We start from the raw sequence: 72,089 nt of genomic DNA, 5'->3' as shown, positions 1-72,089 counted from the left end.
TATCTGGAAAGAGGAAGTTCTGGGGCAATGAGACCAATGGGAGGCTTCTCTGCTCAGGTGAGAGATGGTGATCATCTGAATTAGGGAGAATTTGAACCCAAGGCTGTAGAAACTGAGAAGACAGTTCCAGTTTACCATATGTGGAGTACCTGCTGTGGCTGGCAGGGCACCAGCACTTCTACTCAGGTTATTTCATTAAAATTCTAAAGTAGACCTGGTCAGCTCTGGAAGCCACCTGGGCCTCAGGCATGAGAGAGGAGAAGGAATTGGGGCAAATCTAGTGGGTGGGTGCAGTTGGAGATGCTGAGCCTATTCACAAAGATGGGACAGGAAAGTGGGGAGCAGAGAAAGGAGTGGCAGGGAGAGTGAGGCCTTTCCCTGCCTGGCTGCAGCCTTTACCCATGAGCCTCCCGTTCCTCATTCCTGCCAGATCTGCTGGACCAAGGACCAGGACCCTGGTTGGTGTTGAATGTTCTGTCTCCTCTGTGGGCTTCCCTCCCTCTGCTTCTTCCTTCTGAGGATTGCTCAATGTTCTGCCTAAACACGAATCTGACTGCATACTCTCCTGCTGATAAATCTTCAAGGATGCCTCTGATTCTGGGCAAAGCCTGAGCTTCTTAGTTTTATGTTCTGGGGGTCTCCATTGTTTGATATCCCCTCCTCAGTTTCCACTCTGCCTGTTCCTCCTCATCAAAGTATCTGTATTTTAATATGCTACCTCCTCTCCTTTTCCTCCAAGATTTTCATAATTGTGCTTGTGATGATGATGATGATGGTGATGATGGTGATGGTGAAGGTAGTAATAATGACAGTGATATTTATGTTGAGGATGATGGCGAGAATAGTGATGGTGATAATGTTGGTGATGGTGAGGAAAGTGATGTTGAAGGTGGTGACCATGATAGTGATAGTTATGCTGAGGATGATGATGATGATGATGATGATGATGATGGTGAGAATGGTGAAGGTGAGCATGGTGATGGTGATGATAAGGATGGTGATGGTAAGGTGATAATGATGGTGATGGTGAGGATGATGATGGTGAAGGTGGTGATAATGATAGTGATAGTTATGCGAGGATGATAGTGATAACGGTGAGAATGGTGAAGGTGAGCATGGTGATGGTGATGGTAATGGTGGTGATGATGAAGTGATAATGATGGTGATGGTAAGGATGGTGATGATGAGGTGGTAATGATGGTGATCGTCAGGATAGTGATGGTGAAAATAGTGGTGGTGATAATGATGATGATGGTGATGGTGAGGATGGTGATGGTGAGGATGGTGATGGTGAAGGTGGTGATGATACTGTGATAGTTATGGTGAGGATGCTGCTGCTGATGCTGGTGAGAATGGTGAGGGTGAGACTGGTGATGATAATGAGGATGGTGATGGTGCACCCCTTGATTTGGCAATTCGACATCTAAGAATTGTTCATTTATTCTCCGATTTTTTCTGGTTTTTTGGGTCAAGACTTCCCTATGTTGCCCAGGCTGGCCACGAACTACTGGCCACGAGTGATCCTCCCACTTTGGCCTCCTGAGTAGCTGTGATTACAGGCACGAACCACGGTGCCTAGATTTACCCTAGGAATTTATCCTGAGGAAATAATCAGACAAGTGTGCCAAGTGGTATTTAGAGAAGGGTATTTATTGTTGCACAGATGATAGTAGGTAAGATGTGGGAAGAATGTAAATGACCAGCAATAAGAGATTGGCTAAATAATTGTGCTACAGCTAGACAAGGGGCTGGCTTATGGCCATTCAGAACACAGACCCTCCTGATTAAGTCAAATCTCCCGTCACTGCTCTCACACACCACACATCTCCGTCCTTTTCAGCACAAATTACAATCGTAATTTTACATTTCTTTGTGAACCTCTTTGATGAATTTCTGTATCTCTCATTAGATGCTAAGCTCCATGGAGGCAAGGAGTATGCTGTGTTCATTATTGTGTCCTGCATGCCAAGTTAAGTTCCTGGAACACAGTACACTCTCAAGAATTTCTTGTTAAATGAATGACTGAATCTATATTTCTTAGTATGGAAAGATGTTTCAAATACGCAATTAAGAGAAAGAGCAGATTATAAAGCAGCATGCATGCTGTAGTACACACTGCAAATTCCCTCCTTTCTTGATCTTCTTTGGGGTACCACTTGCGCACTCTCAGTCAATGAATTATGATTGATCCAAAGTCAATCATGATAATGCTATTCTCTACTGCTAGGGATGGTCATAAGATCAGGTTCTGGCCAATCGAAACACAGATTTCCAGACCTAAAGAGAAATCCTCTGAGGGTCACCTCTGAAGTTCTTGCTTTTCTAATAAGAATACAGAAGTGACTGCTTTTGCTGGTCTTGTAAACTCATGTAGTGGTTGGAGCTGCAGTAGCCGTCTTACAGCCATGAGCTAAATTCCAATAGACTCACAAAGATGCTGGGCCTAACATTGTTGAACCAGTGAACCATAGCCAGGAACCATAGATACTCTAACTATGTAAGAAAAATGAACCTGTCTCTGTTTAAGTGACTGAACTTTCAGATTAATGCACTCCCAACAGACACAGAGCATGATCCCATCTATACCTCTATGTGCAAATATGAATAGAAAAATAATTAAAGTGATTATCTCTGTGTAGTAGGATTCTCCTTCATATTTTTTATTTTATAAAGTTTTCCCAAAGGGCATGTAAATAATAATCAGACAAATATTTCTGTACATTCAGAAAATAATCAATGGTACTAATTTTATTTTTAAAAAATAAAAAAAATATTGGGGCCCCAGAAGGTAGTTCACTACCATATGGTAAGTTAATTAGCCACGACCGAGATGAACACTTGTGGGTATCCTGGAGGACAGGTTCTGCAGCAGTGAGAGGTCCCCTCCAGAAGAGTATGTGGTTCCAAACTCCTGAGGGAGGTGGGACAGACCCCAAGGAAGTAGATGAGAACCTGAGTGAGGCTCTGTGGGGAGAGAGGATGTTCCTCAGCCCTCACAAGGACATGTCAGTTTCAAACGAAATTAAGCCCCAGCCTTGGCTGGGAAGCCTGCCAGGCAGGTTCTCAGCAGCATGGGGTGATAACAGGAGGAGGGGAAGCCTGGCAAGCTGGGGCAACTCTGGGGTCTTCAGCTGTGGCTATCTCTGGCAGCAACTGTGTTGGCTGTAAACACAGATTTCCAGGAAGCAGAGCGTTGCCATCTCTCCCATCACAAACCTGGACCATTAGGGATGTTTCCATAGCAGCATCCATGCCAGTGAGGCATCTGGACATGATCTGTGATCCCTTCTCCCACTTTTCCTTTTCTCTTAGAATGGGACAGAGCAGCCGGGAGCAGCTAGTGTCCTGTAGTGACTCCAGTTTGCTGCTCTCTTCCTCATCTTCTTCCTCCTGTCCTCTGTCTCCTCTGCATCCTTCACCTTCTACATCAGGAAGCTCAAGTCCCTGGGCTGAGCCTGGGCTTCTCATCTAAATCACGGAGTGCCAGTCAATGCCTCCCTTCCTCTTCCCAGGGAGCAACTTCAATCTTCCCTGCCTGTAGTGGGGAGCTAGACCCTGCTCCTTATTCCCTGTGGGACCATCCGCAGCCTGTTTCCTCATCCCTGTAATGGGACTGCAGTCCTCCCTGCCCACCTGGCAGTGCCAATTCCAGGCCGGGAGCCCTCCTGGGAAAATCAACAGTGTGGGTGATACGGTGGGTGTTTGTGTGTGTGGAGGAGTGGGGCTGCCACCTGGCCATTTACAGACCCCACCCCTCTCTCCCTGTGTTTGTCTCATGTCAGGAATCCCTCTCCTTTGTGCCATGAAACATAAGGCATTTTCAGATCCATCATCTCACTGAGCCTTGCATCTCCTTGGTGAAGTTGGAGTTATTGTCACCATTCTACTGATGAGTAAAATGAGGCTCAGAAAGGGGAAAGTCGTTGTCAGGGTTCCGCTGTGGACTTATAGCGGAGCTGGGATTACGATGCGTGTTCTGGATTCCTGGCGGGGTCCTGGCCCATCTGCAGCTAAGGCCTGTCTTTCTGCTCCCATGAGGTCCCTTTTCCATTGCTTTCCTCCCCATGACAGCCACTGTCACCACCACTCCGGGTGTGTGCTCACTGTCACACCACACCTCGCTGACCCCTGCGTCTGGGCTGGAACCCACCATATCCATCAGACGATTTTCCTCAATGGTTGTTGGGCTCCAAATCCACTCTCCCCAGACTGACACAAATTGCACTACAGGGGGCCGCGAGTGTAGGCATTTCTGATCTAGAGAGAGAGAGATGGTCCCATAGAAATGTCAACATCACTTGGTGAAGAGGAGAGTGGAAACACAGGAGAAAGTTCAGGGAGTGATGTCAGGAGGAGGTGGCCCTTGAGTTGGGTCTTGAGGGATGTGTAAGAGTTACCAGGCAAGGAACGCTGGGAAGGACATTCCAGGAGGAAAGAGCAGCATTCTCCAAGGCTCAGACAGGTCTGGTGGCTACAAGGTAGAGCTGGGTGATCTGGACCCCTTGAGACAGTGCTCCCTTTTCAGGAGGAAATCTGCAGTTCCCATACCATGGGATGTCTCAGAGTCCCCCAGAGATCTTGGGAAATTCCTGGGTCCAGTTCCCAGGCATTCTAGTCCAGGCAGAGGAATCCGCACTTCTCACAGGCAGGGGCTGTGACCTCACCCCACAGTTCTGATGCAGTTGCTCCCTGGATTACTCTTGGAGAAATACAAGCAGGACTGAGAGGCTTTGACCCAAGCACTGTGCAGGGGGTGGGATGGGGATAGATGTGGAATGGGCCAGAGGAATAGTGGTTGGAGCTATACCCTCCTGGACCACCTTGTCAAAATTGTGGCTCTCCCATCCCCCTTTCCCACTGACACATTCTATCCTCTTTCACTTTTCCTTTATTTTATTTCATTTTATTTTATTTTTTGTAGATTCAGGGTCTCACTATGTTATCCAGACTGGTCTCAAATTCCTGACCTCAACCATCCTCACATCTCGGCCTCCCAAAGCACTAGGATTACAGGCATGAAGCACCGTGCTCTCATCACCAACCCACATGCTGAACATTTGACTAGTTTATTTATTACCTGTTTCACTCTACTAGCATGAGGGCTACGTGAGGAAAGGGACATTGTCTATGTCATTCACTGCTGTAGCCAAGTGTCTACAATATGTAAGGTCATGGAAGCTTTTTCTGTTTTGGTTTGTAATTCTAATTTTGTGAAGCAGAAGATATGTGAGTGGACTCAGTGGCTGACAGGAAAAGGGAGAACAGTCTTGGTGTGCACAAGAGTGACAGGGAGACCTAGACAGAGAGATGTCAGAGGACAGTTCCTGGAAGAGGCTGATGGAAAGGTGGGACAACTGGGGAGGGTCTCTCTGGACATGAATTCCTTTGAAGCTGGCAGGGAGGGAGGAAGCGCCTGGGTGGAGAGGAATGCCTGAAGAACACCTCCTTGGCTTCCATATTCTTCATGAAGTGACAGGTGAGGGGCTTCCTGGGAAGAGAGGGCAGGAGGGGAGCAAATGTAGGCTGGTGATGGTGGGCCTGCAGCAGTGCCCCAGGGTGAAGGGGTGAATGCATTACTGAGGCTGGACCCTGGTCATGACCCTTGCCTTGGCCTCAAGACACATTAAAAACCAGCCTCCTCCAGTGAGCTTAGATCATGCCACTGCACTCCAGCCTGGAGACAGAGTGAGATTCCGTCTCAAAAACTAAAACAATAAAAAAGCCTCCAGTCCCAATGTGCCCAGCTGGACCATGTGCTTCTTCCTGGAGGCGCCACCATCACAATTGGAACACAAATCCTGAGTCACTGCCTCTAGAAAGCCTGCCTGGATTCAGTGCCCATCAGACTGGGCTCCTGCAGCACCTGGTCTGCCACTACTATGTGACTTGCCTCTGCCTGCCTCTTACCACAGGTGCCTGTGTTTTTACCTGCCTCAGTGAGGGCTGTTGAGGACTGGGCCCGGCTGATCCATCTTAGGGGCTACAGCAGGTGCCAGCAATGGCTGGGCTGTGTCAGGGCTGGGCAGTAGGCAGCCCAGGTTCTCACGCTGGGCACTGGGTGCCCTTTGTGGGCTCAACTGGGCATGACCACTGCTTCTGACTGGCCAGAAGATTCCTGGGAGAGGCCTGGTTATCTTGGGCTGACCCTCGCTCCCCAGTTCCTTCCTCCCTCCCTCCGTTGCTGAAACCCTTTTGCATGTCCTCAAAATCCTGCTCCAGCACCAGCAGCCCCCTGGTTTTCAGCAGCCTCAGGAAACTCTTCCTTTTCTTCCTTGCTGTGAGTAAGAGGCCCGATCCCCTGAAGACACTGCTGCCTTGCAGTCCTCTGCTGCAGCCCTTCCCTGGGCCTGAGCAGGATAGGTCCTCCTTGCTTCTCATTGCCTCCGTCTTTCAGCTCATCATCCTTCTCTCCCATAAAAATACATTCATGTGCCACAAAATGATGTTTCCATCAACCCAGACCGCATGTGCAGTGGTGGACCCATGAAACTATAATGGAGCCGAAAGACACCTACTGCCTAGCCCAGTGACATAACAATTGTAACGTTATGGCACAGTTACTTTAAAAATATATTTATTAAAAAAGATTTATAATTCTGTAGAAAAATAAATATATATCTCGTAGTGTAGCCTAAGTGTCCCGTGTTTATAAAATCTACAGTAGTACACAGTCATGCCCTACGACTTCACCTTCACTCACCACTCACTGACTCACCCAGAGAAGCTTTCAGCCCTGCACGTTCCATTCATGGTAAGTGTCCTAGACCAGTGCACCATGTCTAGGTACCATACTATATTTTTACATAGTGCAATACTATGTTTTTACTGTACTTTTCATGATATGTTTGGATGCACAAGTACTAACCATTGTGCTGCAACTGCCAACACTATTCACTGCAGTAACCTGTGCCCAGGTGTGCAGCCCGAGAGCAGAAGGCTGTGCCATAGAGCCTAGGTGTACAGTAGGTACAATATTGAGGTATGTGTAAGCACACTCTGTGACGTTCACCCAAAGAAAAATTACCCAAGGACACGGTGACACACGAAGGGAATCAGTATTGAAGCTCTTGCCCTCAGATTGCACCCAGGACCACATCCCTATGCAATGAAGACTTATCTCCCAGTTCATGGGCACTTTCTCCTGCTAAGGTGATGCCAACATGCACATAGAGAGTCCTCTTCATGCTCAGGCTCTTGGTCCCTCCACCCCTAGAGACCTTGTCTCCACCCTCCCTGAGTCACCCACTCCTACCTGTATATTCTTGTCCTTGTCACTGCAGAAACTGTAGCTACTCCAGACCCTCAATTTCAAACACCCTTTTTTTGACCATCACTTTCCTTTTTCCCACTGCCTCCCAACTCCAACACACTTCAATGACTCCAAATTTTCACTTTTGTGTCTCACTCACTTTCTTGTAAACTTCCCCTCCTCCCAGCTGAGACTATATGGTCCAGCCTGTCATCCACCCTCTCTAACACTCTCCACTCTCTTGCCCTACAATTGATTGTACTCCCAGGGCAAAACTGCACTCTGCTGAAAACCAGCCACCCGCTCCCTCTGCTCCTGCACTCAGGTGGCTGAGCACAGCCAGAGAGAAACACACATGCCTTTTGCTCTCATTTAATCATTAAGCCCAAACCTCCAGGTGGCCCTGGATGATGTCCTACAAACTCACTCATTTCCTGAGTCCATAAGTCTGCCAGACTTCTTTATTTGTTATCTTCATAAAAATATATATAATCTAAGCACGTTATGAATACCGACTGATTTAATTATCATAAAACTCTATGAATCTGTTCTATAATAATCACCATTTCACAGCTGAGGAGATGCTGGCACAGGAAGAGATGAAGTGACTTGCCCTGGAGCCCAGGCACCCAGCTCTGGAAATGCTGCCCTGTCCCCAAGCAACAGTATCGTGCCTTCTCCTTCCTCCTTAAACCTCTAAAACCTTCCCCAGCCTTCCTTACACCTGCTGCCTTGCTTCCTATTTCAATTTGAAAATAGATGCAATAAAGAGAGAACCTTCCCTGGATCCCACCCCCACATCTCCCCAGCTGCTTGCCTCTGTGCTTCCTTCTCCACCTCCGCTTGATTGTAGCTGGAGTGTCTGCACTCATGTTAGGGGAGACTTTTCTCCATCATATCCACAGCTCAACTCTCAGGTTCTTTCCTGAGTGTCCGCTTTGCACACTGCCCAATTCTGCAATGCAGCTATCCCACCCATCTCACACCCTGCATGCTTACTTATTCATCATCTGTTCTGTTCTACTACAGTGAGGGCTACACAGGGGCAGGGATTCTGGGTAACTTATTCACTGCAGATTCCAGCATATGGAGCAGTACCTGGCACCTAGAAGGTGTTGGTATTCAATGAAGTCAGTCATTTTATATGCCAGGCTCTGGCCTGCTGCTGGGGACACTAGGGTGATTCAGACAGGTCCCTGCTTATACCAAGTTTACAGTCCCATAGGGGAGACAAACACATTACCTGACAAATTTGCAGGCAGCCATTTATATTTTTCATCTTACAAAGCAGCCCTTATTGTACTTGAGAGGAAATGCACTCAAGCTGTGAGCTGTAGCCCCACCTCCTCTACTTCAGGACAGAAAGCCCCCGGCTCCAGCCCTTGCATTCCTGGGCCTCCAGGGCTACCTGAACTTTAGGAAACAGCTAGTAAGTGAGTCCAAGTCCACTTTGACTCAGAGCTGTGGGATGTCAACAAGGTGCTTCCCCTCTCTGGTCCTCAATGTCTTTGTCTATTCCAAGAGATGATGGTGCCAGCTCAGCAAGCTCCACGGGGCTGGGGCAAATGGGACAGGGATGGTGACAATGCTTTGTGGACAGAGAGGAGGAGTTCTGAGTGGCTACTGGAAAGGCACCATGTTTATTTGACAATTTCAAACATGGCAGAACTGCAGAACACAGACATCAAGACTCCCCTGTAATTCCATTTGGAGTCTAAAGCTTAGATGTTTTGTTTAAGCAGTGGCAAACATTATGTATAGATATAGATGTGGGATCATAAAATGTGTTTAAAGTTATTGATGTGGGATGACTTTGCCTATCAATATAGAAGCATTTATTTTGTTTTAATAGCTGTGAAATATCCCACTGTATGAAGAGACTAAAATCATCCTTCTATTGTGGATATTTGGATTGATGAACCATTGGACCAAAACAGAGAGGGCAATCAAAGCATTTGACAGCCTGGCAGATCAAAGTGAGAGGTTTATTACAGAAGACAGTAATGCTAAAAGGGGAGGAGAGCTAAGTGAATCCACCTGCTGCAATCAGAGCCCAGAATCCCACCACCCTAAGAGGCAAGAGACAACGTGGCTAAAAGGGCAGAGGCCCCCAGGGCTCCCAGCAGTGCCAGATGCAAACTTGTCATCCCACCCTGTGTGTGGGCTTCCTATGCCCTGGACAGTCTTTCCTGAGGCAGAGGCTGTTTTAAGAGCTTAGAGCACCCATTCTACAGCAGATTTTCTTATGAATGAGGTCCGTGTTCTGTGCTCCTCACCTATCCTGGGACCTTTTCCCAACTTGACTTTGGGTAGTGGGTGGATATAGGCCCCAGGTAAACATGAGGCCCCAGGTGGACATCAGGGCTCAATTGGACACACAGGCTCCAAGTGTATATCAGGCCCCAGGTATATACCATTTTCCTGGTACGTATTAGTAACCAAGGGGATTAGTAACCAAGTCCAGGTGTACATCAAGCTCACAAGTGGACACCCAGGCCCCATATGGACACCAGCCTACAGGTGAGCATCAGGCTGCAGGAGGATACCAAGGCCTTAGGTAGATATCAGGCCGTATAATGACACCAGGCCTCATGTGGACATCAGGGCCTAATTGGGGACTCAGGTTCTAGGAAGACACCTAGGCCTCAAGTAGCATCAGGGCCAAGGCGGATACTAGACTCCAGGTGGACATCAGGCCCCAGTTGGACACTAGGCCCTAGGTGGACACCTGGGACCCTGGTGACCATCAGGCCCCAGATTAACTCTAGGCCTTAGGTGAATATCTGATCCCAGTTGTATATCAGGCCCCAGGAGAACATCAGTCCCCAGGTGGATATCAGCTTCCAAGTTGACATCAGGCCACAAGTGAACACTGGACTTGAGGTGTACATTAGGCCTCAGATGGACACCCAGGCCCCAGGTGTACACCAGGCTCAGGTGGAAATCAAGGCACAGGTAACACCATGCCCTAGGTGGTTACCTAGGCTTCAGGTAGACATCAGACCCCAGGAGGACACCTGGGTCTCAGGTGGTCATCAGGCCCTAGGTGGAAACTCAGGTCCCAGGTGCACATCACGTTCCAAGTGGACACCCAGGCCCCATGGTGATACCCAGGTTCCAGGTGGGCACTGGGCCCCAGATGAACACCAGGCTCTGGGTGGATACCAGAACCTAGGTGGACACCCAGCTCTGAGGTGGATATCGGGCTCCAGGTGGACATCAAGTCTCGGGTAGATATCTAGTCCCCAGGTGGACATAAGGCCCCAGTTCGACACCAGACCCTGGGTGGATACCTAGGTCTCGGGTGGATGCATCTCCAGCTGAACATCAGGCTCCAGGTGGACACCCAGGCCCTAGGTGAACACTAGGTCTTAGGTGGACATTAGGCCCCAAGTGGACAACCAGGCCCCAGGTGGACACCCAGCCTTAACATGGACATCAGGCCCTAGGTAGACGGCAGGTTCAAGGTGCATATGAGGCTCCTGATAAACACCAGTCCCCAGGGAGACCCTTGTCCCCAGGTGAACACCAGCACCCAGGAAGACATCCACCTTCACCTGCACATCATTCCCCAGGTGTATACCTAGGCCCTATGGGAGCACCAGGCCCCAAGTGAGTACACAGATCCCTGGTGGCCATTAGGTACCAGGTTGACACCCAGGGCTTAAGTGGACATGAGGCCCCAGATGAATCCTAGTCCCCAGGTGGATAAATAGGCCCCAGGCATACATCAGGTCTGAGGTCTATACTCAGTCTTCAGGTGGACACTAGGCCCCATGCAGACACCAGACCCTAGATGGATACCAGGCCCTATGCAGACACCAGTCTGCAGGTGGACAGCAGGCCCCAAGGAGACATTATGCCCTGGGTTGACACCTAGGCTTCAGGGGAACACTAGGCCACAAGTGGTTCCCTATGCCCCCGGTGGACATCAAGCCTTAGTGGAATTCCTAGTTGCCAGCTGAACATCAGGCCGCAGGTGGATGCCCAGGCTCTAGGTGAATACCAGGTCTCACATGGACATTCGGCCCCAGGTGAACATCAAGCCCCAAGTGAATACCTAGGTTCCTGGTGAACATCAGGACCCAGGTGGCACTCAGGCCCTACACTCAGGCCATAGGAAATCAGAACATATGTGGACACTCAGGGCCCAGGTGGCTATCAGGCCCCAGGTTTATATCACTTTCCTGGTAGACATCAGTACCCAGGTAGATACTGGACTTCAGGTATACATCAGGTTCCTAGGTGGACCCCAGGCCCCAGGTGGACACCAGCCTACAAGTGGACATCAGACCACAGGAGGACACCCAGGCCCCAGATAGATATCAGTCTCCAGAAGAACACCCAGGCCTCAGGTGGACATCAGGTCCCAGGTTAATTCCAGACCCCATATGGAACTCAGGCCCCACCTGGACACAAGTCCCTAGGTAGATACATAGGCCCTGTAGGCCCTGGGGAACTTCAGGCCTTAGGTGAAGTTCTAGGCTACAGGTGGACATCTTGCTCCAGTTGGACATCTGGTCCCAAGTGGATATCTGTCTCCAGGTGGACACAAAGTCCCAAGTTGGACATCAGGCACCAGGAGGACTTTAGTCCTCTGGTGAACACCAGCTCCCAGGTTGATATCAGGCTACAAGTTGACACCTAGGGCCCAGATGGACACGTGGCCCCATATGAACACTAGTCCCAAGTCAGCTAGGGCCTGGGTCCACCTGGAGCCTGATGCTTAGCTAGAAACTGGATATCCACCTGAGGCCTAGGTATCTACCCAGGGACTGGTGTCAAAGTGGGGCCTGATATCCACATGGGGACTAGGTATCCACCTGGGGCTTGATATCCACCTCGAGCCAGATGACCTTCTGGAGTCTGATGTCCACCACAGGCCTGGGTGTCCATCTGGGGCCTGGTGTTGATTTGGATTCCAGTGTCTACCTGGAACCTGGGGTCATGTTGTCCACTTGGAGCCTGGAGTTTTCACCTGGGGCCTGGTAGACATCTGGCCCCAGTAAACATCAGCCTGGGGCCTGGTTGTCCACTTAGAGCCTGGAGTTTTTACCTAGGGCCTGAAGATCACCTGAGACCCAGGTGTCCAGCTGGGACACCAGACTCCAGGTGTACGCCCAGGCTCCAGGGTACAACAGGCCCCAAAAGAACTCTGGGCCATATTAAACATCAAGTCTCAGGTGGATGCCCAGGCCCCATGTGTACACCAGGCCCCAGGTAGACAGTGGACGCCAGCTGAACATCAGCCCCAAGGTTGACACCCACACTACAGGTGGATATCAGGCCCCAGGTGAAAACCTATGCTTCAGGTGTGCATCAGTCCCCAGGTGAACATAAGGCCACAGATAGACATCAGGCCTCAGGTGCACATCTGGCTCCAGGTAAACATCAGGCCTTAGGTGGATACCCAATCCCCAGGTGGACATCAGAGACCAGGTTGACACAAAAAAATCCCAGTGGGTATCATGTCCCAGTGGACATTCAGGCTCCAGGTAAACACACCAGCCCCACCGTAATCGTAACCACCTTAACGAGAAATGGTAGGTCTAAGTACCATCATGCTCCTTGCTCACAAAAGGATGCTTAGCTATTTTATTCAAAATACAACTCCATTCATCACTCTAAGCAGCGATGTGTAGAAAGGAAAAGAAAAATAAACCAGGCCTCAAGGAATCCATCCAAAATGAGGTAGATATTATAATGGACAGAAATCCCCAAATGAAATGTTATAGTTGACATAAAATAGTCTTTAAAACCCATTAATTTTCTCACACATTTGATACAGAGCATTATTTCCAGAGACTGAACTTAGAAAGAACTGCTTAAGACTAGAAGTCTTGTTCCAGCCTAGATTCCACACTGTTGAACAGCTATACTTAGTACACCACATTATACATAGCACTGACATGACCTGTGTGCATTTAATTTTCTAATATTTGTTCATCTCTGGCATACTTTATATATATATATATATTACATATATAATGTACATACATACAAGTACACACACACACAAAGTATATAAGGGTAGGATAGTATAATTGTGCAGTAACGTTTCTTGTGAAAGTGGTGGAAAGTGGATTGCGTGGGCGACATGCTGGAATGTGCTTCCATTGGCAGAAGTAAGGCTTTCAAAACTAGTCGTTTAGATTTTTCTTTAGCAACTGGGAATATTAATAATTGAAGATGTGTTGGTATAAAAATAATCATAATAATCACAATGAAGTGGTGTTAATAATTATATCACAAGATATAATAAACATTACAGATATTATAAGATGTCAAAAAAAGAAGATGTCATAAAATCTTTGAGATGATTGACACGTTAAATGCGGCCTCCTGTGCCGCCCTGGGGCGCCACTCTCGTTGGGTTCTTGGCGGTGCTCAGCGTACTCCACCTGCTCAGCCTAGGCTCCTGCGCCCCCGGAGTCGCGCCATGGGAGCGAGGATCTTGCCTAGGCCCTAGACAAGGACAATGAGGAGGGGGTGCACGTGGAGTCCCCGCGGAGAGGCTGGATGCCGTGCAGGAGCCTTTGCGGGAGTGCACAGCCTCCTCTGGAAGCCCTGGTCGCTGCCCGGTGCCTGCTGCGCCCTGGGAGCTCCGCGGCGGTGGAGCCAGGCCTGCGCTGCCGGCTCTCGGCCCCGCCTGCAGAGCCTCTGCCCTTTGTCTTGCCCCTGGGGCCCGGGCCTCAGCTGGCCCGGGGTTCCTGATGTTAGCTGACGATTGGCTGGCCTCTGGGACTGGGTCGTGGGCCTTGCGCATTGGCCGCCGCGTCACCAGCGCCAGGCCTCACCGCGGTGCTGCTGGCGATGCGGGATGCTCGGGCTCGGGGTCTGCTGGGCCCCCTGGCGCTGCGAACCCCGTCACCTTCCATCGCGGCCACCATGCTGCCCGCTGGTCAGCCCTGGTCTGCAGCCTTCCTGGGACCCCTCCGGCCCCAAGGAGGCATCACTCACAGCCGCTTGCGACACCAGGGCCGCCTGAACCTCCGCCAGGGCTGCGCCGCGCAAGTGGCTCCAGCCAGCCAGCCCTGGCCCATGAAGGAGACTTTCCGCTCCCCGAGAAGATCGCCCTCGGCAGGCATACACGGCCATGGAGGATGCAGCGGATACCTTCCAAAGTTTGTGGACACTCTTCTGCCACACCAAAAGTTTCGCCATCAGCTGCGATGCCGACTGGGGCGCAGAGACCCCTCCGGGAGGTGGACCAGACAGTGCCTTTGCTGGGCATCCGCAGTGCTGACCACCCCAAGTGCAGATCCCCACTTCGTGTTCCTCCTACTCCACGTTCCACATCCAAAATTCTCTCACCATTTCTAAGCATGAGAAATCAAAAGAAACTGAAATCAGAAAGAAAGAGAGAGAAAGCCATGAGCAAAAAAAGAGCAAAACCTTTTGGAAAGCATAAAACACCCCAAAGCCAAAAACTAATTCTTCTCTCTTTTAAACCTTCTGCACTTCCCAATGATGAATGATTTATTTTTTTTTTAACCACTGGCAATTCGTAATTATTAACTTCTCTGGCATTAATGAATAGAAGTTGAATCACATGTGGTAGTATAATTTGTATTATATGAAGCTTTCCATATTTTAAAAAATAATTGTCCAGTTTTTCTCCATGGATTAACAATTAATGGAAAATTTTCAACATTGCTGTGTTAATGTCTCCTGAGATAATTAGATGTGAGTAATTTTTATAAACAGAATTTCCTGAGTGGAATTTTCATCTTCAGGAGCTCCATAAATAACCATATCCCAAGAGAACTGTGAATTTTGGAACTGAAAGAACTGAGTCCCAACTGGTCCAGCCTGGAAGCTTTTGGGTGATCACTCTTGCAGGTGACTTCACTGCCTTCTGCTGAAGGGCCAGTGAGAGCCTGGGGGTTTCAACTTGCAAGAGCCTTACCATTTTAGGGTTAGCATTAACAATGAGGAAAAGGCATACTTTTTTGATATTCTCCGTATGTAATAAAATAGTTACCAAAACAAAGCAAAGTGTGAGTGGTGACTATTGAGAGGACCCTTTCTATCTTTGCTGGATTCCCAGAGATTTCTGGGTTTCTTTTGGAGTCAATAGTATTTCCATGTTAATTCTGAGCTCTTAAAACCCACAATATGAGTTGCAGCCAGTGACTAGAGTTGCAGCCAGTGACTAGAGTTGCAGCCAGTGACCAGTGTTGCAGCTTGTTAAGCTGATCACTGGTGGTAGAGCCTTTTCGTTCTGCTCACTTCTTAAAAGGTCAGCTTCGTCAGGGATTAGTGCTACCCTGCCAGAAATAAGCAGTTAGGAATCAAGTAAAGGAGTCAGCTAAAAGCGTAATTACGAAGTAGTGAGGTCACAGCTAGATGGTTGTTGATCTCATTTTCTCTCTGCTGCTGATTTCAAGGCTTTATACCGTGTTTTGATGTAACACAGAATGTATACTATGAAGGACAAACAGTCTGTTAGCTTCTTGGAGCTATACTCCGTTACTGGAGCAGGGGACAACAATTTGAAGGACATTATTACTTAGTTTAATCTGCCTTTGGCTAGGATAAACTTCAAGTTCCAAGGGCTGGGTTCAGTTGTTATGCAAATTTAGACTGTTGCGGTAAAATTTCCAAAAAAAAAGGATAGGACTCTTTAGATGAAATAAGAATTTAACTGTATTTGAACCCTGTTGAAGGCCAGACAAGTTTAGGCAAAATCTCATGACTGATGAGTCCCTTTAAATTCCAACATATAATCGATGTTGGTAAATATGATACGTGCACTGGAAAAGGATGTGTATTCAGTAGTCGTTGAGTGTCCCGTTCTGTATATGTCAGTTTATGTCAAGTTTGTTCATTGTGTTCATCAAATCTCCCTTTCTCTTATGGATTTTTTTCTGTTGGTTCCATCGGTAATTGAAAGGTATGTTAAAATCTATATTGTAGATTAGTCCATGTTTCTTTTAGTTATATCAGTTTCTGTAGTAAATAATTTGAAGGGATATTTTATATTTAGACATATTTAAAATTGGCATACTTTTCTGGTGACTGACATCGTAAAATCTTTTTTATCTTAGCAATATTTCTTGGCTTAAGTCTAAACTGTCAATAATAACATAGCAACATGAGCTTTGTGCTGATTAGTGTTTGCAGGCATGTTTTCCATTGTTTTACTTGCAAATGTCTGGATTATTGTATTCAGATAAATTAATTAAAACATAAAAATTAAATATAAAACATTAAAAAGTGAATATTCTAAAAATCCAGCCAGAGATGTTTCACTTTTAATTGAAGTGTTTAGGACCACGGCTCTCGCACTGTGTGCTAAGGTGCTCTAAGATGCTGTGTTTAACTGACAGGGGCACCAGCGGATAGCGTGTGGGTATGTGTATGTGTGTGTGTGTGTCTGAGATGGGGGTCTCACTCTGTCTCCCAGGCTGGAGTGTAGTGGTAAGGTCTAGGCTCACTGCAGCCTCTGCCTCCCTGAGTAGCTGGGACAACAGGCAAGCACCACCATGCCTGGCTAAGTTTTGTAATTTTAGTAGAGACGGGGTTTTGCCATGTTGCCCAGGCTGTATATTTTTGAGGGAAACAAAGCAACATTTGCTGCAGACCTTAAGAACTACTAGCCTGAGGCAGTTCATAGTTTCAAAAGTAGTTAGAAGTGCATTTCTTTACCTTTAAGATGGGTGTTGTTAATTACCGCGATGAAAGGAAGTATTGTGCTAAAGTCAGTGTGGAATAGGAATAAGGTCCAGTCGTTGAGATCCAGTCCGATTTTAAGATTTGAAAAGTTGTGCTGTGTGCCCAACAGGCACACACATCCCATTAGTAAGTAAATTGTGCTTTTTTAAGAAAGAAACAAAAATACTGTTTCTACTTCCATTGCGTGTTATTTTTTATATGTACTTGCAAATCCATCACCAAAATAAAAATAATGAACATATCCAGCACTCATAAAAGTTTCCCCTTGCCCTTTTATAATCCCAAACTTTCTGTATCTTCCTACCTTACCACTCTCCCTGACAATCACCAATCTGTCACTATAAAAGAGTTTGCCTTGTCTAGACATTTATATAAATGAAGCGTAGTATGGACTCTTTTTTGGAGGGGTCTGGCGTCTTTCACACAACATAATTATTTTGAGATTCAGCTATATTGCAGGCATCAATGGGTCATTAATTTTATTACTGAGTAGTATTCTATTGTGCAGATCGGTCACAACTTATATATCCGTTTGCCTGTTGATGGGTTTTTGCATTGCTTCCAGTTTGGGATTTACACAAATACATTTGCAATGAACATTCATGTACATAAGTTCTTATAACTTTGAGTAAATATTAGGAGTGTAATAGCTAATAGGTTTAGGTTTAGTTTTAATAGACCGTCAAAATGTTTGCCAAAATGGTTGTACCATTTTATATTTTTATCAGCAGTATATAAGAATTCCACACTCTTGCCAACACTTTGTATGGGCCTTCTTTTAAAATTTTAGACATTTTCATGTGTGTACAATAGTATTTTATTGTGGTTCCATAATGCCTAATAATATGTAGTATATCTTTATGCACTTACATGCCATCTGTATATATTTGGTAAAGTGTATGTTCACATTTTTTTTGCTTCTTCCTTTTTTGTTTTTTCTTTGCTTATTTTCTCATTATTAAATTTTAATAGTTTCTTTATATACTCTGGATTCAAATCCCTTATTAGATATGAGACTTGCCAGTATTTTCCCCTTGAGTTTTCTTTTTTGTTCTCATAACACTATCTTTCAAACAGCAGATGCTCTGAATATTGATGGGGTCCAATTTATTAATTGTTCTCGTGCATTTGGTTTTTGGGGCTTCATCTAAGACATTTTTGATTAATTGAATATTACAAAGATTTTTTTTCCGTATTTTCATCTAAAAGTTCAAAGCTTTTAATACTTTATTTTATATTTAAGTCAATGGTCCTATAAGTGACAGAGCTTTAACCCAAGTCGCTGTCATGCATAGCTGGACCCAGGGGTTTATATAAAATCGTCAAGAAATGTTCTCCTTCTTTCTCTCGACACTTTTCCTTTTGTTTTAGCCTCATTTTTTCCTTCTGAAGATGACTGTCCTCTCTCTCTGTAGCAAGAGATAGTGCGACAAATAACCCACTTTACTTTGTCCTCACAGACCACAGTGGTAGAAAAAGCAAGAGTCCTTCCTGATGATTCCAAAAAAAAAAGTACTGAAACAGTTTCTATGATCCAAGGGTAGAGTCTTTTGCCAGAGCTGGGCATCATGATCACCTCTAGGGCTGGGGCTGGTAGGTTGGGTCAGGCCCAGTTGGTGCTCATTGAAATGGTCCTCAAAGAGAAGGGGGGCTCTCAAGAGGAGAGTTGCTGTACACCCCTCCAAAAAATAGCCACTGTGTATATACCTACAATTCCTTGCCATTTTATAAGCAACTGGTTGGGTGGAAAATGACTAGAAATTCAGTTGTCATTAACTTTCATTTATAATGTCAGTAGAATGAGCCATACATTTCACATGTTGTGGGTTATGTCCATGATGGTCATTTCTGTATATTAGGTATCAATTTGGAGTATCATGTGAAGAAATATACTATTTTGTGACGTTATTCTTAAATTAATATTTTTAGGATAAAGAATTATAGGATGAAAGAAAAGTCTAGGATAGAAATAAAAGAATAGAGAAAATGGGAGCATGGATATACTGCAGAAAATGGCCAAACAGGAAAAGTACTTGTGAGAGGTATTGAAGTACATAATTGATATCACATAGACCTCCAGGAAATTACAACTACTGGCATAAGAACAAACTATCTGAATAGTCTTTGCTAATACTGAGTCTTTTCTGCTTGCAAAAGAAGTAAGAATGGTAAGGAATTGGGACATTGTTCAGATAGACCTGAATGCATTTATTTATTTACCTGTTGATGGGGTTTGGGGGTATTAATGAAGGATGTTAATAAATAATAATGGGCATGTTAGGTAATCATAATTGATTTGTCCAATTGGTCTGAAGAAAATTTTGCCTACCTTCTTTTTTGTCGAGGGATTCATTTTTAATGTCATGTTGGATTCTATGGCTTACTGAATGTGTAATTGCCTGTTTATGGATTCTGAAGAATTTTATAAAATGTATTTGCCAAACATTTTGAAAGCTTAGAACTTCTCCAAGGAAGAAGTTCTTTAGTGCTTAGTGCTGCCCTGACAAACATGGTAGCCACAGACATGTGAATATTGAGCACTTGAAATGTGGCTAGGCTGGACTGAGATGTGCTGTCAGGGTAAAACACACACTAGATTTTGAAGACTTAGTAGGAAATAAAATTAAACATATCTAATTAATAACTTTTATATTGGTTAGACATTGAAATAATATTTTGTATATATTTTACATATAAATATACATTCATGTGTATGTGTAATTAATATCTTCATATGAAATACTTCTCAATTACAATTGAAAGAATGATAACTTTGTGGTGGAGAAATCTGGCACAAACTTGATCATGTGCCTCCTGCTGTGATGTCCTAGGAAGACCACAGCAGTATTTCTGTGGTTTTCTTGTGAAAGATACATGACCTAAGTCTGGATGTGGAAACACATCAGATGGAAAAAGGTGAACGCATCCTTCATAAATGCTTATGCTCTTTAAAACTCTTAAGGTTATGAAAAATAGGGCAAAACAGAGGAACTGTTTGAAGTTGAAGGAGCTTAAGAGACACGACAATTAATGGAATGGGAAATCCTGGATTGGATCCGGGATTAGAAAGTTCAAAAAAAATGTATTTAGGGCACAACCGAGAAAATTTGGATGAGATTATAGCATCTGTTGATTGGACAGTAGTGTTGGGTGAATGCTGATATCCTGATATGGATGATTATGTTCTGGTTATGAGAACTTTTCCCAGATTCCTCATCCTTTGCCCAGTGGGTTCATGGACAATGTGGCGATGGTAGCAGGAGAAGATGCTACATGTTTCCAATAACATGAACTTCCCTGCAGCAGTGCTGCCCACTGCCCAGATGAGTGCCCTGACTGCCGACAATGAGCAATGCTGAGACCCTGGAAAGAGGAACTGCCCTGCCTAGACCAGACAGATTTCTGGTAATGTTGTAATAATATTTTCTCCTTTCCTTCATGGAAGTGGTAAAGAATTGCCGTCACTTTAATAGATGCGTATCGGAATATGGACTCCGCTTCATATGCTTCTCATAGCATCAAATTATTTACATTTGCTGAGTTCTTATTCTCTGCTATCATACAATTACTGCTTATGATGGAGCTTATTTTACAAAAAAAGAAGTGATGTGATGGGCTTCAGCCCATATTTATTGGTCTTGTGACATCCCACATCACCCAGAGGAACATGACCTCACAAGAATCAGTTACTTCACCAACTGTGAGACGCTGAGGGGCTGGGTTTCTATCCTATGAGATGTGTTAGATGCCCTGACCCAAGAGCCCTCCTACCCAGAATGCATGGTTCCGTGTAGCAAGGATCATTGTGATGGTGGTGATGATGATGGTGAGGATGGTGATGGTGAAGGTGGAGGTGGTGATAATGAAGTGATAGTTATGTTGAGGATGATGAAGGTGATGATGATGGTGAGGATGGTAAAGGTGAACATAGTGATGGTGAGAATGGTGATGGTGGTGATTGTGATGGTGATGATAAGGATGGTGATGGCGAAGGTGGTGATGATAACAGCGATAGTTATGGTGAGGATAATGGTGATGATGATGAGGATGATGATGGTGAGAATGGTGATAGTGATGATGATAGTGATGGTAATGTTGATAATGATTATGATTATGAGGATGGGGAGGGTGACAATAATTATTATGGTGAGGATGGTGATGGTGAAGGTGGTGATAACGATAGTGATAGTTATGGTGAAGATGCTGGTGTTGATGATGGTGAGAATGGTGAGGGTAAGAATGGTGATGGCGATGATGATAGTGTTGGTGATTGTAAGGATGGTGATGGTGATCATGGTGATGATGATAATGGTGCTGACTGGGCTATGAGGTAATGGAGGCAGAAAAGTGGCAGTTTCTAGGAAGTATAGAGCCAGCTGGGAACTGCAAGGCAATCTTAGTGGGGGTGGAAGATGTCGGGCCTCTGCCTCATTTCTAGACATCTGGGGAAATCTCACCCCTCACAGTAGTTCCAGGAACCCCTCCATCCAGCATTTCCTTCTCGCAATCAGCATGGAGCTTTTGGGGTGCAGAGAAGTGTCTTCTATTCACTGCACTCTGTGGGAAGGGAAAAGGGGGAGTGGTATTTATGAACCCAGTATAATACAGTAGGGTCTCATTTAATATATTTTGGGACAATTTTCAGCTGAAGAGAGCAAGCCTCAGAGAAGTCAGGTAACTTTGTCTTCAATAGCATCCAGTTGTGATTTATTGAGCAGTTACTATGTGCCAGGCCACATGCTGGGTGGTTCCTTATATGTTATCTCATGAAATCCTACAGCAACACAAGAAGACAGGCATAACTACCCCATTATAAAAACTGTGGTAAAATAAACTAAAATTTACTGTCTAACTATGATTAAGTTTACATTTCAGTGGCACTAAATACATTCACAATGTTGTGCAACCATTTTCCAGAATGCTTTTCATCTTGTAAAACTACAATTCTGTAACTCATTTAAAAACAACTCCCCAATCACCACCCTCCCCAGGACCTGGTAGCCACCATTTTCCTGTCTGTCTCTATGGATTTGACTACTCTAGGTGCCTTGGAAAAGTGGAATAATACAGCATTTATCTTTTTGGTCTGGCTTATTTTGCTCAGCCTAATGTCCTCAATGTTCATTCTTGACACAGCAGGCATCAGAATCTCCTTCCTTTTCAAGGCTGAACACTATTCCACTGTATGCATAGACAGCATTTTGTTGATCCGTTCGTCCATCCATGGACACTTGGGTTGCTTCCACCTTTTGGTTATTGTGGATGATGCTGCTCTGAACATGGTTGTGCAAGTATCTCTTCCAGGCTAGCCCCATTATACAGAAGAGCATAGAGAGATTCTGGGAGGAGGGATGTCCTGCCCGGGGCCTTTGGTGAGGTCCTGGTGGAGGATCTCCCAGACCTCAAAGGCAGAGCTCCTCTCCTCACCCCACTGCCTTTCTCAGGACCTGCCTCCTGCCCCACCACACAGTGCCCACTCCCTGGTACTAGACTTGCTAAGGCCTCTTGATCCCTGAAAATTCAGGGACAGGAACTGGTGGGCACAACTACAGTCACTCACTTTTCTGTCACCTACTGCAGATTCTGTGCCAAACAATACATGATAATGACCTGCTTTCCACTATTTCACCAGATGTCGATGAGGCGCCTATTGCATGCCAGGCATGTGTGGTCACTGGACGGAGACCCCTGGGAAATGAGAAGATGTGAGCTCCTCAAGGCCAGGGGCAGCCCTTTCAGTTGCTGCTACCCTGTGAGGGATGGAGGGGAACCCTGAAGCATTGGAGAAGTGCATGAGTGACCTAGCTCAGATGATGATATCATAGTAACGCTGTTTATTATCACCTACCATGTGCCAGGCATTGTGCGAAGTACTTTGCACACATTACCTGCTGTAAAGCTCAGAGACAACTGTAGGAGTGAATCTATTATACCTCTCACTTTACAGGGGAGGAAACTGATGCCCAGAGAGGTGAACCAGTCTTCCCCAGGCCTTGCAGCTAGTCTGGGATGCAAATCCAGGCGGTCTGACTCAGAGATCCCCTCATCCTCTTGGTTTTTGCCCCTGAAGCCCTCTGGCCTGTCTCCAGAGCCCTGTACCCTGGGCCACCCCGAAGATGACCTGGACATGGGCTTCAGCAAAGGCAGCAACCCCAGCACATCTCCATTTGATAGGGAGGAACCTCAGGCCCACCACAGGAGCCCTGGGCTGCAGGTGGTGTAGGTGCTGGCTGAACCACAATGCACCCATGTTGGAGGATGCACCGTAGATTGGGCAGCAGCAGGAGGTCTCCCTGCCCAACAACTGGTAGTGGTACCTGAGAACAAAGGAGGAGAAAGAGGCTTTGAACACAGGTGTGGAGAAGCCCAAGGAGGAAGAAGAAGACTTGGACTATGGACTGCTGGATGGCCTCAAGGACCCACTCCCAGAAAAGCAACTTTGAGACTTATACTCAGGGCTGAGATGAAAGTGCTCCCTATTTTCTATCCTGGAACTGCTGCAAACCTCGGTGTGACATCACAGGGCCTCATTTCCCTATTTGTAAAATGGGATTATATAGGGGTTCCAATGAGACACCGGGCCGAGAGCATTTTGAGAATTGTAAAAAATGTACAGTGAGGGAATAATTATTATCAATGGACCATTGCTCTTCCAATAGTTAGTATTCTTTAGCAAATATTTGAAGGTAAAATATAATTTGTTGAGGAGGTTTGCAGCAGCTGAGACCCTCAAGAGTCTTTTCTGTCTCCGTTCAAAGCTGGCCTCTGACAGGGACCTTCTTGGTGCCACCCCTGGGCCTCTCATCCTTTGTGCAGGCTTCTCAGGGTTCTTATTTCTATTGCATCTTGTGGTTCCCTAGTGGATGGTGTGCTCCATCTTCACTCAGAGCTAACTGCATCTCCTCCAGGCCCATGTCCCTTGTGCAGCACCCACTGCTCCCTCACCAGGATTCAAATCCTTCTGTGACTGACCTCTGCTGACCTCCCTCATTCTTTCTGCTCCTCCAGTTCCATGCCTGTGCCCCTCAATCCCGTGGATCACTCTCACCCAAGCTGTTCTCCATCGGGATTTCCTTGGCTCCCTTTTCTGCTCGGCAAATCTGTGTTCATCCTTCCAAGCCCTGCACAGATGTCCTCCTCTCAAAGCTCTCCCTGAGGTCACACAGTCCAGGAACAAGGTAGTCCTTGCTCCTCTGCTGCCTCTGGGTTTTGTGCCTTTATCACTTTGGTGTGACTGCCTGCCTCTTCCTGAATGGAGGCATTTTGGCTTTACTCACCTCAGTATCTCCTGGGTCCAACTGGGTGTCTGGCCTGGCCCAGAATCGGTGCTCATCGAGGGTGTATAGAACTCACAAGGACCAAGTAATGTCTTGCAAATAATACCACCCTCCCACACTTCTCCAATGTTTACTTTCTAAGCTCCTTTATTCTTTGACATTCAAATTTCTAAATGGCCTGTATGTATTTACAAAGCCTGGGAAAACGCCTTCAGAGGACAAAGACATCCCACTGGCAGAATGTATTTGCATTGACTAGGATTATGGATGAAATTCAGCTTTCTGGCAAATGAATCATTTGGCATTGGCTGAGTATCTGCTCTGTGCCGGATACTAAGCTGTGATCTCTAGAAAGAGACATTTACTACTGACACAGTCCTTGACCCTGAAGAGCTCAGAATCCAGTGAGCTTGATTTCTTGTAAGTTAGAGACAGAGTTCAGAGCAGAAGCTCAGGCAGGAGGAGAGAAGTAAAATGGACACACCAGAGGCAGTGACAGCCACACAGCTGTCTGGGGACACTGAGTGCAGCAACAAATAGCTTAGGCTGCCTTGGCAGCCCACGAAGGTATCACGGTTTGCTATTGCAGCATCTCAGTGATGCTTTTGTTATGCTGATCTCTGCAAAGCCCCTCTGTGCCCCAGCCCAGGATGGTGGCAGCCATGCTGTGGAGAAAAGGGCGGTGACCAGGACCACAGGCTCAGAGCTTGTACCCTGGACCACCTGGGGAATGTGAGCCCTTCACATGTTCTCTGCCTCTGTGTTCAGGTTGGGGGTCCTGGCCAAGGGAGGGAGATGACCCCCATGCTGAGTCAAAAGGACACACTCCCGGGAACAGACTGTCTCTTCTTTCTAGGTAATTTCTGCCTCTGCAGTGAATGGTGAAACCAGACACATCCTCTCTGTTGGTATGACACAAAGACAGGCATTCCTGCTCACGGGCTGAATCTTCAGTTGAGGGGAGGTGTAGCACACTCCTGTGGTCTGCTGACTAAGGCAGGGACACATGTCACCCCATCAGAATGACTGCCAGACCAATGGCTAAAATAAAATCATTTCCAATATTCAAAGGAGTCACCTTCATTCATCTACAAATACTTTTCCTTTTCTTTTCTTTTCTTTTTTTTTTTTTTGAGATGGAGTCTTGCTCTGTCACCTAGGCTGGAGTGCAGTGGCATGATCTTGGCTCACCACAACCTCCGCCTCCTGGGTTCAAGCGATTCTCCTGCCTCAGCATCCCGAGTAGCTGGGACTACAGGCGCCCACCACCACATCTGGCTAATTTTTGTATTTTTCATAGAGACAAGGTTTCACTATATTTTCCAGGCTGGTCTTGAGCTGCTGACCTTGTGATCCACCCGCCCTGGCCTCCTAAAGTGCTGGGATTACAGGTGTGAGCCACCGCGCCTGGCCCAAGTTTTTTTCTATAAAACGACCTATTGCACTCAGGGTAGGGTAAATGAGGCATCATGCCTGCTGGCAACATGGGCCCTATCTGGAAAGTGAGTGCCCACCACCATGGCACAGTGCTATGCAGTGCCTGTGTGGTGCTGAATCTCAGGAGCAGCCCCCATCCTGTGAACCACAACTACAGGGACCTTAGACATAAGCAAAGACCTCTGGTGGCCAGGCCTGCCAGCAAGCACATGCTGACTCTGTCCCGGGGGTCTGCAGGGAGGTCAGGCCAGTGGAGAGGAGGTGAGACCCATGTGTGGTCTCCCCCACTCCGGCCCATGCTATGCAATGGGGGCGACCACACACCCGATCTGCCTGGGAGGGTCCTGGTGTGCCCACTGGCTCACTGAGTTATGAGGGGTGCTGCCTCTCACATCTCACCAGTATCGCATTTGAAGGACAAATTATGTCTTCCCTTCTCCACCCTGCGGAACTCCGTTTCCTCATGTGCAAGTGGGGGATGATGTGCTTACATGGTTCTGCAGTGGGGGTATCGATGGGATCCATCTGTCAATACCCTGCATCCAGTGACCACCTGGAGCACACCTGCAGCTCGCAAGCTGGGCTTCCTGCTGCAGGGAGGGGAGCAAGCACTGCCTGGAGCCAGGGAGCTTCTCTGAAGGAGGTGTTGGAAAGGACTTGTTCCAGAATTTGGGCTTGTATTGGAAGCTTGGGGGAGGGTTGAAAGAAGACTTTGCTCCAGATTGGATGCTGCCAGAGGCAGGGTGGATTCTATCACCTGGCATCTTCCCCAATCTTACCTAGAAGGAAGGAAGACAAGACCAAAGCTAACGCTGCAATTGACAAAGAGGTAGCGGTCATGACATAGACACAGGAGAGGGGGTGTGAGGTCATTTTTGTCCATGTTTTGCATGAGCTGAGCCATGATAGCTACCAAGTGACCTTGCTTTGTCTTGACCCATCATGGTCACAGAGCGACTTTGTCTGATGCTGACAACCTGTGCAGTTCAACAGGAGAACACCAACGCCTTGCCAGCAGTGGTTGCTGTCCTCCTGAGGCCTCGCTGCTCCTCCTCTGGGACCGACTGCTGACCATGGGAGGTGTGGAGTGGGATGGGAATATGCCGTGGGTTTTTTTTTGCAGAGCAAGGGCAGAGGACTCTGATGCCTTCAGCTCTGGCCATTCTGAGTGCTGTGATCTGCTTCCCCTGCTTCCTACACCACCCGCAATCCCACCATGCTGCTGCAGTCACTGCCAACTCATAGTGCCTTCTAAGTGCCCCAGTGTCTCTGGGACACCCCCTCTCCCCTGGGAGGGAAGCAAGGTGCTCATGAAGGTCCCAGGTGGAGGTGCTGAAAGAGTGTGGAGGTGGCTTCTTGAGTGTCAAAGTCTGGGATTCCAGCTTTCAGCCTCAGGCTCCACGTGTGTGTGCTGAAATGGAATTTTCTGCTCTCATTCACTCTCCTGTCTGGTCAGAGGAACTTGGGGAGTTTCCTCTCTAGGGGAGGGAAAGGCCCTGGAGAGGTGGCCTTGCCCTGAACTGGGAACGGGTGGGCACGGGAAAGCAGGGGCCTGGGCTCTGCCTACTGCTCGCTGACAGCTTGGGCACAGCACTGCCCTCCCTGGGCTCCTGTCTCTTTTCTCTGTATGATTAGGTGGAGGTGGATGGGATTCTGCTTCTACTCCCGGTCCTTGGGCACCATGTCAGGTACTCACACACTTATGACCCCATCTGGTCCTTGGAACAGCACTGGGGGATGGATCTGTCAACCTCACGTTGCAAATGTTTGTACTAAATCCCACACTCTGAAGTCAGAAAGACCTGGGTTTGCCCTCAGCCACGGACGGTTGCTTGCTATGTGACCTTGGACAAGTCACTGCCCTTCTCTGAGCCTCAACACCCACATTTACACAGGGGAAGAATAATACCTCCCTCTTGGGCTGCTGTGAAGCAGAGCTAATGGGTACATTGCCTCAGGCACATTGAAGGTGCTCAAAATGTTGATCTTTCCTTCCCTTTCTAGGTCTCCATTTCCTCATCTACACAGTGGGGAGCAACTCTGTCCTGATTATAAAGAATACAATAGGTGAATGCACTCGGCAAGCCTGGGGACAGGGATGCATAGAGAAGCTTCTTGCAAAGGTGAAGAATGCCTGCTCTGAGCCCCGCGCTGAGTGGCAGGTGAGAGGACAGGAAGCACAGCGACTGAGGCCTATAAAATGCCCCCTGCAGAGAGGGAGGAGGAGCAGTGTTCTAAGGTGTGTGCGAGGCAGCATCCCCAGTGCTTGCAGGAGGAGCAGGACTGCTTGTGCTTGCTCAGGTGGGTGGTAGGTTAGGTTCTTAGGCATCTGCTGGGTATCAGATGCTGCACAGGCATCATCTCCATGAATTTAATCTTTCCATCATCCCTGAGAGGTGGGCATTACAGGGGCATAGTGGGATTGAAACACAGGTCCCCTGAGCCTGTGCCTTTTCTACAAGGCAACTTGGTTCACATGTAATAATAGGACCCAAAAATACACCTGCTATGCTGTGCTCACCTGATTTCATAACATCCTTGTGACCTGCGAGGTTGCTATACTGTCTTCATTTTATGGATGAGAAAACTGAGGCTCAGAGAGGCTGAATAGTTTGCTCATCCTTCCAAAGAACTAAAGGGAAGAGAGGTGCTATAGCTGTGGGGCCTTCTATTCCTGGCAGGAAGTGTGCAGTACCCCAGGCCATTCTGACCCTACTGCAGGCAGGAGAAAAGGCACATGAACAAATCCAGCAGCAAGCTTCCACTGAGGGCCTCCCTGGCCTTTGCTTGCGCTAGTGCTGAGGGAGAAACAGCCTTGTTCCTTCACATAACATGGCTTCCTGCCGCCCCCAGGATAAAGGTCAGAGTCCTCAGGTCTGTGTTTGAGACTCTTCATGGTCTGGTCCCACCTGCATTTCCAGCCAAATCCTCCCCCACCGCACCCAGTGCAGCAGCCCTGGCCATCTGTCCCATCCCACCATCCTGCCTTGGCTCAAGCTGTTCCGTCTGTCCCATGCTATTCACACATAGAACAAGGAGAAGCTTGATAGAGGCTAGCCTGAATTTTCCATTTGAGAGCACTTTCAGTTTCTGGAAACAGACATTTCACCCAAAATTCCAGATTCCCTGCTTCTCTGAAAATACATACATACATGCATTCATACATACATACATACATAAATCTGCTTTTACTCTGCACTATTCTGTTTTTTGAGACAGAGTTTCACTCTTGTTGCCAGGCTGGAGTGCAGTGGTGTGATCTCCATTCACCACAACCTCTGCCACCCGGGTTCAAGCGAGTCTCCTGCCTCAGCCTCCTGAGTAGCTGGGATTTACAGGCATGAACCACCATAGCTGGCTAATTTTCATGAACTTTTTTTTAGTAGAGATGGAGTTTCACGATGTTGATCAGGCTGGTCTCCAACTCCTGACCTCAGGTAATCCACCAGCCTCGGCCTCCCAAAGTGCTGGGATTACAGGTGTCAGTCACCTCACTTGTCCAGTCTGCACTATTCCTTAGTGTCAGACTATTTGAGCCAAACAATGTCTTTCTTATTTGGACGTGACCTTCAGGGTCTAATTTTTGTATTTTTAGTACAGATCAGGTTTTTTTTTTTTTTTTTGACAGAGTTTCACTCTTGTCACCCAGGCCCAATGGTGCAATGGCATGATCTCAGCTCAATGCAACCTCCGCCTCCTGGGTTCAAGGGATTCTTCTGCCTCAGCCTCCCGAGTAGCTGGGATTACAGGCACCTGCCACCACACCCGGCTAATTTTTTGTATTTTTATTAGAAACAGGGTTTTGCCATGTTGGGCAGACTGGTCTCGAACTCCTGACCTTAGGTGATATACCCTCCTCAGCCTCCCAAAGTGTGGAATTACAGGCATAAGCCAGAGTCTGGCCTCACCTGGCTAATTCTTTGTATATTTGAAGAGACAGCGTTTCACCGTGTTGGCCAGGATGGTCTTGATCTCCTGACTTCGTGATCCGCTGGCCTCAGCCTCCCAAAGAACTGGGATTAGAGGTGTGAGCCACTGCACCCGGCCTCAATGTAGCTTATTATCAAAGTATTTACATAGAAAAATTAATCAAAGGGCACAAGCATTTCAATACTTAGGTTAAGATGAAATCTGTGCCCAGAAGAGTGCCAGACACCCATGAAATGTTTTGTTCATGAGGCAACCACAACTTAAAATGATTTTCTGTTATTCGTTTTGGTATGTTATTTTGGGAATGTGATTAATCACCTATGTCAAGGACGTTGGGAAGAATTTCCAGATACTCTGATATGCATGACATCTTAATCATACAATATAAAGCAAGGCTATCTTAGGAAATTAGGTATCACTGCCAAGGATCTTTACAATTGAAGATAAATTAAAATTACTATTAAACTTGTAACAGTCAGATGGGTTGGCAGGCAAAATGTGTCATTTTTTTCTCAGCATTTTTTCTTTTCCTTGATTCAATAAAACAAACTTAAACGCCAGCTATCTGCAGAACCCTCACTAGACTATGTTTAATGATATGTGAAACACAGCCTGCGCACTCACAGATCCTTGCCACCTCCTGTTCCCATCCTCTCAAAACCTGTGTTACCCTGTGGCTAGATTTCTCAAGAAAATGAAAGAGAGAGACGAATGAGAACCATCTTCTTTCAGGTCGCTCCGCACTGCTCCTCCGGTGAGGCTTTTATCCTTGACTGGGGGGTAGAGGCCTTAATCCTAGAAAAGAGGCCTCTCAGGGTGAGGAGGTGATTTAAATTCTTACTAGAGAGATGCAGCTCCCCACTTCATCTGGACCTTCACAAACCTAAACTGGAGCCGCCGGAAAAATGACTGACAACCGGCCACACAAGCCAGGCAGAGACGCGGGGAGAGGCTGACCACAAGAAAGGCGGACGTAGAAGATACCGACCTCTGGCGCACAGGGCACATGTGTCCCAACACACACACATGCACCCACAGACGGACACAGAGCAAAAGAGTGAGAAAGGGGAGAGAGAGAAACAAGAGAGAGACATACGCACACACGCAAACGCACAAAGACATACAGCAGTGGCACGGTAACACCTACCCTAGGCAGCCCCTGAATTTTCAGGGTTCTGCTCTCCACGACTACAACCCGCTGGTTGGAGAGCAGCCCACGGACACATAAGCAAACCTCTCCTTTTTTGAAGAGACTCACTGGCACACCGTCCGTGCAGGCCTGAGGCTGGGATCCCGCGCTGCTTCCCCGGCCCTCCGCCCGCAGTTTCTTCCTCCTGGACGACCCTCCGTGAATCCCGGCCTCCAGAGACCATCCTGTTGATGCCCTGGCCAGGACTGGTCTTAGCCCCGACTCTGACTAATCCCTCTAGTCCTAGGTACCCGGGAGGTGGAGGCAAGAGAATCACTTGAACCTGGGCGGCAGAGTTTGCAGTCAGCTGAGATCTCGCCACTGCACTCGACTGAGTGACAGAGTGAGACTCCGACTATAAAAAAAAAAAAAAGAAAGAAAAGAAAAATGATCCCGGAGCGGCGGCTGCGGGGACTGGGGCGGCGGTGGGTGAAGTGAAGTTTGGGATACGGGTCTCGTCGACCCTCGCCTAATCCAGGCCTGAGGCTGGGATCTAGTGCTGCCGCCCTAGCGATACGCCTGAGGTTTCTTCCTTCTTAGGTTTTTTCCTGGTGGTCGACCCTCCGAGAATCCCAGGCTCCGGAGACCATCCTGTTAATGCCGTGGCCAGGACTGCTCTCAGACCCGAATCAGACGCACTATCACACCGGGCTCCTACTTCGCAAAGTCTCAGGGACCCATCCCCGGGCAAAGGTGGCAATCACTACGACCAAAGCGGTGGCTCAGGCCTTGCGCTTGCGCACTGGCGAGGCCGACTCTCCGCTTGCTCCGGATAGTCAGGCTGCTGATCCTTTAAAAAATGGCGGCGACGCGCGGCTGAGGGGACTGGGGCAGCGGTGGCGGCGGCAGCGCAGTCCGAGGCCGCGGGTGGGAAGAGGACTACGAGAGGGTCCTGGGGGAGACCGAAGGGTTGGACCCATAGAGGTCCTGTCATCAGGACTTTCTTGATCGGTCTTCTTCTTTGGTTCCCTGTGGAGGAGGAGTTTCAGGGTGCGGCTGGGCTCTCTGGACTCCTCTTCAAATCTGACTATGGATCGCACGGGGTGATCAGGAATGGGGTTACAATGCAGTGAGGCGGGAAGGGTCTCACTGGGGCACAGAAAGATCCTAAGGGCTGCAAGGCGTACTGTCAGCTGAAAATGCACTGACCTATGAGCCCACCGCCTCCCTCCTTCCTAGGTGGAGCAGTGGCCTGACTTCATCTCCAAGGTCCGGGACTCTGGCATCCTGACACTGCTTTCCGCGGCATGTGCAAGGACAGACAGAGGCGAGTCCAAGATGGAGCCAATGTGACCACACGTGGTACTAATGTTTCCCAAGAGCAGATGGAGTCAGTGTGTGTCTTTGATTGCCGTATGGGGCGATGCTGAGACGGATAGTGACGTCCAGGTGTGCGCAGGTGGGTCACTGGGACCTCCCACACAAAGCCAAGGAAAAGCCAAGCACACTAGAAAAGCTGTGAGACAGGGCCTGTGCCTGAGTCCAAGCCACATTCAGGGATGACTGCCAGAGGGGCCAAGAGGTTTCGACAAACTACACCGCACCGACATCCCGCCACCTGTAGGTACCCCTGACTCCACCTCCCCTGCACCCAGCAAAACCCAGTCCCTTTGGCTCCTTGACATCCGTGGCAGCCAAAAGATTCAGTGCCTGAAGGCACTTTCCCCAGGAGCAGAGGAACCGGATGGCCCTCAGGAATGAGAGAGGAAGGGCAAGTGGGATGTAACACTAACTTTCCTTGAAGGCAAAGGTCAGCCATGGTGGGTTTGCTTCCCGCTCTTCCTGGACTGACCACGAAGCAATTACTTGGGACATGCAGACCAAGGGAGCTTCCCTGTCCAAGACAGGTACGGAAGCCCAGAACTCCAGGATCATCACACCCTATCATCCAGAAATCGGTTTGGAGAGGGAAGCAATCATAAAAGGGACCCCAACGAAATTTCTCCCTAATGGACTGGGAAGTGTTCTTTGTTGAAGACATTGAGCCAGACTAAGAAGCCTCTAAGCTTCACAGGAGCTGGGCAGACAGAGCAAGAGGGAGGACACAGCAGAGGCCAATGTCACAACACAATGCCACTATCACTAGCATCCAGGAAAAAGTGCCAAATGGGTGACTTGGCGAGGAAGGCCAGTGTTTGAGTGACAGACATGCTTGCCCCATCTTGTTGCCATCTTCCTTCTCCATCCCAGTGTATAGCTTTGGGTAGATTTCTCAATGAGGGCAAAGGGCGACAGGAGTGAGAACCGTCTTCTTGAAGGTCTGTGGGCACACTCCTGCGGGTGGACAATGAGCACCTGTGAGGCCTTTGTCCTTGGCTGGGGATGCCGTCATCTTGGTCCTAGCAAGGAGCCAGCGCAGAATGGGAAGGGTATTAAAACTCCTGCAAGACAGGCCGGAGGCACGAAGCCCCTTCACCGAAGCACAGCCATGGAGAACTCCTGCTATGCCAAAATTCAGGGACTGGATATTAAGACAACAGTGGAAATCACTGTGAAGAGACAGTCAGCTACAGCCTTGCTGAGGCACATTGGCTGGGCCGACTAAAGCTCTGGTGCTGGAAGTCAGGCTGCTGCTCCTTTAAACAATGGCAACTTCCCGGTAGCAGAGGGGCTCCTGTTGAAGCCTCCGCAGCGACTGGATCCGGGGTCCAGTTTCGGGCAGCCTGGGAGAGGGTGCCGCGGTTGTCCTGTCCCAGGGCCAAACCCCCAGGAGTCCTGTCCTCCGGACCTTCTTAAGGCGACTTCCACCGAGGGAGGGGGAGCTTCAGGACGCCTGCTGGGTTCTCGGGACTCCCATTCAGATCCGATTTTGGCCCCCTTCGAGTGAGATAGGATGGGCTCACCACATCTGGTGAGGCAGGCAGGGCCTCGCTGCAGCATAGAATGATCCCATGGGTCTCAAGGCGTGGCGTCAGCTCAAAATTCACTGATCCAACAGCTCTCTGCCTCCCTCCTCCTTTGAAAGAGCACTGGCCTGCCCGGCTTCTAAAAGCCCTGGGGCTCCGGAAGTCGACAGCAATTTACTGTACACGTGCAAACAGGAAAAGGGACAAATCCCAGGTGGAGACCATGCGACGACACGTGGCACTGGCCCATCCCACAGCAGATGGCATGAATGTGTGTAACCAGAGGAATGTGGGGCAACACCAAAACAAACCGTGGTGTCTAGATATGTGCCCAGTGGAAGGGGGGAAAAAGTGACACTTCCATCACAGCAATGGAAAATTGAAGAATTCCCGGGAACGACGAGGGGGCCTGTGACTGACTGGAGCCACATTTTGAAATTAATGCCAGAGGAGCAAAGAGGTTTCTGGAAAACTCACCCCACCACCAAAGCCCCATCACCCAGGTAGCCCTCACATAACGTCCGCTGCACCAAGCTCCAGCACCAGCCCCAGACACAGCCCCAGCCCCAGACCCAGACCCAGACCCAGCCAAGTCCCCTTGGTTCCCTGACATTCGGTACAGACAAAAGATCTAGGGAGCCAGTCCACACAGGAGCAGAGGAGAGGATGTCCCTCAAGAACGGGACAGGAAGTGCAGAGGAAATGCGACACGATCCGTGCAAGAAGACAAGGCCAGTCACGGTCGCCTGGCGCTCATTCTAGGCATTCCACCAACCCATGAGGGGAAACATGGAAACAAGCAAGCTTTGCTGCCTGATAAATTTATGGAAGCGAAGAGCTCTACGGTCATGAGACCTGCCTAATCAAGCAGAAACAGATTTGGAGAGAGAAACAATCATGACAGGGATCTCCAGGAAGTGTCTCCCTGACAGACTGGGAAGTCAAGGACTGGGAAGTCCCTGACAGACATGGAAGACATTAGGCAAGAGAGATAGGCATCTAGGCCAGGGGAGGCAGAGCAAGAGGAAGGAAAGAGCAGAGGGAAGACAGAGCAAGAGGGAGGACAGAGCAGAGGCCAGAGCCGAGGCAGGATACAGCAGCATGCAACATCTGCGGGCATAAGGGGAGGGGTTCTAAAAGGCAGGGCCTCGCTGCAGCACAGAATGAAATGTCGCACAGAATGAAATGCAGCACAGAATGAATGTCGTCGAAAACGATTGACAACCGGCCTCATGACCCAGGCAGAGACACTGAAAGAGGCTCAGCAAAGATAGGCCGACATGCCAGAAATCGCTTTGTGGTGCACCGGGCACATTCGTCGAAAGACACAGACGCACAAGGGCACACACAAACTAACCGACAAAGAGAGGGAAAGAAAGACACAGAGACTGACAGACAGAGAGAGAAGAGAGAATGGGAGACACACACACACACACACACACACAGACACACCCACACACACAGAGTCATACAGCAGAGGCATTGAAACACACACCTCCAGGCAACCCCTGAGGCTGCGGGGTTCTGCTCTCGACGAGAACGACCCTGGGGTGAGAGAACAGCCCAGGGGCACGCAGGCCGACCTCTCCTGGAGATGACGGCGGCACGACTTTTGGGGAGACTCACCCCAACAGCGTCCGGGCAGGCCTGAGGCTGGGATGCCGTGCTGCTTCCCCCGGATTCCGCCTGGGGTTTTCTCATCCTGGTCGGCCCTCTGCGACTCCTGGCATCTGGAGACGTTCCCGTCGACCCCGTAGAGATGTCAGGCCGGAGCCTCAGAGCCCCGCCACCCGAGCACTGCCACGGAGGGCTCCTGCTTTGCCGAGCCTCAGGGACCGGTTTCTAAGACAACCGTGGGAAGCACTGTGACGGCAGAAGCCTCTCGCGCCTCGCGCATGCGCATTGGCTAGATCGACTCGCGCTCCGCTCCTGGCAGTCAGGCTGCGTCCCCTTTAAATAATGCCCCCGCTGCGCGGCTGCAGCGAGGCTCCCGCTGCAGCCGCGGCGGCGTGAGGATACGGGATCCAGCTTGGGACGCGGTGGAAGAGGGGACCGCCGGTTCCCTGTCCCAGGGCAAAACCTCCAGCAGTCCCGCCCTCAGGATCCCCTTGAGCCGACTTCCACCGAGGGAAGGGGAGCTTCAGGACGCCTGCTGTGTTCTGGGGACTCCCGTTCAGATCTGATTTTGGCCCCCTCCCAGTGAGATAGGATGGGCTCACCACATCTGGTGAGGCAGGCAGGGCCTCGCTGCAGCACAGAATGATCCCATAGGTCTCAAGGCACAGCGTCAGCTGAACCTTCACTGATCCATCAGCCCTCTGCCTCCCTCCTCCTTCGAAAGAGCAGGGGCCTGCTCCGCTTCTAAAAGCCCTTGGGCCCCGGAAAGCCGACCGCGCTTTACAGGACACGTGCGGGCAGGAACAGGGGCGAATCCGAGGTGGAGACCATGTGATCACGCGTGGCACTGGCGTATCCCACAGCACATGGTGTGAATGTGTGTCACCGGGGGCATATCGGGAGACGGCGAAACCAACGGTGGTGTCCAGGTATGTGCCAGTGGAAGGGGGGAACAAGTGACCTTTCGGTCAGTGCCAAGGAAAATCAAAGAACACCTGGGATTCGGTGGGTGGGGGACCTGTGCCGGACCGAAGCCAGGTTTTCAAATGCCTATCAGAGGAGCAAAGAAGTTTCTGCAGAATTCGCCCCACCGGCAACCCTCCTCCTCCCTGGTAGCTCTGACGCAACTTCCCCTGCACCCAGCCCCAGCCGCAGCCCCAGCCCCAACGCCAGCCCCAGCCCCAGCCCCAGCCCCAGCCCCAGCCCCAGCCCCAGCCCCAGCCCAGTCCCTCTGGTTCCCTGACTTTCGTTTCGGCCACAAGATCAAGGGAGTCAGTCCACACAGGAGCAGAGGAGAGGATGTCCCTCAACAATGAGACAGGAAGTGCAGAGGAAATGCGACACCACCTATCCTAGAAGACAAGGCCAGTCACGGTCGCCTAGCGCTCATTCTAGGCAATCCACCCACCCATGAGGAGAAACCTGGAGAACAAGGAAGCTTCCCTGTCTGAGACACGTATGGAAGCCAAGAAATCCAGGGTCATGAGACCTGCCCAATGGAGCAGAAAGACGCTTGGAGAGAGATACAATCATGACACGGATCTGCAGGAAGTGTGTCCCTGACGCACTGGGAAGTCATCTTTGCACAAGGGCACACACACACTAACCGACAGAGAGAGGGAAAGAAAGACACAGAGACTGAGAGACAGAGAGAGAAGAGAGAATGGGAGACACACACACACACACACACACACGCAGAGTCATACAGCAGAGGCATTGAAACACACCCCTCCAGGCAACCTCTGAGGCTGCGGGGTTCTGCTGTCGACGAGAACGACCCTCGGGTGAGAGAACAGCCAAGGGGCACGCAGGCCGACCTGTCCTCGAGATGACGGCGGCACGACATTTGGGGAGACTCACCCCAACAGCGTCCGGGCAGGCCTGAGGCTGGAATGCCGTGCTGCTTCCCCCGGACTCCGCCTGGGGTTTGCTCATCCTGGTCGGCCCTTTGCGAATCCTGCCAACCGGAGACGTTCCCGTAGACCCTGTAGAGATGTCAGGCCGGAGCCTCAGAGCCCCGCCACCCAAGCACTGCCGCGGAGGGCTCCTGCTTTGCCGAGCCTCAGGGACCGGTTTCTAAGACAACCGTGGGAAGCACTGTGACGGCAGAAGCCGCTCGCGCCTCGCGCATGCGCATTGGCTGGACCGACTCCCGCTCCGCTCCTGGCAGACAGGGTGCGTCCCCTTTAAATAATGCCCCCTCTGCGCGGCTGCAGCGAGGCTCCCTCTGCAGCCGTGGCGGCGTGTGGATACGGGGTCCAGCTTGGGACGCCGTGGGAGAGGGGGCCGCCAGTTCACTGTCCCAGGGCCAAACCCCCAGCAGTCCTCCCTCAGGATCCCCTTGAGCCGACTTCCACCGAGGGAAGGGGAGCTTCAAGACGCGTGCTGTGTTCTGGGGACTCCCGTTCAGATCCGATTTTGGCCCCCTCCCAGTGAGATAGGATGGGCTCTCCACATCTGGTGAGGCAGGCAGGGCCTCGCTGCAGCACAGAATGATCCCATAGGTCTCAAGGCGCAGCGTCAGGTGAACCTTCACTGATCCATCAGCCCTCGGCCTCGCTCCTCCTTCGAAAGAGCAGGGGCCTGCCCCGCTTCTAAAAGCCCTGGGGCTCCGGAAAGCCGACCGCGCTTTACAGGACACGTGCAGGCAGGAACAGGGGCGAAGCCGAGGTGGAGACCATGTGACCACGCGTGGCACTGGCGTATCCCACAGCAGATGGTGTGAATGTGTGTCACCGGAGGCATATTGGGAGACGGCGAAACAAACGGTGGTGTCCAGGTATGGGCCAGTGGAAGGCGGGAACAAGTGACCCTTCGGTCAATGCCAAGGGAAATCAAAGAACACCTGGGATTCGGTGGGTGGGGGGCCTGTGCCTGACCCAAGCCAGGTTTTCAAATGCCTATCAGAGGAGCAAAGAAGTTTCTGCAGAATTCGCCCCACACCCAACCCTCCTCCTCCCTGGTAGCCCTGACGCAACTTCCCCTGCACCCAGCCCCAGCCCCAGCCCCAGCCCCAGCCCCAGCCCCAGCCCCAGCCCCAGCCCAGTCCCTCTGGTTCCCTGACATTCGTTTCGGCCACAAGATCAAGGGAATCAGTCCACCCAGGAGCAGAGGACAGGAGGTCCCTCAAGAATGAGACAGGAAGTGCAGAGGAAATGCGACACCACCTGTCCTAGAAGACAAGGCCAGTCACGCTCGCCTAGCGCTCATTCTAGTCAATCCACCCACCCATGAGGAGAAACCTGGAGAACAAGGAAGCTTCCCTGTCTGAGACACGTATGGAAGCCAAGAAATCCAGGGTCATGAGACCTGCCCAATGAAGCAGAAAGACGTTTGGAGAGAGATACAATCATGACACGGATCTGCAGGAAGTGTGTCCCTGACGCACTGGGAAGTCATCTTTGTTGAAGACATTTGGCCAGAGCGAGAGGCATCCAGGCCCCTGAGAAACACGTGAGGCAGAGCAAGAGGAAGGATAGAGCAGAGGCCAGAGCCCCGGCAGGATACAGCGCCGTGCCACCGCCAGGGGCATAAGTGGAGGGGTTCCAAAAGGGTGGCTTGTCCAGAGAGGCCAGCATTCCAGGGACAGGGATTGTTGCCATCTCCCATTCCCGGCTTCTTCTTCTACACGGTATCGTGGTGTGGCTTCATTCCTCAGAGAAGAACCGTGAAAAGATACAGCCATCTTCTCTGATGTGGTTCTGCTCCGCTACTGCAGGACAAAGAGCTCTGGTGGGGCTCTTTTCCTTGGTTGCTGTGTGGTCATCTTGATCTTAGAAAAGAGGCAGCTCATGATGGGGATGAGATTTCAATTGCTCCGTGACCGATACATCTCCTCACGTGGGCCAGGCCTTCACACACCCAAAGTGGATCCGCGGCGGCGAAAACGATTGACAACCGGCCTCATGACCCAGGCAGAGACGCAGAAAGAGGCTCAGCAAAGACAGGCCGACATGCCAGAAATCGCTTTGTGGTGCACAGGGCACATTCGTCCAAAGACACACACGCACAAGGGCACACACACACTAACCGACAGAGAGAGGGAAAGAAAGACACAGAGACTGAGAGACAGAGATAGAAGAGAGAATGGGAGACACACACACAGACACAGACAGACACACAGACACGCGCATACACACACACACACACACACACACACACAGAGTCATACAGCAGAGGTATTGAAACACACATCTCCAGGCAACCCCTGAGGCTGCGGGGTTCTGCTCGCGACGAGAACGACCCTCGGGTGAGAGAACAGCCCAGGGGCATGCAGGCCGACCTGTCCTCGAGATGACGGCGGCACGACTTTTGGGGAGACTCACCCCAACAGCGACCAGACAGGCCTGAGGCTGGGATGCCGTGCTGCTTCCCCCGCACTCCGCCTGAGGTTTCCTCATCATGGTCGGCCCTTTGCGACTCCTGGCATCCGGAGACGTTCCCGTCGACCTCGTGGAGAGGTCAGGCCGGAGCCTCAGAGCCCTGCCACCCAAGCACTGCCACGGAGGGCTTCTGCTTTGCCAACCCTCAGCGATCGGTTTCTAAGACAACCGTGGGAAGTACTGTGAAGGGAAGAGCCGCTCGTGCCTCGCGCATGCGCTTTGGCTGGGCCGACTTGGTCTCCGCTCCTGGATCTCAGGCTGTGTCCGCTTTAAATTAGGCCTAGGTTGTGTGGTGTCAGCTAGTCTCCTGCCTCAGCCGTGGTGGCTGCTGGATCCGGGGCCCGGTTTGGGGCAGCGTGGGAGAGAGGGCCGCGGATGTCCTGTCCCAGGGCCAAGCCCCCAGGAGTCCTTTCCTCCGGACCTCCTTGAGCCGACTTCCACGGAGGGATGGGGAGTTTCAGGGCGCCTACTGGCTTCTGGGGACTCCCGTTCAGATCCGATTTTGGCTCCCTCCGAGTGAGATAGGATGGGCTCACCACATCTGATGAGGCAGGCAAGACCTCTCTGCAGCACAGATCTATCCCATGGGTCTCAAGGCGTGTTTTCAGCTGAAAGTTCACTGATCCATTAGCCGTCTGCCTCCCTCCTCCTTTGGAAGAGCAGTGGAGTGCCCGGCTTCTAAAAGCTCTGGGCCTCCGGAAAGCCGACCGCTCTTTCCAGGACACGTGCAAACAGGAAAAGGGGTGAATCCAACGTGGAGTCCATGGGATCACGCGTGGTAGTGGCGTGTCTCATGGCAGATGGTTTGATTGTGTGTCACCGGAGGCATAAGGGGCGACGGCGAAACAAACGGTGGTGTTCAGGCTTGTGCCCGGTGGAAGGCGGAATAAGTGACGTTTTCATCAATGACAAGGAATATCAAAGTACCCCTGGGAACCACGAGGGGCCCCGTGCCTGACGGAAGCCCCATTTTGAAATGCCTGCCCGAGGAGCAGAGAGGTTTCTCCAAAATTCACCCTACTTCCAACCCTCCACCGCCCAGGTAGCCCTTACTCCACCTCTCCTGCACCCAGCCCCAGTCCTGGAAACCAGCAACACTGGAAGCCTTGGAAACCGTGGAACAACTGGAAACCACCTCCAAGGGCATAAGGGGAGGAGTGCCAAACGGGTGACTTGTCCTGAGAGGCTTGCTTTCCATTGACAGGCATCCTTGTTATGTCCCGTTTTCAGCTTCTCTTGAAGATTGATTCGTAGCATGGCTTCATTTCTCAGAGAAGAGCCGTGAGGAGATAGAACCATCTCCTTTCACACTGGTGTCCTCCCCTACTGGAAAACAGTTAGCTCCTTGTAGTTTTTTTTGTTTGTTTGTTTGTTTTTGTTTTTTTTTTGTTGTTGTTGGAGTGTGGTCATCTTGATTCTAGAAAAGAGGCAGCTCAGGATCGGGATGAAATTTCAGTTTCTCTGAGACCGACGCTTTTCGCATTGTCGAGGTCTTCAGAAAGCCAAAGTGGAACTGCCGCGGAAATGATTGACAACCGGCCACATGACCCAGGCAGAGACGCAGACTGGGGCCCACTAAAGACACGCTGACATGCAAGAGATCGCTTTGTAACGCACTGGGCACATAAACACACACGCACACGGGCTCACACACACACAGAGACAGAGAAAGTGAGAGAAACAGACAGAGAGTGAGTGACAGAGAGAGAAGAGAGAATGGGAGACACACGCACCAGACATACAGCAGTGGCAGAGAGACACACACCCCCAGGCAATCACTGAGGCTGCGGGTCTCTGCTCTTTGGGAGAATGACCCTCGGGTGAGAGAGTAGTCCTTCGGCACACAGACAAACCTGTCCTCGAGATCACCAGGGGCATGACTTTGGAGGCTCACCTGAACACCGTACTGGCAGGCCTGAGGCTGGGATGCCACCCCGCTTTCCCCGGACTCCATCTGCTGTTTCTGCATCCTGGTAGCCCCTCTGTGTAGCATAATGTCCCGAATCTGTTTTGTCGACCCCCTGGATTGGTCAGGCTGGAGCCTCGACACTGACGCACTGTCACGGAAGGCTCCTGCTTTGTCAAGGCTCAGGGAATCGTCCTCAGCCAACCGTTGGAACCACCGTCACAGGGGAATGGGCTCGTGCCTCCCGCATGCGCATTCCCCAGGCCGACTCCTGCTTTGCTCTTCAAACTCTGGCTGTGGCCCCTTTAAACAGGTTCGGCGACACGTGGCGGGGGTTCTGTGGCAGTAGCAGTGGCGGCTGGAGCGTGGATGTAGTAGAGGTCGTTATGGGAGTGGGAGCTTCGGGTCCTCCAGGGCTGGACCCCCGGGAGTCCTGTTTTCAGAACCTCCTTGAGCCAACTTCTACCGGTGCAGGGGGACCCCCCTTCAAGGCGCCAGGTCGGGTCTCCAGACTCACAGGCTGACTTACATTGTGGTGATCAGAGTTCACTGCAGCCTCCATCTCCCAGGCTGAAGTGATTTTCTTGTCTCAGCCTCCCACATACCTGGGACTACAGGCATGTGCCCCCACACTCAACTACTTTTCTCCAAAAACATTTTTGTACAAATGGGGACTTACTATGTTGCCTGGCTCATGTCAAACTCCTGGGCTCAAACTGTCCTCCTGTGTTGGCCTCCCAAAGTGCTGAGATTACAGGTGTGTGTTTGCTCCTGCAGCTAAATTCTTATATCTTAAATCCCTACCTCCCGCAATAAGCAGATGTTAGGCACACTTATTTTATAACTTTTTGCTGTTTATGTCTCTTTTTGTCCCTGGACACAGGGATTAGCGACCCACTCTCCACCAAATTTCAAATCATTAGGGGAATTATGTTGTGTCCCAGGAGTGGCTGGGGCTTCAAGTACCTGCTGCTCTAACATGGGCCTGCTGAGGAGTACAATTCACCTTTTGTTTCTGTGTTAACAACCTTCCTGAGCTCCTCTAAGTCAGTCCATCCTGCCACAACTGGCAAGAATCAAGAAACTCTCCAAGAAAATGTTTCTCAACCTGCCTGTTGTCAAGTAGAAGACAGGTCTGCTGACCATGGCAAGCATGGCAGTGCATGACAGTGAGCGCCCCCCACCGTGTTTGCTATTCACTGCATGTTCCACCTGAACTTTCCCATCTGCTCAGTGAGTCTTGACGGTGGGGTAAAGGGGACTCACTCTCAAAGACCAAGGCTGACTCTCTCTGAATACAATGGCTTGACCTAATTACTGTCACTGTGGTTTTGTCTTCAGGGGCTGAAAGATACAATGAGAATTTATTCCTTTAATTGTCCTGTTGATGCACAAAATACTTAAATGCTTCTACATAGGTCTGCTCTTGTGCACCATAGAGCACTAAGGGAAAGTCCCCACAATAAAAGTACTTTTCACCTGAGCTGCTACGTGTGACAGTTAAGCAGATGAAGGTTAAAAAAATCAAAGCTCCCCAAATATGGGTATGACAACTGATCCAACCTCACGGTCTGTACTTTCCCTCTGTAACAGCATGGATAAATACAGAGATAACTAGCAACTGATACCCTGGTGCACCAAGCAATTGAAGTATTTGTGTGATTAAAAACCAGCATTTAACCATACTCTAGATACACTAAATATCAACCTCACACACACTCATAGCCTGTAATTCCTCTTTGCTTCTAGATGGCAGTTACAATTGGAAAGGAAATACCTAGTTTACAGGAGGCATTAATACTTCATTGCTGCAGAAACTAAACCCTTAAAAGAATGTATCCTGGACTTTCTGACCTGGATACTAATAAACAGTGAAAAATATGTATCTAAGAATACACTTGGAACAGAAATGTGAAAAACCAAAAGTAAGAGATATTATGAAGGATCAAATATAAAATGACCCAGTGCTAAAGAGGCAACAAAGAAAATTGTAGAAGAAAATGACAAGAGGCATTATGCCTTCATGAGTTTGTGCTACTGTATAAGAAAATACAATAGACTGGGTAATTTCTGAAGAAGAGAAATTACTTCTCACAGTTCCATAGGCTGGAAGTCCAAGATCAAGGTGCCAGCAGGATTGGTGTCTGGTGAGGACCAGGTCTTTGCAACCAAGATGGTACCTTGTACACTATGTCTTCAGGAGGAGATGCACTGTGTCCTCACATGGCAGAAGGTGGAAGGGCAAAACAGGGGAAGCCCACTCCCTCCAGTCCTTGTGTAAGGACCCTAAACCCATTCGTGAAGATTCTCCCTTCATGACTGAGTCACTACCCAAGGGCCGTACTTCTTAATCCTATAACATTGTGATTAATTTTAGGGGAAACATTCAGAACATAGCACTCTATATTCAATTATTTAAAAATTATTTTGTTGTTTTGCTTTTCTTTTTTTCAAATGACTTAAAGTGCACAAAATTTGATCAATCATATTCCTTGGCTCATAGCATACCTTGGCTCTAATTTCATCCTTGTCTGTGCCTGGCCCTCTATGTAAATGTATTTGAATGTATTTGAATAATATGGTAATCACTTGTGAACCCAGAACACAACCCAAGAACTAGGGTTCTGACCCTAACATCTGCTCCTCCTCTGTCCTTTTTCCTGATTTACACCATTCAGCCCCAGGGCAACTACTATCCTGAATTTATGTTTAGGATTCCCTGCCTTTAAAAAAACATTGTTTTATTGCATATATATGATTGCCCTAAATGACATATTATTTAGTTTTTAAGGGTATAATTTATTTACCCATTCTCCTATAAATTTACCCATTCTCCTATTAATGAACATCTGGCTTGTTTCCATATATTTGCTATTATGAATGGCATTACATGAGCATTTTTTTTTTTTTACTACTTCTGGTACATATGGGCAAGAGTTTCTCCAGGGCCTATGGTAGAGAAATTACTTTGCCATAACATATGAGAATGCTCAACTTTATAAGATAATCCAAATTGTTTTCCAAAGTGGTTGTTCTAATTTAAACTCTCACCTCCTGTATTAGTTCGAGATGATCTTGTTGATCCACAGTCTCTCCATATTTGGTGATATGGTTTGGTTGTGTGCCCACTCAAATCTCAGCTTGAATTCTATCTCCCAGAATACCAACATGTTGTGGGAGGGACCCAGGGTGAGGTAACTGAATGATGGAGGCCAGTCTTTCCTGTGCTATTCTCATGATAGTGAATAAGCCTCATGAGATCTGATGGGTTTATCAGGGGTTTCTGCTTTGGCTTCCTCCTCATTTTCTCTTGCTGCTGCCATGTAAGAAGTCCCTTTCACCTCCTGCCATGACTCTGAGGCCTCCCCCACCATGTGGGACTGTAAATCAAATTACAGTTCTTTTTCTTTAAACCTCTTTTTCTTCTCAGACTTGGATATGTCTTTATCAGCAGTGTGAAAATGGAATAATACAGTAAATTAATACCAGTGGTGTGGGGTGCTGCTGAAAAGATAACCAAAAATGTGGAAGCGACTTTGAAACTTGGTAACAGGCAGAGGCTGGAACAGTTTGGAGGGCTCAGAAGAACACTGGAAAAGTTGGAAATTTTGGAACCTCCTAGAGACTTATTGAATGGCTTTGACAAAAATGCTGATAGTGTTTTGAACAATAAGGTCCAGGCTGAGGTGGTCTCAGATGGAGATGAGGAACTTGTTGGGAACTGGAGCAAAGGTGATTCTTGTTATGTTTTAGCAAAGAGAATGGCAGCCTTTTGCCCCTGCCCTAGAGATTTGTGGAACTTTGAACTTGAGGGAGATGATTTAGGTTTTCTGCTGGAAGAAATTTCTAAGCAGTAAAGCATTCAAGAGGTGACTTGGGTGATGCTAAAGGCCTTCAGTTTTATAAAGGAAGCAGAGCATACAAGTTTGGAAAATTTGCAGCCTGACAAATTGATAGAAAAGAAAATCCCATTTTCTGAGGATAAATTCAAGCAGTCTGCAGAAATTTGCATAAGTAACAAGAAGCTGAATGTTAATCCCCAAAACAATGGGGAAAATTTCTACGGGACATGTCACAGGTCATCACAGCAGCCCCTCCCATCACAAGCCCGGAGGCCTAGGAGGAAAAACTGTTTTTCTGGGCTGGGCCCAGGTTGACTGTGCTGTGTGCAGCCTAGAGCCTTGGTTCTCTGCGTTTCAGCCCTTCCAGCCATGGCTGAAAGGGGCCAACATAGATCTCAGGCCATGGCCTTGAGAGTGCAAACACCAAGCCTTGGCAGCTTCCACGTGGTGTTGAGCCTGCACATGCATAGAAGTCAAGAATTGAGGTTTGGAATCCCCCACCTAGATTTCAGAGGATGTACGAAAATACCGGGATATCCAAGCAGAAGTTTGCTGCAGGGGTGGGGCTCTGATGGAGAACCTCTGCTAGGGCTGTGCAGAAGGGAAATGTGGGGTTGGAGACCCTACACAGAGTCCCTACTGGGGCACTTCCTAGTGGAGCTGTGAGGAGAGGGCCACTCTCCTCCAGGCCCCAGAATGGTAGATTCACTGACGGCTTGCACTGTGAGCCTGGAAAAGCTGCAGTCACTAAACATCAGCCCATGAAAACAGCCAGGAGGTGGGCTATACCCTGCAAAGCCACAGAGGCAGAACTACCCAAGGCCGTGGTAGCCCACCTCTTGCATCAGCATGATCTTGATGTGAAACATGAAGTCAATGGAGATCATTTTGGAGCTTTAAAATTTGACTACCTTGCTGGATTTCAGACTGGCATGGGGCCTGTAAACCCTTTGTTTTGGCCAATTTCTCCCATTTGGAACAGCTGCATTTGCTCAATTACCTGTACCCCCACTGTATCTAGGAAGTAACTAGCTTGATTTGGATTTTACAGGGTCATAGGCAGAAGAGACTTGCCTTGTCTCAGATGAGACTTTGGACAGTGGACATTTGGGTTAATGCTGAAATGAGTTAAGACTTTGGGGGACTGTTGGGAAGGCATAATAGGTTTTGAAATGTGAGGACATGAGATTTGGAGAGGACATGAGACTTGGAGGGGCCAAGAGTGGAAAAATATGGTTTGACTATGTCGCTACCCAAATCTCAACTTGAATTGTATTGCTCAGAATTCCCACGTGTTCGGGGAGGGAACCAGGGGGAGGTAGTTGAATCTTTGGGGTCGGTCTTTCCCATGCTATTCTTGTGATAGTGAATAAATCTCACAAGATCTGATGGGTTTATCAGTGGTTTCATCTTTTGCTTCTTTTGCCTCCTTCTCATATTCTCTTGCCACTGCCATGTAAGAAGTGCTGTTCATCCACCGCCATAACTCTGAGGCCTCCTCAACCATGTGGAACCCTAAATACAATTAATCCTCTTTTTCTTCCCTATCTCAGGTATGTCTTTATCAGCAGTGTGAATGTGGACTAATACATTTGGTATTGTCAAACTTCTTAATTACTGTGGGGAGAATAGATGTGTAGTATCTTGGGCATTCTCCTGATTACTAATGAGGTTGAGAAATTTTTTACATTTTTCAGGCTTTCTCTTTTGTGAAATCCCTATTGATGTATTTTCCCAATTTTCTGTTAGGTTGCTATTTTTAAAATTAATTCATAGGAGCTCCTTATACTTAGTTGATATGATTTTAATCTTTCATAGGTTTTAGGTACTGCAAATATATTCTAATTTATAGTTTACCTTTTCACATTTTTACTTTTATTTTTTAATTTCTATTTCTTTTTTTGAGACAGAGTCTAGCTCTGTTATTCAGGCTGGAGTGCAGTGGCTCACTGCAACCTCCACCTCCTGGGTTCAGATGATTCTCGTGCCTCAGCTTCCCAAGTAGCTGGGATTACAGGTGTCTGCCACTAATGCCAAGCTAATTTCTTGTATTTTTAGCAGAGACAGGGTTTCACCATGTTGTCCAGCCTGGTCTCAAACTCCTGACCTCAGGTGATGTACTGTTGGGATTCCAGGCTTGAGACAACGTGCCCAGCCTATCTTTCCACTTTTTGATGTAAAAAGTTCTTAATTTTGTGATAGTCAAAATGTCTAATCTTTTTTAATGGTTAAATGGCTTTTTGTGTCTCATTCACTTACATTTTCTACTAAAAGTATTAAAGTTTTATTTCTGAAATGTAAGTCTTTGCTCCTCTGGAATTTAATGTTTGTATATAGAGTGAAGTAGGAATATAATTTCATTTTGTTTCCTATATCAATAACCATTATTTTTCTATTCTATTTATTGAAAAGTCCTTTCTTTCCTTGCTGATCTGCCATGTCATCTACATCACATATCAAAGATTAAATTTGTGGAGATTTGTTTGGGAACTCTCTATTCTGTTTCCTCTGTCAGTTTATTGTGAAGACCACACTGTCTTAATTGCTGTGGCTTTTTAAAAGTTCTGATATTTTGAAGCACAAATCTTTCCTCTTCTTCAATAAGGTCTTTGATATTCTTGGCCCCTTCCCTTTTCCATATACGTATTTTTTATATATATTATATATATCCATATATATTTTTATATATATATATATATATTTATATATATAGTGAGACAAGGTCTCACTTTGTTGCCCAGGCTTGAAGACTGGTGCAATCAGAGCTGACTGCAGACTTGAACCCCCAGGCTCAAGAACTCCTCCTACCGCAGCCTCCCAAGTAACTGGGACACTAAGGCATGCACCACCTCATCCAGCTAATTAAAACAAAAAATTATTATTTTTTGTAACGATGGGGATCTTGCTATGCTGCCCAGGCTGGTCTCAAACTTTTGGCCTCAAGCAATCCTCTCACCTCAAGCTCCCAAAGTTCTCGGATCACAAGAGTGAGCCACCACACCTGGCTCCATTTTCCATATTTTAAGAACATTTTTTCAAAGCTGCTCAAGACTGCTTTATTCTGTTGGTGCTACTTGCAGCTCCCTTACTTCGCCTTGGAAATACTGTTAATGAAGAAAATCTTAAGAGTCGAAAAATAAAATATTATTTCTTTTCTTCCAATTGCAAAAGAGCAGACACCCTCCTGAATCATAAAGCTGGTTTTGATAAATTGGTGAAATGAGAGCATACACAGTATTATTAATTCTGTTCTAATTTCTGCTTCACTGTGGAGTGTCTTCACAGAGTCTTAAAAGATTATTGCTATGAAATATTCTTATACATGTAACCCATAACCTCTACAATTCTGCAGTTGTACTTGGCTGTCTTACCTAATACTCAGTTGCTTTGCTTCATAATATTTAAATTGGCATCTTTATTTTACAAAATGCATAAATACTAGTATAGATTTTTAGTTAAGCCAGAAGAAAGTAGACTTTATTTACTAACATAACTTATATGTAAAGGTTTCATAAATCTGCTTCTTTTCTTTTACATCATAACAACCACTGAAAATAATATTTCTATAGCAGTTGGGAATAAATGGACAATGACTTTTGTGGCCAGAGGTGAATGGCCCAGGGGCTCCTGCACTCCAGGTCCCACTGAGCCTGCCACACAGCTGAGGGCATTGGTATTTCCACACACCTATAGGGCACACTGTCCCAGAACACAGATCAGATGTTCTCCTTTATTCAAAGGGGGAGTTGAGAGTATTGTCATTGTAATTAAATTAATAAATACATATTTATACAGTGTTAAAATCTGGTTGGACTTCTGTCCCTTCACAAAACAAATTGCTTAAATGAAACCACAGAGTTAACATAAATGAGTACATTTGCTTCTATGATATGCTCTTTTAAATGGAATTAGAATCTAATTTGAAATGTCAATTAAAAGTTTAAATATTCAACTCAATTACATTTAGATTTTGGTTTTGTTTTGTTTTGAGATGGAATTTAGCTCTTGTCACCCAGGCTGGAATGCAATGGTGCAATCTCAGCTCACTGCAAGCACCTTCTCTCGGGTCCAAGAAATTCTCTTGCCTCAACCTCCTGAGTAGCTGGGATTACAGGTGCCTGCCACCACGTCTGGCTAATTTTTGTATTTTCAGTAGAGATGGGGGTTTCACCATGTTGGCCAGGCTGGTCTTGAACTCCTGACCTCACGTGATCCACCCACCTTGGCCTCCCAAAGTGCTGGGATTACAAGTGTGAGCCACCGCGCTTGGCCTTTTTAGATTATTTTACTTTATTTTAGTTACTTATTTTTATGACTTTATTGTTATAAAAATGCTAGCTTTTTAAAAAAAATCAATCAATATAACAAAGAACATAGAAGATGATCAACAAGCATTCCCACCTCCATGATCTGGAAATAACTGTCATCAATCCAAAAGCTGACACATGGTGGATCCCTTCACACCAGTTCCCAGTACAAAATAACCCCTGGCTTGTAGAAAACATTATTATTATCATTAGTATTTTCGAGACAGAATTTGAGTCTTGTAGCCCAGGCTGGAGTGCAATGGTCCAATCTCAGCTCACTGCAACCTCTGCCTCCCAGGATCAAAGTATTCTTCTGCCTCAGCCTCCCAAGCAGCTGGGATTACAGGCATGCTCCACCATGGCCTGCTAATTTTTTGTATTTTTAGTAGAGACAGGGTTTCACCACGTTGGCCAGGCTGGTCTCAAACTCCTCACTTCAGGTGATCCACTTGTCTCAACCTTCCAAAGTGTTGGGATTACAGGCATGAACCACCACACCTGGACTAGAAAACATTATTCAATAGCAAACAGTAGCAGTATGCTTGGAGGTTTTAGGACTGATTATTTTAAAATCTGTAGAAAAGTTCAATGCATTACCTTAGGCTATATTCCCAGGGCAGAGTCTCATCTGTTAATAGGGGGCTGGTCTAAGGGTCCTTCCAGCTCTCAGATTAATGGTTTCCCATGTTGAACTGCTCCCTGCCACCCATCCGTCCTTGGTTTTGTTTGTTTGTTTGTTTGTTTTTACAGAGACAAGGTCTCACTATATTGCCCAGGCTGGTCTTGAACTCCTGGCCTTAAGCGATCCTCCTGCCTTGGCCTCCCAAACTCTTGGAGTTACAGATGTGAGCCTTTGTGCTCAGCCCATCCTTGGCTGTTCAAGTATGGAGGTAAATTGTAGATGCCAAGTTTACCTCCAGACCAGAAGGGGCAGATGCCCCAGGGCAGAATCATAACCCTAACCAGGCCTCCCACTACATGAAGACATTATTTTCTGAAGCTTAATCCTGGACAAAGGTCTGACCAGTAGCACTGTGTTCATGAATATCAGGTCAAAAATTTAAAACTGGGAATATCTGGAAGAACTTGGTAGATGCAGGTGCAGTCTGCAGTCCAATGGTCAGCCACGAAAACAGGCTACCTGTTCTTTCTCTTTATCATGGAGTCCTTGATGTAAAAATCGATGACACTTTCTTGCTTCTGGTGTGCTTCCCTTTCTTCTTCATTTTCCATAGTAGTTTCCTCCATCCCACCTCTCAACAGGCCACAGTCAATTCAGGAATTTTTAACCATGAAAATGAGTCTCCATAACATGAATTTAGAGGCCAGGCAGGGTGGCTCATGTCTGTAATCCCAGCACTCTGGGAGGCTGAAGTGGGAGAATGCCTTGAGCTTAGGAGTTTGAGACTATCCTGGGCAACATGGTGAAACCCTGTCTCTAACCAAAAATAAATGAATAAAAAAAAATAAGCCATGTATGGTGGTGCAGCTACTAGTCTAGCTACTCAGGAGGCTGAGGTGGGAGGATTGCTTGAGTCAAGGAGGTCAAGTCTGAAGTGGGCCAAGATCATGCCACTGCAATCCATCCTGGGCAACAGAGTGAGACCTTATCTCAAGAAAAAAAAAAGATTTATAGGACAGACTGACTCTCTTATTACAAGCCAATGCTCATTTGCAATTCCATAAATCCTAGGGCACCTCTTAAGGATTATGCTAAATCTACTCTACCCGTGCTCTATAAATGGATTCACTATTGTAGATGCCACTAAGAACATTCATGATTCACCAGAGGAGGTAAAAATAGCAGCATTAATAGGAGTTTGGAAGAAGCTGATTCCAACCCTCATAAATGACTTTGAGTGGTTCAAGACTTTAGCAGAGGAAGGAACCACAGTTGTGGTGAAGATAGCAAGAGAACTAGAATTACAAGTGGAGCCTGAAGATGTGAGTGAATTGCTGCAATGTTTTGTTTTTTGTTTTTTTTTTTTTTTTTTTTTTTTTTTTTTGAGATGGAGTTGTGCTCTTGTTGCCCAGGCTGGAGTACAATGGTGCGATCTCAGCTCACCAAAACCTCCACCTCCTAGTTTCAAGTGATTCTCCTGCCTCAGCCTCCTGAATAGCTGGTATTGTAGGCATGTGCCACGACACCCAGCTAATTTTGTATTTTTAGTAGAGACGGAGTTTCACCATGTTGGTCTGGCTGGTCTCGAACTCCCAACGTCAGATGATCCACTAGCCTCAGCCTACAAAAGTACTGGGATTACAGGCATGAGCCACCGCACCCAGCCGAATAGCTGCAATCTTAATGGATAAAGTGTTGCTTATTATGAATGAGTAAAGAAAGTGGTTTCTTGGGATGGAATCTACTCTTGCTGAAGATGCCATGAACATTGTGGAAAGAACAACAAAGGACTTAGACTATTCCATAAACTTAGTTGATAGAGGAGTGGCAAGGTTTGAGAGGATTGGTTCCAGTTTTGATACAAATTCTACTGTGGGTAAAATGCTACCAAACTGTACAGCATGCTACAGCGAAATCTTTTGTGAAAGCAAGAGTCAGTCAATGCAGCTAACTTCATTGTCATGTTACTTTAAGAAATTACCGCTCCCTCTCCAGCCCTCAGCAACCATCATCCTGAGCAGTCAGTAGCTATCAACATTGAGACAAGACCATCCACCAGCAAAATGATGATGACTTGCTGAAGGCACAGATGATGGTTAGCATTTTTTGGCAATCAAGTATTTTCAAAGTAAGGTATACATTATATTTTAGACATAATGCTATTGCAAACTTAATTGACTACAGTAGTTTAAACTTAACTATTTTTTTTGAGATGGAGTCTCACTCTGTTGCCCAGGTTGGAGTGCAGTGGTGAGATCTTGTCTCACTGCAAACTCTGTCTCCCAGGTTCAAACAATTCTCCTGCCTCAGCCTCTTGAGTAGCTAGGAATACAGGCCCTCACTACCATTTTTGTATTTTCACAGGGTTTCCCCATGTTGGCCAGGCAGGTCTCGAACTTCAGACCTCTGGTGATCCACCTACCTTGGCCTCCCAATGTGCTGGGATTACAGGCGTGAGCCACTATGCCCGACAACGTATCTTTTATATGCACCAGAAAGCAAAGAATTTCTTGTGACTTGCAAAAAATTTCGTGTGACTTGCTCTATTGTGAGGTTCGCTTTATTGTGGTGACCTAGAACCAAACCTGCAATCTCCAAGGTGCGCCTGTACCCCTGAAAGCAGAGCTGGAGTGAAGACTTGGGTGTGGATAGTTTATTTGGGAAGTGATTCCAAGAAGCAAGAGTGAGAGGTGGGAAGAGTGAACCAGGCAAATAGAAAAAAGCCAAAATAATGGCATGCTATTGAGGCTGCTCCCATGCACTTTTTTTATACAGGACCTTCTGAGAGACTCTGGAAGGTTACCCAGGACTGTCCACCTGAAACATGAGCCTCGAGCATTTGCCCACCTGTCCCACACTGGTTGAGGTCTTCCCCTGAGGCTGTTAACCTGCAAGTGTTTCTGGGCTGTATTTGTGCTCAGGAAAATCCTACAATAGTGGAGATGTCCTGGGGCGGAAAGTGTAGCTTGAGTTTGCTGGCAGCACAAGGGAAGCCTGTGCTTCAATAGAACTCCCCACGGTGGCTGAGACTGAATGAAAGGTGTGCTGAGAAGACATGACACAGTCGTCATTGCACGGAGGAATCGTAGCCTTCCATCTTGGCAAGAGGACTACCGCCCTGAATCCTGCGCTTGAGAAGGTGCCTCTCTGGCCCTCCACTGACTGTACCCTTGCCCACCCAGAGCTCTCACCATCTCTTCTAGGGCACACGCTGGGCACTCAGGCCCCTGGCCAAATGTGCCTGAGCCTGCATGGCCTCTTCCCTGGGTCCATTTCAAAGCGCAAACTGTGCTTGTCCAAATGGTGCCCAAGGCTCTGCTGTCTGAAGGGGTGAGAATTGTGGATGGAGCTTGCATGGGGCCTAGGAAGTCCCCCACACAGGGGTACGCAAAGCTTCTCAAGTGAGGACAGGGCTAGCTATGATGAAAGAAAAAAGTTTAGCCTGGGGCTGAGGATCAGCTCTCCCTTTACTACCACATTCCCGCGCAGAGCACCAAGAAATCAGAGAATTCTACACTCGACTTCGACCTTGTGGGTTATTATGGCGGTATATTTATTGAAGTAGAAGAATAGAACATATTTAGCTATTTTTTTAGATTCATTTTATAATTCATAATTATTTAGACATAATGCAAATATGGGCTGGAATTCATGTTCTGATTTTTGTGGCCTTGAGCTAAGGGAAAGGGACCCAGGAAATGGGTTTTATGTGCTTGGATGGCTTCATGGAATCCCCAACTTCATTAGCTGCCGTGATGACTCAAGGTTGTTACTAAAATCTACTTTGTATTATCTTTAAAAACCAAGGGATATTATGTAGCTCAGCAGTTAGAAGGCACTTGACTCAAAATATCTGTGAACCAAAGGATATAAATGACTAAGAGCAGGAGGATCATTACCTGAAGGGGTGGAGGGTTGATCTCAGGATATGACCTGTGAGATCCTTCCTGCTGGCTCAGTGCTGACTGAACGTGGGGCAGGAGAGCCCCAGGAGCAACACATATCTGGGATAGGAGGGAATGCGGGGAGGAAGGAAAGAGAAACAGGCCCTTTTTGTTTTTATTGTTCCATGACAATTATACATATGTCTAGGGTACATGTGATATTTTGATATATGCATACAATGTGCACTGATCAAATCAAGATAATTTGCATATCCATCACCTCAAACATTTATCATTTATTTGTGTTAGGAAAATTCCACATCTTTCTTCTAGCCATTTTGAAATGTATAATAAGTTATTGTTAATGATCATCACTCTACTGTGCTATTGAACACTAGAACTTCTGTTCCTTCCATCTAACTGTATTTTTGTGCCCATTAACCAACTTCTGGGAAGGGTAAAATGGTGGGTGGATGAAAAGGGCCCTTCTTAAGGCAAAGAAAATCTTACAAGAAGGGAAGACATCTTAGGAGGAAAAATAAAAAGGTGGACCATGGGCTTAGAGTGGGGACTGCAGAAATTGAATGGTAAAGAAAAAACCAACTTAGCATTGTGAAAATAAATCTCAATGTCATTCCTTTCACAGGTCCAATGTCTGATATTCTTTTGGCAATCTGGATATGAAGTAGGAATCTTTCTTTGAGTCATACATTTTCATGATTATGATTATTATTGAATAATAGGTGACAATTATTGAGAGCAATTATTGAGGACAATTATTGAGCTTTCACAAGCTCTTTTCAAAGGCCTTTATATATGTTTTCTCCACTTCTGTTAGATATTCTTATTCCCGTTTTGTAGTTGAGGGATGCACAGGCATAAAGCCTATGCGGAGGCAGAGAGCAGCTAAGTAACCTGACCACGACCCAACAGCAAACAAATGATGGGGCCACATGCAAATCGAGGCAGAACCCTTCTATTTTATGAAGCTCAATGTTTTCTTGTTTTCATCTTGTTATGAATACACCTATTTGCAAAGGGGTTTTGAAGCTACATTAAAACATTTTGTGGTCGTGCGTGGTGGCTGTTGCCTATAATCCCAGCATTTTGGGAGACCAAAGTGGGCAGATTGCCTGAGCTCAGGAGTTTGAGCCCAGCCTGGCCAACATGGTGAAACCCTGTGTCTACTAAAAATGCAAAAAAATTAGCCGGGCATGTTAGTGTGCACCTGTAATCTCAGATAATCTGGAGGCTGAGGCAGGAGAATCGCTTGAACCCGGGAGAGGAAGGTTGCAGTAAGCTGAGATCGTGCCACTGCACTCCAGCCTGGGCAACAGAGTGAGACTCTGTCTCTAAATAAATAAATAAATAAATAAATAAGATTGAAATTTGAGCTCCTGACCATGTCCCTAGGTTGAACTCATATGTATTTTGATGTCTTCTAAGATTTATTCTTAGTGCATTTTTTAAGTTAAAGTATTTATTTACTGAGCATCTACTGTATATCACGTGCTGAGATTGGCATCAGCAGTGCAGGGAACATATGGCACAGTCTCTGCCCTCAAGTAACTTTCACTCACCACATATATTTATTAGGACACCGATACATGTGTGAATATAAGATAGTAAGATAGACATTGCAAGAAGTAATTATTTACTGTAAACCTATTTCATAGGATTTTAATCTTAAAGTACTTTCACCCTATTTCCAAAAAAATGTGTTGCATAACTTTAAAGGGATTCTCAGTTTGAAATCATCATATGAACTGCAGTAGCATCTGCTGGTGAAATACTGCTTTGTATCTATTAGAATAGTCCAAACAATTGGGAGAGAACTGCATTATTAGAGCTGTAAAATTTACTGTCTAGAAATCTCAGAAAAGAAGAGGAAGTTCTATGGTAGATGACTAAGATGACATCTAAACTCTTCTCTTAAGCTACTGAAGTTCTGTGGATATCTCACAGCAGAAAGTTCAAGTGTATGCCCACAACTCCTCATGCCACAAGATGTGACACCTTTTCAATCTCTTTTTGCAAAAGTTTCCAATTCTGTCTCTTATAAGAGTACTTTTTATACCGACATATTCCGGATTTTGTAGTGCACGCAAAGACAAGATGGGAAGGGGGCTTCAATTTGTTGATGCCAGCTGCTCTATGGACCAGGCCCTGCCCATGCATCCATGTTGGTTCTTTTATCCCTACATCAGCCATAGCCCATAGGCATTAACCTCCATTGTACAGATGAAGAAATTGAAACTCTAAGAGAATATGCAATTTACCCAGAGTCATGCAGCTTGTGTATGTAAGAGTTGGAATGAAAATCTAATCTGAATCTCAAGTCTCCTTCTACAATATGGTTTTGATTACATTTTGCAATCACCTTAGCAGGGATATGTCTGCCCTAAAAGATAGTAAGTAGGAATACTTCTCTCTATACATTAACCTAACATCCATGGGCTTCGTTTTTGTATTTCGAGGTGTCATAACATTATAATAATTTGATTTTATTTGAATAGTGAGTATTATACTACTTAGTCTAGAGATCTGTGTCATCCCAGTCTAAACTGCATGATAGCAATGAAGCTTCTTCAAGGAGACAAGTATGAGTAATAAAGTAGAAATAAGTTGAATTTCTATGGAGTTGCTACTTCTGAATTTAAAGTTAGCTGAGGTTAAGTAGATATTCAAAAAGATCACTATAATCTTCACTTGAATAATATAAACATTTATTATTTTTTACATATTTATTTATTTATGGAACATAGATGTAATTTTAAAACAGAATATTTGCAAATTGTATTAAAATATATTAAAAACATAATACATTATGACCCAATAGAGTTTTTCACAGTAACTCAGTGTTAGTTTAAAATGTGAAATTCAATCAATATAATTCACCATAGAATATAGTGTGTATGTCAGTATAATGTATATCCAAATTGGAAAGAAGTAAATTTATCTTTGTTTTTTAGTAAGATGAAATTAAAATTTTAGGGAATTTCAACTTTCATTTTAGATTCTGGAGGGTACCTGTGCAGGTCTATTACATGGGTGTATTGTGTGATGATGAGATTTGGGGTATGAATGAAGGTGTGAGTGCCTGTCTTGAATTTGCACCCAGAGCAATCTCCCCTGATCAGCAGAGGGTAAACTAACTTGAATTACACTTGAATTTCTTAGGAGAGCAGGTCACAAAGGGCAAATTGTGGTCCAGAGACAAAAGTGTCCAACGGTCTAAAATGAGCCTGCCATATCACTTAGGGTAGAGGTCTTAACACAATTACATTTCAGAAAGGGGTCAAACCATTGTTTAAAGATAAATGTAAGCTGGGTGTGGAGGCACACGTCTATAATTCCAGCTACTCAGGAGGCTGAGGCAGGAGAATCCCTTGAGTTCAGGGTTTTAAGACCAGCCTGGACAACATAGGAAGATCCCATCTCAATTTTTAAAAATGAGAAAAAAATAGATAAACTTAAGCATATTAACATTTTAAAGAGTTTATTTAAACAAACAGAGATTCATGGATCAGCCAGCTCCAAACTGAAAGTGGTTGGAGGATCTACTGGAGGTGTTTGTAGGGAAGGCTTTTATAGGGTGAATGTAGAAGTAGAGTAGAGAAACTATTTGTTTGGCAAAAATTTTGGCAGTTGCATTATTTGAACTATCCTGTTGGTAGGTCTCTCATTACACAGCTAATACTCAGCGGGCCACTTGTTGGTGGGCTAAGCTTGTTTCATTTTGTCTATGTAGGAACCCAGGCCATGGGAGCTATCTCAGCCTAATGCTTTCCCATTACATTATTTTACACCTTTCTGTATCAGGATAAGTGGGGATCTTCCACATGAGGCTTCTTACCACCCTGTTTCCCTCAGCAAAATGTAACTGTCCCTTTTGCCTCTGTAGGCAATCTTCTGAACAGGGCTTTCCTAATATTCTTATCTCATCTTATTTTATCTTATCCTCTTCTCTGTACATTGTTTACATGCTTCTGGAACACTTGTGTGTCTTGCATCCATCGCCTGCATTATTTAGGCAATCCTAAAAGAAGACTTCTAGGATGGATTGGTAGAGAACTGCTGGCATATTGCGCCCTCTCTCCTTGTATCTGGAACTTTCATAATTACCTTAGTTCTCCAGGCCAATTTTGCAATTATCTTCATTCTCCACTTCAAAATACATTTACCTCTGACAGAAGGTGAGTACATAAAAGGGACCTTGTCCAGTGGTACATATGAGGCAGGAGACATGATATAGTTAAAATTGTAAACTAAAAGCTTTCTGACACCAAGAGCATAAGTAACAAAAGAAAAAAACAAGTAAATTGGACTTCACCAAAATTTAAAACTTTTGTGCAATCAGAGGACAACTGGTAGAATGGAAGAAAATATTTCAAATAATATCTTTGATAAGGGATCAATATGCAGAATATATAAAGAATTCCTACAACTCAACAATAAATAAACAACCCAATTAAAAAATAGGCAAAGACTTACATAGAAAATTTCTCAAAAAAGATACACAACTGGCCATCAAGCACATGAAAGATGCTCAACATCACTGATTACTAAGGAAATGCAAATCAAAACCATAGTAAGATACCACTTCATACACATTAAGATGGCAATCATCAAAAAACCAGGGAATAACAAGTGTTCGTGAGGATGTAGCCAAATCGAAACTCTTGTACATTGCTGGTGGATTCTACAGCGGTATAGTCATGGTAGAAAAGAGTACAGTGCTTCCTAAATTAAAAATAAATGGAACATAGGCTGGGCTCAGTGGCTCATGCCTGTTATCCCAGCACTTTAGGACACTGAGGCGGCCAGATCATGAGGTCCGGAGTTCAAGACCAGCCTGACCAACATGGTGAAACTGTGTCTCAACTAAAAATACAAAAATTAGCTAGGTGTGGTGCTGCGTGCCTGTAATCCCAGCTACTCAGGAGGCTGAGGCAGCAGAATCACTTGAATGTGGGAGGTGAAGGTTGCAGTGAGCCAAGAGAGTCAAACTCCATCTCAAAAATAAATAAATAAATAAAAATGAAACATAGAATTGCTATATCAGTCAGCAAGTCAACTTCTGGGTTTAAACCCACAAGAATTGAAAGAAATGTGTTAAGAAACATGCCACTAACTGCATGTGCTCCCTATACAATTAGCTACAGAAAGAGGTGATAACTCATATTATTTACAAATATTACAAGTATAAAGAACTTTAAAATAATCATTTTCTATGATTTGTTATCAATTGTAAGTTTATTTTAACAATTATCAATTAGCTACAGAACACGAGTAATGTTTCTTACTTTAGCCAGATGTAAACATGTGATGCAGTAATATAGTGAAGAATATTACTCACTTCAGGGGATAGGGCTTTGGTGAAGAATTTTGAGAAACTCTTGAAAGAGGAAAAGTAAACCTCCCATGATAGTAATACAATTCCAAAAGCAAAAGGAGAAAAAATGTAAATGTATTAAATCAAAAAATATTTTAAGGTAAGGCAAAAGTAGGTATAGAATGGTGAGTCACATACAAATTGTGAAAGTGAGTAATGCCCAGAAATCAAAGGAGAGGGAAAAATATGGTAGGTGAATATGGTTGCAATGCTAATTTTAAAAAGTTATTAGCAGCTAGCTCAATTCAAGCTTTGAATAAATAGAAATAGAGTGTTTATAACAGTATGCTTAATCTACTGGTGACAATATTAAGATAATTGTTGAAATATACTTGAAAGAAGTTAGTGAAAGCAGGGAATGAAAGACTATTGAACTTTTCTGGTTTGTTTTGTAAAAATTTGCCTATGTCCAACATACAGGCACAAAAATAAAATACTGGAAATAGAGAGCAAATCTTGGCCATTCAAATGAGAGTCAGCTATTAATTCTTTGCCCATAGGCTGTACTCCTACAAGCAAACATTGGTAAAATATGTGATTCAATACAGATACTCATTTTTCAAGTGTTTACAACCTGTTTGAGTCCATTTGGACTGCTGTAACAAATTACCTTAGACTGGGTAATTTATAAATCAAATTTGTTATTCTCAGTTCTGGGGGTTGGGAAGTCCAAGATCTAGGTGCTGGCAGAGATGTTACCTGGTGAGGTTTGTTTCTGACACTTACTGCTGCATCTTCACATGGCATAAGGGTGAAAGGGGCAAAGTAGCTCCCTATGGGTTCTTTTATAAGGGGACTAACACATTCATGACGGCTCCCCAAACCCTTAACCTACTCACATCCCAAAGACCTCCCTTCTTTATTTATTTATTTATTTATTTATTTATTTATTTATTTATTTAATTTTTGAGACGGAGTCTTGCTCTGTTGCCCAGGCTGTGGTGCAGTGGCACAATCTCAGCTCACTGCAATCTCTGCTTCCCAGGTTCAAGCAATTCTCCCACCTCAGCCTCCCGAGTAGCTGGGATTACAGGCGTGTGCCACCACACCTCGCTAATTTTTGTATTTTTAGTAGAGATGGGGTTTTACCATGTTGGCCAGGCTGGTCTTGAACTCCTGACCTCATGATCTGTCCACTTCAGCATCCCAAAGTGCTGGGATTACAGGTGTGAGCCATTGTGTCCAGCCTGGCCTCACATCACATATATGTGTGTGATGTGTAATATATATCACATCACATATATTAGATTTCAATATATGAATTTTGAAGAGATATATACTCTCAGCCCATAGCACAAACCAAGGATGAATGTTTGAGGCACCTGTCAAAATACACATTTGAAAAGATCAGAACGTCTGGAATGCCAAATGAATTACATTAGTAGAGGGAAATTCTAACAATGAATTGAGAAAAACTGCAAACAGAAAGAATCACAGAGAGAACCATTTAATTTTAACATTGAGGAAAAACTTTGAATGTGGGTTCCATTCAATTGTACAATAACTCAACGTATACAGCATCAACACTTTTAAAACATTGAGATAAAATACTTTTGGATTTTATCAAATTGGATGTAATGCTAGAAGAAGAATTCATACTTTGAAGGGACTGTGATAAATTAAACGATTTATTTAGTTCTGTTTGCACTTGCTACATGCTGTTTCCAATATGAATATTTTCACAAGATTTACCTGTCTAACACATGAGTTGGCTCCTGACCTTGAAGCAATTGTTAGCAGTAGACACACTGGTAAAAAAAATTATCTTCTGCTGTCCTGCATGACCATGGACATGGACATCTTATTATTTATGCATAATAAAAACTTTCAGTTCAGCTTAATAAATATTTATTGACAATGTGCTAATCATGAAGAGGACTGTGGATAAAGGTGGATGATAAAGATAAATTTAAGTTGGGAAAACTACCACCACTACGTCTACAAGGGCTGAAAGTATATACAGGTCAGAAGCACACAGAAATCACTGAACCACAAAGTAAATGGCCATAAGTGCTGTTATATACCCAAACCATGTCCTACTTATATAGTCCTTTAAATGGATAAATAATACATTAATTCTGACTGGGAAGGGAGGAAGTTTCTAGGAATAGTTCTTTAAAAAGTTGCATCAGTTTTGATTAATACATAGAAAGAGACTGTTACAGAAGAAGAGCTAGCTAACGGAAGACCTAGCATAATTTTATTCTTGCACAATATCAGGGAACCCAACAGTTTTGTCAGCAGTAGCTACTTTTAATTTCTTTGGATACTTGAGATCATCTGGGAAGATTGTGGTAAGTAAGGCTGATGATGAAGACTTTGATTGAGAAAGGATTTATCAGGAGCTGGGCACAGTCGCTCATGCCTGTAATTCCAGCCATGTAGGAGGATGAGGCAGGAAGACTGCTTAAGTCCAGGAATTAGAGATTAACCTGGGCAATATAGCCAGACCAACTTCTCTACAAAAAATAAAAAACAATTAGATGGGCATTGTGGCACATGTCTGTGGCCCCAGCTATTGGGGAGACTAAGGTAAAAAGATCACTTGGGCCCAGGAGTTTGAGGCAACAATAAGCTATGATTGTGATGGCAGCGGCTGCTGCCATCATGCCAGCTGCAGGGGAGAGGTGTGGCCAGGGTTGTTTGCTCCCTGGAGTTGGCAGGATGGGGACAAGTGGGAGCCCTGCCCCTTCCGAGTTGGAATTGGAGCTCCCCGGGTGCTGCTGCAGCTGACCAAACTGCAACTGTAACTTTAGACCTGGACCTCTCACTCCATGGAGCAGACAAGAGTTTATCCAACTCCCCTACTCTGTCCCCACCCCAGCCCACCACCCAGCCACCCAAACCAATCCTGCAGACTCAGGCATCCCTGCACTCTTGGGGAGCCTGGGAACGCCTCCCTTGCCCCCTGCAGGCTTGGAGGCACTTCTTCCTGCTGCCTAGTCTCTCCCACCTCCTGGCTCTGTGCTCTGATCTCAGAGTGGGGATGGGACCCAGCAGGGTGCTGTCACAGCCCAGCCAGGTGGGCACACATTGGAAGCAGTGCTGATGTGCCAATCCCCTGCCATCTCAGCCCCCTCTGGACTTTGGACACCGAGGAGCAGGGGCATGGGAGGGGAAGCTGAGGGGGTCTGAGGGTGGCTGGGCACTGGCCTGCAAGTGCCTCTTGGTGCCAGCAGCCTGGGTGCCATGTATGGCTGTGGGAGGCAGACAGGCTCCTGGGTGGAAGGGGATGGGTCCCCACTGAAGCCCCACCTGCAGGCTAGGCTGCCAGTCCTGCAGACTGGAGGCAAAACTCATGGTGCTTTTTCCTGGGCCCACCCATGGCTGCCCATGGACCAATGGGCATACACCTCCTCCCCTCTGACAGCCATAAAAGCCCAGGACTCAGCCAGAACAGGGCATAAGACAGAGGAGGGAAGACTAGAGGCAGGAAGGAGCTATCCTTTCTGCTGATAGCTGGAGACAATGGGAGGGCCAGCTACTTTCTCTGCTGAATGCTTCAGAGACCTGCAGAGATGTCTGGGAACTACCAGCTGCAGACAGGAGCAACCCTCTCCAGGGCTTCCCTTTCTGCTGAGAGCTGAACACTTGACAGAACAACCTAGAGAGGAGCTACCCACTATGGGTCTTCCCTGAGCTGTTCTAACACTTAATAAAACTCCTCTCCTTTAACCCTTCACTTGTCTACCTACACCATTCTTCCTTGATGCAGGACAAGAACTCTGGCAAAGATGCCACCAATCACAGTTTTCCAACCAGAAAATCGACACCCCAAAGATTCCATAACAATTACACCACTGCACTCCAGCCTAGGTGGCAGAGTGAGACCCTGACTTTTAAAAAAAGAAAAAAAAGGAATTATCCACAAGTTATTAGATAAGACTGCTAATAGCTTCTAATTGTGATACCTTCACGTTTGAAATGGAAGGGATGGAAGTTGACACCAGGTCAGTTTTCCCAAAGTTATAACCCTGCTTTTGGCCTCTTTCAGCTCCAGTCAGACATTAGCAATGCTCAGTTACCTTCAATATTAAGCCAGTCCTGACATGAAACTGGCAGAATTGCAGAACGCTGACCCAGACTTGAAGGTAGATCTGGAATTAGGATTGCTGCTTTAAGCCCAGTATCAAGGTATATAATGAATCATGAATTTGTCATAAACCAAATTCAGTGGATTTTTTTCCTATAATTCTGATGATAACTCTGCCTTGATTATATATTAAAACAATTCATTTGCTGTATCTTCGTTACTGTCCCAAATGTTTTGGGTTGACATACTGATGTTAGCTAGTGGTTTTGGTCTCAACTTTCAGTAGCTGCTCCAATGTAAAATGATCACACATAAATCTTAGGTTTTTACTCATATGATACCTTGTCTGATACTATCTTCATCTATCAAATAAAGGGTTTAGTATTTTCTTGGTCAATGTGGGCAGCTATAACAGAAAACACAGATTGAGTGGCTAAAACAACAAACATTTGTTTTTCACAGCTCTGTAGGCTGTAAATCTGAAATCAGGGAGTCAGCCTGGTTGGGTTCTTGGTGAAGGCTGTCTTCTTGGTTTACAGATGGCTGTCTTATTTTATCCTCACATGGAGGAGAGAAAAATCTCTCTTGTATCTCTTCTTAGAAGGGCACTACTTTCCTTTGATGAGGGTTTCATCTTCATGACCTAATTACCTCCCAAAGTTTTACCTCCTAATACCAATACATTGAGAGTTAGGATTTCAACATATGAATTTGAGGGATTTGCAGTTCATAATAACTATCAATGTCAACTCAGTTCAAGCTTGAATTTGTTTTGCTTTGGGTGACAAATCTCTAACTAATTTGAATTCATCTTTCCCCAGTCTGGTTCAATGTTGTCTTCTTTCTCCTTCACCACCAACAGTTAGCAAGATGTCAGTTTTACTTGAGGCTAAGTCTGTTTTAGTTATCACAATACAGAACCCTGTAAGCTATATCTTAGTTGCCCCTTTCATAATATTTTTCATTATGGAAAAAATACATTCTAAACATTGTTCCTATTCTAAGAAACTTGGCTGCATCTTTGCAACAAAAATAATGCGGACATTTGCCAAATAAAGCTGTAGAGAAAGGTAAAATCATTGCTCTGAATTATTCATAAAATCACAGGAATTAGGGACAAACACTAAATAAGGATGAATTATTCAGTGACCTGAAACAGATATTTTCTTTAGTTTCTCATGTAATTTGAAATGTACTGCAATTTACATCCTCAGTGTTATAAACGTATGGTGTTTCCCTTTTAGTGAAAAGCACCCGACAGAACTTGTTAAACAAATGAGTTTTTTTCTCTTCTCATATCTAAAAGCATTTTTTATAGCTACACATCTACAAATATGTTTTAATAGACCTAACCTCTCTATGATGTCATTTTCCCCTTGGGTACCAGAATATATATTTAGCCCTGTAGAATTATTTAGCTCTCAAGTGCTGAGTTACTAGTTCCCAGGAGTTGCATTGCCCAAAGCAATGTGGACCTTTTTCTTTTTTTTTTTTTTTTTTTTTTTTAGTGATTCTAGTATTTATTGCATGGTGAAAGTCTACAACTGTTCATTTATTTTCTCGGTTGATAATAATTTTTTTTGTTGTTAACGAGACAGAGTCTTGCTCTGTCACCAGGCTGGAGTGCAGTGGCGTGATTGCAGCTCACTGCAACCTCTGCCTCCTGGGTTCAAGCAATTCCCCTGCCTCAGCCTCCCAAGCAGCTGGGACTACAGGCACACGCCACCACACCCAGCTAATTTTTGTATTTTTAGTAGAGATGGGGTTTCTCCATGTTGGCCAGGCTGATCTCAAACTCCTGACCTCAGGTGATCTGCCTGCCTCAGTCTCCCAAAGTGCTGGGATTATAGGCATGAGCCACAGCGCCCGGCCCAATAACAATTTTTTTTTTTCTTTTATTATTATTATTATTATACTTTAGGTTTTATGGTACATGTGCACAATGTGCAGGTAAGTTACATATGTATACATGTGCCATGCTAGTGCGCTGCACCCACCAACTCGTCATCTAGCATTAGGTATATCTCCCAATGCTATCCCTCCCCCCTCCCCCCACCCCACAACAGTCCCCAGAGTGTGATGTTCCCCTTCCTGTGTCCATGTGTTCTCATTGTTCAATTCCCACCTATGAGTGAGAATATGCGGTGTTTGGTTTTTTGTTCTTGCGATAGTTTACTGAGAATGATGATTTCCAATTTCATCCATGTCCCTACAAAGGACGTGAACTCATCATTTTTTATGGCTGCATAGTATTCCATGGTGTATATGTGCCACATTTTCTTAATCCAGTCTATCATTGTTGGACATTTGGGTTGGTTCCAAGTCTTTGCTATTGTGAATAATGCGGCAATAAACATACGTGTGCATGTGTCTTTGGACCTTTTTCTATTTTAAATTTCACCTCACATGGTCCTTTGGTTTTGTTACATTTTGTACTTGTTTTGATTTTTTTTTTCCTCTCTATGGAAGTTATTTGCCAAGTAAGGAGAAAAAGTGTTGATGTTTTTCCTTATTCAAAAATTATGGTAGATGAAAAAAATCTGATTAAATAACTCTATTGAAGTCTTTCTCAACTTTTTACTAAAATAAACATGAAGGCACTGAAAAGGTGAAATTTTCAGCTATTGAAAATTTGGAATGTAGGACATCATGCCGAGATTTGAGGAAATGTATCAGTAATTTAGAAAGGGATGGTAGTAGATACACAAAAAGCAATTAGAAGCATTAAAGGCCTTGGATTCTTTTCATGTTAAAGAAAATACATTCTGAAAGTAAGTACAAAGACCCTTTGTATTTCCTGAATAACCTGTTCCCTAACAGAATACCAGGGCCTATGCCAAGGAATAAACTGTGTGGGTGTGTTTTTCTCTTCTGGTGCTGATATGGTCATAGGATGGGGATGCTCTCTCTTTGCTATTTCTCTAACCAATCTTATTACTATAGCACCTAATATTAAAACATTTCAAGTCTAGTTACTGACAAGAGAGTAAACTAGAGTGGACTCCTGACTCATAACAAGGATTCAGATCTACAGTTCTCATAGAGTGAAGAGATTATGTTTGCAACTGAGAAACAGATGTAAAAACTGTAAGGAATCCCTGGAGAGTCTGAAAGTCCCTGAGCCCTGATACAGAGAGCAAATGGCAGTTTAAGGCTGACCACCTCTCATTCCCGGCACTATTCCTCACATAAGAATATTACAGTACACTCTTCACTGCTCTCTCTGCTTCAAGCTTTGCCCTTCCACCTCTCTGTTCCACAGAGAAGAAGGTAGGATGCTCCTCTTAAAATACAAGGCAGATTATTTTACTCATCTGCTTAGAAACTTTTCAATGGCTTCTCATCTCATTCTGAATAAAATTCAAAGTGCTTTCCAGGCTTACAAGTCCCTGTACGATCCTGAGCCTTGACAGTATCTCAGACAAAATCTCCAGCCTCCCATTGGTCACTCCTGCTCTGTCACACTAGTGTCCTCGCTGTTGTTTTGAAATATAGCAAGCATGATTTTTCTTCAGTGTCTTTATCCTTGTTATTTTTTCTGCCTGCCTTGTTCTGTGTCTTGGGCATTCCATATGACTCATCTCCTCATTCCCCTTAGTCCTTTTTCCATGTGGCATTTGAATACAGAAATCTTCACTATCTAAAATTATACTCCCATATCCATAACTTCTTTTATTGCTGTAGATATCCTTACAGCATTTATCATTGCCATTAGCTTATTTGTCTTTCCTTACTAAAATGTAAACTAAATACAGACAGAAATTTTTGTAATTAAAAAACACATAACAAAAAAATCCACCATCTTAACAAAATTTTAAGTTTGCAGAACATTTTGTTAATGATATACACATTGTTGTACAGCAGAAATCTAGAATGTTTTTATCTTGCTTGACTGAAACTCCACACCTGGGGAACAGCAACTCCAGATTTCCTGTTTCCTCCAGGCCCTGACAACTACCATTTTATCTTCTGTTTCCATGTGTTTGGCTACTTTCAATACCTCATATAGATGGAAACACAATATATTTGTCTTTGTGTCTGGCTTATTTCACTTAGCACAATATCCTTAAGATTGATACATGTTGAAATATGACAGAATTTCCCTTTTGAAGGCTGAATAATATTCCATTGTATGTGTATATATATACACATATATATACCATATATACACACCATACATATATATACCATATATATACACCATACATATATATACCATACTATATATACCATACATATATATATACCATACATATATATATACACCATATATATATACACCATATATATATATACACCATATATATATACACCATATATATATACACCATATATATATATACACCATATATATATACACTATATATATATACACCATATATATATTTTATATATATATATATACACATACACCATATTTTCTTTATCTGTTCATTTGATGATGGAGTGTTAGATTGTTTCTACTTTTTGGCTATGGTGAATAATTCTGTAATGAATATAGGAATGCAAATATCACTTCAAGATCTTGTTTTCAATTATTTTGGAATTATCCAATTATTTTGGAAAAATGCCCACAAGTGGGATTGCTGCATCATATGGGTAGGTCTATTTTTTAATGTTTTGAGGACCCTCTATACTGTTTTCCATAGTGGCTCTACCATTTTACATTCCTACTGACAGTACATAGGGTTCTAATTCAATTTCTCCACATCTTCATCAACACTTGCTATTTTCTTTTTTTAAAAATGGTCATAGAGTTATGAGGTGATAAATCCTGTTGTGATTTTAATTAGCATTTCCCTGATGATTAATGATGGTGAGTATCTTTTTATATCACTGTTGGTCATTTGTATGTCTTCCTGAAAAATATCTATTTAAGAATTTGGCCATTTTTAAATTGGGTTATGTGTTTATTTGCTTTTGAGTTATAGATGTTTCTTATATATTTTGGATATTAATCCCTTAGCACGTATATGGTTTTCAAATTTTTTTTCCAATTATGTAGGCTGCCTGTTCACTCTGTTGTTTCCTTTTTTGCAAAGAAGCATTTTATCTTGATGTAATCATCCTAACCTATTTTTGCTTTGGTTGCCTGTGCTTTTGGTGTCAAATCCAAGGAATTATTGCCACGACCAATGTGATAAAGGCTTTCTTTATGTTTTCTTGTAGCAGTTTTACAGCTTTAGTTCTTACATTGAAGTCTTCAATCCATTTGGAGTTAACATTTGTGAACAGTGTAAGATAAGGGTTCACTTTCATTCTTTTGCATAAGGATATCCAGTTTTCCCAACAATATTTGTAGAAGAAATTATCCTTTCTCCATTGTATAGTTTTGGCACCCTCATCAAAGATCATTTGACTATATGCATGTGGGTTTATTTCTGGGCTTGCTTTATTTATGTATTAATTAATTAATTAATTAATTTATTTATTTATTTATTTGAGATGGAGTCTTGCTCTGTAACCCAGGTGGGAGTGCAGTGGTGTGATCTTGGCTCACTGCAACCTCTTCCTCCTGGGTTCAAGCGATTCTGCTACCTCAGCCTCCCGAGTAGCTGGAATTACAGGTGCCCACAACCATGCCCAGCTAATTTTTGTATTTTTTCATAGAGACTGGATTTCACCATGTTAGCCAGGCTGGTCTCAAACTCCCGACCTTAGGTGATCCACCCGCCTTGGCCTCCCAATGGGCTTTCTATTCTGTTCCACTAATCCATTCTTTTCCATTCATCTGTATGATTAGTTTTATGTTAATATCACACTATTGGGATTGCTGTAGCTTTGTAGTATATTTCAAAGTCAGAAAATGTGAAGCCTCTAACTTTGTTTTTCTTTCTTAGGATTGTTTTGGATATTCAGGGTCCGTTGTGGTTCCATATGGATTTTAGAATTGTCCTTTCTATTTCTCTAAAATTATCATTGGAATTTTTATAGAGATTACATCAAATCTGTAAATTGCTTTGGCTAGTATCAGAATTTAAAAATATTCTTTCAATTCATGAAAATCAGATGGCTTTCCATTTACTTGTGTCTTCCTTAACTTCTTTCAGCAATATTTTGCAGTATTCAGTGTACAAGTCTTTCCCCCACCGTCTAAGTTTATTCCTACGTATTTTATTCATTTTGATGCCATTGCAATTGGATTGTTTTCTTAATTTCCTTTTCAGAATGTTTGCTGTTTGTGTTTTTTTGAATCTTTACTTTGAATCCTGCAACTTTGTTGAATTCATTTTATTAGTTCTAAGAGCTGTTTGTTGAATCTTTAGGGTTTTTTTTAATATATAAGATGATGTTTTCTGTGAATAGAGAAAATTTTACTTCTTCCTTTCCAATTTGGATGCCTTTTATATCTTTTTCTTGCTTAATTATTTTAGCTAGGACTTTATGTACTTCATAAAGGCATCCTTGCCTTGTTCCTGATCCTGATCTTAGAAGAAGAGATTTCAGTTTTTCTTCATTAATATGATGTGAGCTGTGGGTTTTTACATATGGCCTTTATTCTGTTGGAATAATTTCCTTCTATTCCTATTTTTTTAAGTGTTTTTCTAATGAGAGAATGTTGAATTTCATCAAATGCTCTTTCTCCATCTATGAAGATGATGATGTTATTTTAATTGTTTTGTTAAAGTGGCCTATTATATTGATTCTCACATGTTGAACACTTCTTGCATTTCAGGAACAAATCCATCATAATTATGGTGAATGATACTTTACAGTGCTATTGAATTCATTTTGCTGGTATTTGTTGAGGATTTTGCATCTACATTCATTAAGAATCTTTAATTCTTTTTCTTGTAGTGCCATTGTCTCGCTTTGATATTAGGGTTGTGCTAGCTTCACAAAAAGAGTTTAGAATTTTTCTTTCTTCTTTAATTTTTTAGGAATGTTTGAGAAATATTGCCATTAATTCTTCCTTAAATATTGGCAGAATTCTCTAGTAAAGTCACCTGTGCCTGAGATTTTCTTTGCTGGAAGATTTTTGATTACTAATTTGAATACCTTACTAGCTATAGATTTGTTCATATTTTGTATTTCTTCTTGATTCAGTGTTGTAAGTTGTGTATTTCCAGTAATTTGATTTTTTTCTAGGTTATCCAATTACCACCATAATCATTCACAGCAGTCTCTTATCATCTTTTTTTATTCCTGTGGCATCAATTGCAATGTCTACTTTTTCATTTTTAATTTTATTTGGTTGAGTCTTTTCTTTTTTTAATTGCCATATTCCATTGTATAGTATTACCACAGTTTTTTTTAATCTATTCACTTGCATTGGTTCTGCTTTCTGGTTATAATGAAAATATGTGTATGAAAATATCCTTTATTTGCATTAATCTTTATTATTTCCTTCCTTTTGCTGGGTTTGGGCTTAGTTCTTTTTTAGTTCCTTGAGTTGTAAAGTTAGGTTTTTTATTTGGGATCTTTCTTCTTTTTTAAGGTAGGCATTTATTGCTATAAATTTCCCTCTTTAGTACTGCCTTTGCTGCATTTCAAAGTTTTTGCTATGTTGTGTTTTTAAATTTTTTTTGTCAGCTTGTTTTCTAATATTCTTTTTGATTTCTTCTTTGACTCATTGGCTGTTCAATAGTATGTTGTTTAATTTCCATATATTTGTAAATGTTTCAGTTTGCCTTCTACTATTGAATTTTTGCTTCATCCTACTTTTGGTCAAAACAGGTTCTTGATTTCCTTTGTCTTAAATTTGTTAAGACTTGTTTTGTGACCTAACATGTGATCTATCCTGGAGAATGTGTCAGGATATGTCACTTTGCCAGATAATTTATATACCTCCATTTTTGAAGGGTTGATATTTGGAAACTTATTTTGTTCCTTTTATTGGGCCATGTTTCCTTGTTTCCTTGCGTGCCTTTTAATTTTGTGTTGCAATTCTAGGATTTGAAAAAAATAACCACTTCTCCCTGTCTTTACAGACTGGTTTTGCACTGGGAAATCCTTTCACCAGTCAGCCCAGTTAGAGATTCTGAAGTGTGTCAAATCTTTCTGTGAATGTATTGTCTCTGGAATTGTGTGTAAATTCTTAGAAAAATTTGCAAGTCTTTCTTCAGGAGCATGTAATCTCTTGCTCTCTTTGTTATCTATCTGTAGTACTGTAGGTTATCTGGAGTTGCTATAACCCCCTAGCTCTCTTTTGTTCTCAGCAGTCCTGAGACATCAAGCGTATCCGGTCAGACAGAAAACAGTCCATCAGGCTGACTGGGAAAAGTTGGAATTCTGGATGCACTCTCCAGCTTTTTCCTTCTCCAAGGGGAAGCCAGGAGTTGAGGGTTTTCTCCCACTCATTGCATATTGATCCAGGGAAGGATAGTATGATAAGTGAATGTATGCTAAACCAAACTGCCTCAACTCATTTGTTCTTAATATCCCCAACCTGGAAAGCTTTCCTGTTAGCGCTTAAATTCAGGCAAGACAGAAAACAATCACTTGGCAACTCCCCTGAAGTCTAAACACTGAATGTGTGTTTCAGTATTCTCTTT

General features: G+C 45.4%; 1 pseudogene; it reads right to left on the bottom strand.

Annotated features, from left to right (window-relative positions):
* Window positions 1–12,830: 12,830 nt before the first annotated feature.
* Window positions 12,831–41,754, bottom strand: LOC129051291 (uncharacterized; annotated as a pseudogene).
* Window positions 41,755–72,089: the final 30,335 nt, after the last annotated feature.

This window comes from Pongo abelii, chromosome 19 (genome assembly GCF_028885655.2).
Source record: "Pongo abelii isolate AG06213 chromosome 19, NHGRI_mPonAbe1-v2.0_pri, whole genome shotgun sequence".
NCBI classification, from domain to species: Eukaryota; Metazoa; Chordata; class Mammalia; order Primates; family Hominidae; genus Pongo; species Pongo abelii.
Note: the sequence above shows the minus strand (reverse complement) of the source record. Positions and strands in the feature narration are given on the sequence as shown.